Genomic DNA, 72,089 nt, shown 5'->3' on the forward strand with positions numbered 1-72,089 from the left:
ACACTCTGTGAGGTGAGTGGGGCTGAGAGACTTCAGAGAAGTGTGACTAGCTGAAGGTCACCCAGCAGCTGCATGTGGAGGAGTGGGGAATCAAACCCGGTTCACCAGATTACGAGTCCACTGCTCTTAACCACTACACCACACTGGCTCTCGCAGAGAGGCTCCACGCAGTGCGCCCTACCTTGGCTCGCCCCGCCCCCAGCTGCAGGGAGCATGCACTGTCCCAGGCACCCAATCGGCTAGCTATGCCACTGCCTAGATCAATCAACTTCCCCACTTTTAACTCTTTTGGTTCAGTTCCTACATTCTAGAGCAGAAGATGGCTGCATTTCTTTCTGGACAATATGGGGTGGGGGGTGTCATATGCCAGTGTATTTAAGGCCAGAGACAAAAGTGAGCAAAACAATGAAAGTGAATTTTACCTTTATTTAATTATCTATTGCATTTATATCCCACCTTTCCTTCAAGAAGCTCAAGGTGGCACACATAATTCTCCTCCCTATTTCAGCAACCCTGTGAGGTAGCTTAGGCTGAGAGGGAGTGACTGGCCCAAGGTCACCCAGTGAGCTTTGTGGCTGAGTGGGGATTCGAACGCTGGTCTCCCAAGTCTTAGTCCTACATTCTAACCACTGCACCTGCCATCTGTACAGTAGGCTATACACACCAGTACCTGCCTCTCTAGCTTCTACCGAGTGTGGCACTGTGTGGGATCACCACCCATAGCACCCCCTGTCACTTAACATCTAACAACTTTCATGAACAGGCCAGGACAGCTGTTCCAGGTCTAATACTTCAGGCAGCCTCATATGATTGCTGACAGCCCATCATATTGTTGTAGGTCACTATTATTATTCACATGTTGTAGGCAGGGAGTCTCAGAGGGAGTGGCTTGGCTAAGAGAACCTAGTAAAGGGGTGGAGAACCTTTTTCCAGCTTGAAGGCCATATACTCTGCTGGGAAACCTTCCATGAGCCACGTGATAGTGGTGGGTGGAGCAATGGATGTGACTCTTGCCACCACTCAGAAGGCTAGACAAAGGTCAGAAGTTTCTACACATTTTTCTTTCTGTCCAAGCAGGCATTATTACAGTTCAGGGACACATTCCAGCCTGGTCAGAAAGAAAGAAAGAAAGAAAGAAAGAAAGAAAGAAAGAAAGAAAGACTGGAAGAGGGTGTGGAGCAGAGCCAATAAGAGGCTTGGTGTGGGAAGAGTCCTGAGGAGCAGTTGGAGAGCTGTGGAGGGCTGCATTTGACCTCCCAGTGCTGAGATTCTTCATCTCTGACCTAGAATCATAGGCTTGTCGTGTGGGAAGGGACCCTGAAGGTCATCTAATTCAACCCCCTGAAATGCAGACATCACAGCTAATGAGTCCCTGACAGATGGCCTATCCAACCTCTGTTTAAACCCACCCCCCACTTTCTTCATATTTACAGACGACTTTTAGCAGAAGTAGCTTGTCATTCAGAGCAAAGAGAAACCGCATCTGTTAAAATCCCGTCTTCTGCGTAGCTATAAAAGTTACGGAAGCCTTAGCAAATGTGGCATAGTAGAAAGCTGAGTCAGGCCATGGACCTCAAGACCAGACTTCCTCAACCTCAGCCCTCCAGATGTTTGAGACTACAATTCCCATCATCCCTGACCACTGGTCCTGCTAGCGAGGGATTGTGGGAGTTGTAGGCCAAAAACATCTGGAGGGCCAAGGTTGAGGAAGCCTACTCAAGACTGACCACTGACTGGTAGCTGTTCTTCAGGGTTTCAGACAAGAATGTGCCCCAACACTACCTGGAATAGGCTCTTGGGGACTTTATGCATTTAAAGCCTGTCCACTCCCACTGAGCTAAGGAGTCTCTCCTTCTCATTGGCCAAAATGCACCTGAAGTTGTTAACAACAATAGCAATAATAACAGCATCCACCAAAATCCAACTATAGTAATAATGGGTTGTCGCCAAGTAAGTCCTAACCAGGGGAGACCCTCTGAAATCAGGGGACCCAAGTTGACTGTGTGTATTAACTTTAACAGGTATCATTGGGTACCACCCAGTAATAAGCAAATGGTGATGATATAATGCAAGCCATAAGCAATAGGCCCTTTACAGCTTGACAACAAAAAGAGAGCAACTCCCTGCCCCGATAAGCTTACACACCTGCCCATTCGTCACCTCCACGCTCGTTCGCGGGGAATAAATTTCCAAGGACGGCGGGAAGGTTAATTAATTTATTTATTTGCAGCGTTCATTTATTTATACGGCGGCGGCGCCTCTACTCGCTTGGCGATGGTCAGGCTGGCGGTAGGACCGAGCTCTCTCCTCCAGCCGGCTGCAGCCATTGCATACATCTTTCAGCATCCCGCCGCGCGCACACGCGCGCGCGCTCACACGCACACACTCACGCAGAGCCCACGCTCGCATTCAACAGGAGAGGGAAAGGCTGCCGGAGTGAGAAGGGAAGGTCGCCCTCTCTGCCTTTTTGCTCTTCTGCATCTCTCCCTCCATCCATCCGTCCGCCCTTCCTCCTTCCCCCTTCCCCTCCTCGTCTTCGAGCAGCGCCATGGCCAAGGAAGGAGCCGAGAAAGCCGAGGAGACGGAGCAGATGATCGAGAAGGAGGCAGCCGAAGGCGGCGGCGGCGGGAGCAGCAGCCCGAGAGGCGCGGACGCGAAGGAGATGCGCGCCGTGGTGCTCTCTGCCTTCGGGGGACTGAACAAGCTGCGGGTCTCCAAAAAAGTGATGCCGGAGCCTCAGGAAGGAGAACTCAAGATCAGAGTCAAAGCCTGGTCCAGTATTATTCTTATTCTTAATCTTATATCAGCATCGTCATCATCCTTCCCACCCACCCACCCACCCACCCATCCCTCCAGAAGCATATTCCTAGGAAGACAGGAAACTGAGTCAGACCCCTAAGCTCAGCAGCAACATCTACACTGACTGGCAGGGACAGTCCAGGTTCCAGGCAGAGGTGCCAGGCACTGAACCAGGGACCTTCTGCATGAGAAGATGCTTTGCCTCTGACCCCCATCCAGCCCCTCCCCCCCACTCCTTGCCATCCATATTCTGAAGCCCTTCTCTGCATTTAGTGATAGCATCCGTGTTTCACTGGGCGAGCATTTTCTTAAGTGCCTTGGTAGCCTATCGTTTCAGCCTGAGGGTGGACAGGAGAGAGATCTTGCTTGCCCTTGGGAATGAATGGATGGGATTTGGGGATGTTCACCCCTCCAAGACACTTTTGCAAAGTTACAGGCCAGTCCTAGGCACATTTTCCCAGCAGTACAGTCGGGGCTTGGTGTCAAATATAAAGGGTGCCACCCTGTGCATGTTTACCCACAAGCAGGTCCTGCTTAAGTGCAGTGTGTCTTACTCCCAAGTAAGAATGCATCAGATTGCCAGCTTACATACAGGGCGAACCTTTGAGGCATTTACTCAGATCTAAAACTGCTCAGTGGGGCTTTCTTCCAGGAGAATGTGCATAGGATAACCACCTTAATTTACCATTATTATGGTGCTGGTGATCACCTTAATTTTCCATTATGGTGGTCCTCATTCTGTACAGCTGAATGGGAGCGCTTCTGCTCCTATTGCTTCAGCCTTTTGAAATGGATATGAGGACGAGGTAAGAGCTGGGAAACCGCATTTTGGCCTTCTGTGATTTTTTTCTGTCAGTCTTCCCTCTTCTCCCATGTTTGTGACTCTGCAGTTTAGTAGTAGACTGGCTGGTTTCCAAGACACTACTCGCCTCAGCATCCTATTAGGTTTCTTGTATGGTGTGAAGTTCTTTTTCTGTCTGTCAGCCATGCATTGATTGCATTTGGTTACTGTGACCCAGCATTGCCTTCGCTCTGAATGAATTCCCCCACTGAGTCTTTTCTCATCTCTACATTTCTCTGCTGCCTGCTACTCCTAACACATTTTCTCATGGGGAAGCAACTCAGTGTTTGCCATTATTGCTAGTTTCCTGCATTGTGTGTGTTTAGCAACTGTGCTGAGGTGGTCCAACGCTTGGGCAAGCTGATGGTAAAAGACTGGTATTTCAACTTCTAGGCCAGTGCTCTTCACCCCAGGGACCAGAAATATCATTGCTCTACAATTCCCATCATGCTGAGCCATCGACAATGGTCAGGGATGATGGGAGTTGCATTCTAGAAACATCTGGGGACCTATACGTTCTAGCGGTTACTGGCTGTAGGCTATTGGCATCTTTCTGAAGCTAAGCAGGTTTAGACCTAGTTATTGCCTGAATGGCAGACCTGGAAACCACATGTGATGCTATACTGAGTCCCTTGATGGAAGAAAGGTGTGGTACAAATGTAATAAAACAAATGTACAATGAAATAAATATTAGAATGAATTTGATGTAAGATTCAAGCTAGCTGGGGTGGGGGGGCAGGAGGTCAGTGCCCCTCCCATTCTTGGACAAAGTTAGGTACTTGAAGGTATTGCAAATAAGTTGAGACTGCAATCTAAGGTGTGCTCACTTGATAAAGTCAACTCCATCAAAATCAATAGGACATCCATAAATTTATGGTGTGGATGTGACCTGAAAATGATGCAGCCTAGACACATATTGGCCACCTCACTAAGAGCCAGGCCTCCATTTTGATGTTTCCCCCCTCATTCCCCCCTCATGGAAGGGGACTAGACTTCCATGATGGCCTTTATACTATTGTGTTGTTTTCCTGCTCCCACTTGTCCCTAAGCTGCCCCCCAACCAAGCTGGCTTTCCCTGGAAGGGGATGGGAGGCTGGGGTTTCCTTACACATCATACAATTAGGCATGGGGATTTGCCTGATGAGCCTCACTGTGCCTATGAATTTAGGCATTCCAGGGCAAGCAATATACAGTGCAGGTAAAGTGCAGATGTGCTTAGATGTATATCTGATTTGGTCTGCAGTTCATTAAACTGCAAAAAGGCATTCACCATAACAGTTTTATATGACCTTGTGGTGGAGGAAGCAGGGACTGAACAGCATGCACTTTGCATGAAAATGCACATTTTCTGAAGCCAGTCCTTACATGTACACTGCCCTTTTCTCAAGGCTAAGTCATTAGCAGCTGTCAGAGGTGAGCCAGGAATTGGAGCCAGCAAGTCAGAATAGAGAAACACACAGAAACACACCATACACAGCAAGACTATGGCACTTAATACCCCTTTGTGTCCTGGAGGGACATAGGAAATGGCTTTATATCAAGTTGGTCCATCTAGCTCAGAATTGCCTGCAGTGACTGGCAGTGGCTCCTTAGGGTTCCAAACAAGAGGCCATTCCCAGCCCTACCTGGAGATGCCAGGGATTTAACCCCTGACCTTCTGCATACAAGGCAGTAGTTTCTTTCCCACCCATAGATTTTATGAAAGTTTGAAAAAGGTATACAAAAGTTAACATCAAATACCCAATATTTTTTAGAATATCAAAGATAGAAGTAGTTAATCCAAATAAAAACACAAACCTAAAAGAGGAAAAGAGATAGAAAAGAAAAAGAGCGAGAGTAAAAGAGAACTTCCAGTTCTTCATCTGGCGGCTATACGTAGAAAATTACTCAAAACATGCACTCAGAGGTAAACCAAACTATTCCATTTTCTAAAAATACTAAAAAGTATTATATTCAGTTCTCAAACCCAGATACCACAATTTTTATTTTAGACATCGGCTCTGGCAGAGGCTGCTCTGTCACGCAACAATAAAGGGGGGGGAGGGGGTCAGCTGGCTTTCACTGCACACACAGCGAAAACAAGCAAACCTGGTTATTTGCAAAGCCGACTCTATGCCCATCCTTTTTGTAGCTTGAAGGGATCCGTGCAGGGTAGGCTTTCCAAGGAAGACTTGCCTATCAGCTGGTATCACCAGTAACATTTGCAGCCAACCTGAATACAATATTGGGAGGGGGCAGGTAAGCCCCACCCCATGTAATCCATCACAAGACCTTTTGAATGGCAAAATCCATCAACTTTGGGGCCTCCAGCCCCCTCAAATATTTTATCCCTAAGAGTTGGTTCCTATGATTTGCAGGTGGGTGGGTGTGGTTGGGGGGGGAATAGACTTGCAGACCCTGATTGGCTGAGGTTCCTCACCCCTGCTCTAGGCCATAGTGAAATTCAAGTGGGTGAGAGAGCTCACACCTCCAGCTTGACCTTTGAAGGAAATATTCACTGTCAGTGTGTGAGTAGCATGGTCTTTCATCCTTTAGTCCATATAAATATTTTGGCGGCCAAGGGGATGAGGTTTCCCTGTCCCTGGCTTGTTTCCTAGTGCGTCTCTAAAAGGAACAGTCACTCTACTCATGGTGGAAGCATCAGCCTCTTTTTCAATATAACTCCACATTTTAAAAAGAAAATCAATACAGGATGCTATTCCTCAAGTTTTTTGCAAGCAAAATCCATAGAAGTTAGGACTTCTGGGCATACATGCCAGGGAAGGAGTTTTGTCATGTAAACAGCTGTGCTCTGCTCTCACTACGCAAATGCCCTGGCATTTTCTGGGAAGAAAATGTCAAGGTGAACGCTAAGATGCTTATTTTAGAATCAGGTGATGTAATCTGGAGGGTGAGTTGGTTTGTTTTGCCAAGGGTCAGGTGTAGAGCGGGATCCAGTGAGTGTTGCTCTCTCTCTCAAAAACCCACTCAGTTCTGTTTGGTTTGCAACATTCAAACCAAGCTAGATTGATCATGCTAGATTGTCTTAGGGCAGGAGTTTAACTGTGTATCACAAATTGTCGCTGGCTGCCTTGGTGCTAAGGTGGCCTCGTGACCTACAGAGGATAGTCTTCTCTGAAGGACTGACAGAGGACAGCTCTCTTTTTGAGGGACTCATCTGTTTGAAGGGCTATCCAGTCCAGGTATGGTTAAAAGAAAAGAACCCTAACAAGGGAAAACCTTCATTTCCAAGGCAGCCCTCAACAGTTAGAGTGTGGACAGAAAACTTTGTAGACACTTAGATCACATGGAAAGGGCAGTAGCTCAGTAGTGTAGCATCTGTCTTGCAGGCAGAAGTCTCTGGTTTAATCCCTGACATCTCCAGTTAGGGCTGGGACATAGCCCTGTCTCAAATCCTGGACACCCACTGCCAGTGAGTGTAGACAACATTGAGCCAGGTGAAGCAAAGGCCTGGCTCAGTATGAAGCAGCTTCCTGTGCTCCTGGCCATTACAGTGAAATTTATTGTATTTCTGTTATGTTGTTGTTTAGTCGCTTAGTTGTGTCCGACTCTTCGTGACCCCATGGACCAGAGCACACCAGGCACTCCTGTCTTCCACTGCCTCATGCAGTTTGGTCAAACTCATGTTAGTAGCTTCGAGAACACTGTCCAACCATCTCGTACTCTGCCACCCCCTTCTCCTTGTGCCCTCTATCTTCCCCAACATCAGGGTCTTTTCCAGGGAGTCTTCTCTTCTCATGAGGTGGCCAAAGTATTGGAGCCTCAGCTTCACGATCTGTCCTTCCAGTGAGCACTCAGGGCTGATTTCCTTAAGAATGAATAGGTTTGATTTTCTTGCAGTCTATGGCACTCTCAAGAGTCTCCTCCAGCACCATAATTCAAAAGCATCAATTCTTTAGCGATCAGCCTTCTTTATGCTCCAGCTCTCACTTCCATACATCACTACTGAGAAAACCATGGCTTTAATTTCTATTATAGTAATTAATTATTCCATAATCCACATCTATGAATATAAATTCTTACTTTATTTTCGAGTGATACATAAATGACAAGCCTAAATTTTCCAAGTTTCATGTTGAGGAAGAATGATGATTTTTTAAAAGTAGTGTAAGTCTGCTGTAGTTACTGATGTATTCTCAGTGGTTCAGCAATGCTAACTCCCAGATCCAATTTACTTGTGACTAAGGCTTGATCTACACATGGAGAGAATGAGGACATGGAGAGAATGTCGTGAAGTAGTAGAATGGACTGTACCCCTGGAGAGGAGGTTGTTGTTTTAAATCATCACTTGTAAAAGGCTCCTTTCCAAAATGCACCTGGCATTGCAGGCTGAAAGGTCAGAGTTGCCCATCTACCACCTCTGCTACTTTCCTACGTGCAGGTTGTTTTACATAGCAGAATGCTGCTGGTTGTTGTTTTTTTTTAAAAAAAATGATATTCCTCCCTCACCCCATGATATCTGAAAATGCACGGTTCTTTCTTGAATATATAGCTATACAGTGGTACCTTGGTTCTCAAACGTAATCCGTTCCAGGAGTCCGTTTGACTTCCAAAATGTTCAAAAACCAAGGTGCGGCTTCCGATTGGTGGAGGCGCCCCAGAAACAATAGCCAACAGCTGCATCAGACGTTCGGCTTCTGAAAAACGTTTGAAAACCAGAACAATTACTTCTGGGTTTTGAGAACCCAAGTTCCACTGTATCGTATACAAATTATCAGTTGTATAGTAATTTTCTGTGATGTGCCTGTTCTTAGCTTGTGGCGTGATTTGGTGTGATGTTTGAAGAGATGAGTTCGTAGTCATTTCTTGCAGCAGGAAACTGGATGAGGTTATTTTTAGCTCTTTTCCACCTCTGGGATTCAAGCATATTACATGCATCACTTTCCTCTCTCCCTTCCCTTTTCTAAACAAGTAACAAGGATGCTGACAAGTCCATTCAATTGGAACCTATGCATTTTTACTTGGAAGTAAGTTCTTCCTCAGTGGGGCTAACTCACAAATAAGTGTGCTTATAACTGCAACTCCTACCTTTTGGCTTATTGGATGTGCGCAAGATGTTATAAGAAAATGTTACAAAAGCAAAGTGGTTTCTGGACAGTTATACACAGCAGAGTCAGTATCATTAGTAGTAGTAGTAGCAGCAGTGGTTGTATATATTTATTTATACCTCTCCTTTTTCCCTAAGGGACTCAAAGCAGCTTACAGATAGAATAGGAATAGCTAAAAACATTTGGGGGGGGGTGTCTTTCAAAACAAACATTTACAGAATTAAAACTATATATAAATATAAGAGATTTTTTAAAAAAAAAAACCATACGGATAATTACAATAAAAACAGCATAGTCCCAAGCCTTTCATTAAAAGCAGCTGGAATATGAAGGTGTTCTTCACCTGCTGGTGGAAGGACAGCAAGAAGGGAGCCCGTCTAACTTCTCTAGGGAGGGATTTTCAGAGTCTGGGAGCAGCCTACATCAGTACACCAGAACCAAAACTTTCAGCCTTATCAGTTGCCATTACTCATAAATCACAAACCACTTAGTTGATTAATCTTCCACTTATACAAATATGGAGTTTCTAGTCTTAATAAGATTTGGTGCTATCAATGTGAGTTACAGTAGGCAGAGGGATATCATCTGGTTTTAGGGCTTCATTGTGACTTTTATTATAGCTTGTATGTTGCCCTGAACATATAAAAAGGCAGGGTATATCTGATAGATGCAGAATTGGAGACTGGGTCAGAGAGCCAATCAGTGCTCAACTTGCAATCAGGAGCAATAATTAAATTAGGCACTCATTTCCATTGATGTTTCCAATGACCTAGATCTCCTCATGAATGTTGTCTTGTATTCATGCAGCTTTTCATTCAGTTTTTTTCTGGGTCAGGCCCTTTCTGTCTTTAATGTCTGTGTTAGCTTCCACTCAGACATCCCCGGCTCAATGTTCCCAGAACACTGCTTTGCATATGAACAATCGGTGCAAGAACTCTTTATCCCCACATGAAGGATGTGATATTATAGAAGTTAGCATGGTGTAATGCAGCTCTCCCCAACCTCATGACCTCCATATGTTTTGTACTATCATTTCCATCAGGGTGTAATTCCCACTCTGCCAATGTGCATTGATTTATGGCAGTTGTAGTCCAGGATCACCTGGTGGGCTTCAGTTTCTCTACCCCTGGCTTAGTGGTGTACAGGAAACCAGAAGATTTGCACAGGTGCTCATAAGGGATATCAAAATTAGTGTTTACCTCCACACAGAAATTTGAAATGTGGTGCGCAAGCAATACAGGGAGAAGTATTGAAGTCTGAAAACAGGGCTTTTTGATCATTCACAAGCCCTGTTCACACAGCAATTCCATGTTCAATGAATGTGTGAACTGTGATTATGTCCACTTGTATGCATGTAGTCCCTGTTCGTGGGTACAGCTAAGGTTGAAGATGTGGGCAGTGGATGCAAGTCCACCCCCCACCCCCCACCGCCTCCACTTCACTCAGTGAATGTAGAATGGTTGTGAGTATAGAACTGCAGCCAAAACCTGGATCATGAAGGTTGTCTGATGACAGCTTGCCATGGCACGAAACAGACAGCACCAGTGTCAACTGCAACAAAATGTTGCAATGTCTCCTCAACATTCCTAACAGATATGCCCCCATTCCTGATTCCAGCTGCCTAGTCCAGTAACACATTCCCACCCTCTTCTATTTTTCCTTTTTCAAACGACTCAGCATTCTGTGGCTCAGTCCTCATTGGACTGGTTTGGGGTAGAGATTGCCCCTTAGGGATTTTGTAGGTCTGCAGAATTTAGGGTTATCCTAAGCAGCTGATACACATGCGCACACCCCTGTTTCTCAGTGGCCTAGTTTTGGCACTCACCACCTGAGTTTGCTACTAGAGGGAGTGCCGTAAGGCAGTGAGAGTTCTGTGTCTCCCTTATACACTTGAATCTGCCTTGGATTGGGAGGGGCCCCCAATTTCTAGTAGTAACCAAAACAATCTAGTTCCACTAACGTGTTGTTATCACATTCTTTGTTTGGAGCTGTTCTCTGAGATTACATCCAAGTCTGTTAGGAGACTTCATTTTTTTTTTTTTTTTTAAATATTTTTTTATTGCTTTTTAGAAATACAGAAAAAAGAATAAAGAATGGTTATAAGAAGATAGGGTATAGATAACAAGTTTCCATAATCTTTTTCCTTCTATTCTATAGGACTTCCCCACATCCTCCGAACCCTGCGTTCTCTGTCTTATAAAGCATCAGCAATTTGTTAACTTATTTCAAAACTTATTGTAACTTCCATTTTATCATGTTCCCTATTTTCAATTTTACTGTCGCTCGATTCTTATATGTCTTATATTGAACACAATAAAGTTACTTCATTATTTTACCTCTGAATTCTTGTGTCTTAATTTTCATTCCAATAACTTACATTTGCTGAAGTTAGAATTTCCTGAAAGGTGCATTTTTTTTTTTTTTTTAACATTCATACAACTTATAGTGTTTTTTCAAATAGTCCTTAAACTTTTCCCAATCCTCCTCAGTTGTTTCTTCTCCCGCGTCTCGGATTCTGCCAGTCATTTCAGCCAGTTCCATATAGTCCATCAACTGCGATTGCCATTCCTCCAGCGTGGGTAAATCTTGTATCTTCCAATATTTTGCAATCAGGATCCTTGCTGCTGTGGTAGCATACATAAAAAAGGTTCTGTCCTTCTTAAGCACTCTCTGGTCCACCATGCCCAGAAGGAAGGCCTCTGGTTTTTTAGGTAAGGTAAATCTCAATACCTTTTTTAGTTCATTATGGATCATTTCCCAGAAGGCCTTCACTTTCGGGCAGGTCCACCAGAGATGGAAGAATGTCCCTTCCGCCTCTCCACATTTCCAACATTTGTTATCAGACAGATGATATATCTTGGCTAACTTGACTGGGGTCATGTACCACCGGTAAACCATTTTCATAATATTTTCCTTCAAGGCAGTACATGCCGTGAATTTCAAACCGGTGTTCCATAACCTTTCCCAGTCTGCAAACATAATGTTATGCCCCACATCCTGAGCCCATTTTATCATAGCGGATTTGACTGTCTCATCCTGTGTATTCCACTTAAGCAGCAGGTTATACATTCTCGAAAGTAGTTTACTTTTTGGCTCTAACAATTCAGTCTCTAGTTTCGATTTTTCCACCTGGAATCCAACTTTTTTATCTATTTTAAATACCTCTTGAATTTGCGCATAGTGCAACCAATCTCGTACCTTAGTTTTCAATTTCTCCAAACTTAGCAACCTCCAATTGTCTCCAGTTTTTTCAATTATTTCCCAATATTTAGGCCAATGGGCCTCCATGTTGGGTCTCTTACGTGCCTTAGCCTCCACCGGTGAGAGCCACCTCGGAGTTTTACTCTCCAATAAGTCTTTGTATTTTATCCAGACCCTCCAAATTGCTCTTCTGACAATATGGTTTTTAAACAGTTTGTGCACTTTGACCTTGTCATACCACAAATATGCATGCCACCCAAACGCATTGTCAAACCCTTCCAGATCCAGGACATCAGTGTTCTCCAATAAAATCCAATCTTTCAACCAGCAGAAGGCTGCAGATTCATAATATAGCCTCAAGTCTGGCAGGACAAATCCCCCTCTTTCTTTCGCATCAGTTAATATTTTAAACTTTATTCGGGGCTTTTTGCCCTGCCAAACAAACTTAGAAATATCCCTCTGCCACTTTCCAAAACATTCCACCTTGTCCACGATCTGTAGGGCCTGAAACAAAAATAACATTTTCGGCAATACATTCATCTTTACAGCAGCTATTCGGCCTAACAAGGAAAGTTTCAGTCTTGACCATATATCCAAGTCTCTTTTGATTTCTAACCAGCATTTCTCATAGTTATCTTTAAACAAATTCAAGTTTTTGGAGGTCAAGTACACCCCTAGGTATTTTACTTTTTTAACCACATTCAACTCCGTTTCTTTAGAGAACTCATCTGTTTCTGTAACTGTCAAATTTTTTGCTAAAACCTTGGTTTTTTGCTTATTTAACTTAAACCCCGCCACCCGACCAAAATCAGAAATTAATTCTAACACTCTTTTAGTGCTGGAGACTGGTTCCTGAAGTGTTAATACCACGTCATCTGCGAATGCTTTCAATTTATATTGTTTCACTCCGACCTCAATCCCCTGGACCAACCGGTCCTTTCTAATCATATTTAGCAACACCTCCAGGACTGAAATAAACAATAGGGGGGATAGGGGGCACCCCTGGCGTGTCCCTTTTTCAATTTTAAACTCCTCTGTCACCACATTGTTTACTATCAATTTAGCTTTTTGTTCTGTGTAGATTGCTTCTATACCATTTTCGAACCCCAGCCCCACTCCCATCCCTTCCAAATTTTTCTTCATAAACATCCAAGAAATATTATCAAAGGCCTTCTCTGCATCCACAAAAATCAAAACCGCTCTGGTATTCAGATTTGTTTGTAGAAGTTCCAAAATGTCAATAATGTTTCTTGTGTTGTCAAACAAATGCCTACCAGGGAGAAAGCCAGCCTGGTCCTTGTGAATCACTTCATTTAATACTTTTTTAAGTCTATTTGCCAAAATATCTGCAAAAATTTTATAATCCACATTTAGGAGTGAGATGGGGCGGTAGTTCTTAAGTTGGGTCTTTTCAGTCTCTGATTTAGGTACCAATGTGATGAAAGCCTCTTTCCACGTTTCCGGTGCCCTCCCTCCCTCCAGACTTCAAAGGCAATGTAATGGTTAGTTTCTCTGGCATCTCTACAGAGAGGCAACGTGTAAACATGTTTCTATCTTTAAACAGCATTAATTATTTTCTGATATTCAGAGGGGACACAAAGAGAAGGAAATGGCCTGTCTCAAGGGTTTTTCTTAGTGTTGGGAATACAGTGAAACATTTTTCATGTCAGTATGAACACACTGCTGTGTAAATTTTCTTGTAGCAGAGTCTGCCTACAGCAGAACCAGTCAAGGAAAAAGGTTTATATAGTTAATCCCATTTTGCTTTGTCTAGGCTGCATCCTAGCCACACTTACTTAGCAGTAAGTCTCATTGAAGTCAGTGTGGCTTGCTTCTGAATGTATAGGATTGCACTGTTAGTCATGTTTACCAGAGATGCAGTGAGGACATTTTCAAGTTGAGGAAAAACTCTTCCAACACATGGACAGTTTTGGTTCAATCTTCAGCACCAGCTGAAAATGTCTAGAATGGACAGGAGAGAAGGAGCACTGGGCTTGTACACCTCTAATTGTTGTGTGCTAGAGGGAGTTTCAAAAGGTGTAGCTTAAAACTATTTATCAAAGCTGCAAAACTTCTCTTTTTCACCCGGTCACCCTAGGAAAGGGAAACTCAATGGGTATGAACCTATCATAGGTATCTTTGTTGGTCCATGGTGGGATCCACAGAAAACCTTTATTAGGGCCATTTCAAATATTGCAAAGTATTTAGCAAACTTTTGAGTTCTTCAGAACTTATGTAGGATGTTATGCAACATCCCTGGGGGATGTTGCATAAAGGCCCACCAGGGGTCCCATTTAGGTCTGTGAGACCATTTCTCCCAAGTCATATCCACCCCTAGCTGATTTTCAAGAGAAATCCAGCGTGCATCAAGATTTGAGCTTTTCATTTAATCCTGATGGGCATGTCTTTTGCTGTGGATGCTCAGTTCAGTTTTCACTTCCATCCTGTGTCTACCTCAATGTTTGGATAAGAGATGGCTTTCTTTAGGTCACTGTGGTTGCTGGAATTACATAATATGACCTTTCCCCTTCTAAAATGTGCTTTTCAAATGTGGGTTGTGCATGGTCTCTTAATATAGCTTTGAAAGACTTCACAAATGCAAACAGTGAAGTACAAATAATTCATAAGAAGACATGTCAAATTGCTGCACAGACTTTACGCAGAAAGTGAATACCCATCTGGATTAGGTCAGTTATGCTTTTCAAATATGCTATGTATATCCTACATAATCTATTTACAGAAGACAATATTAAATATATAAAGAGAATTCTGGCATTGTGTCACCTGTACCTGTGTCATCAGTTTGTCTGTGACCAGTTGGTGGGTAATGCAATTCCCGAGATTCAGAAGGAGATGGCTATGCTATTGATGTTGAAACGTGGAAAAGACTTCTCTAAACTCCATTTCATATGTTATGCATATGAACCTATACAGACCCTTAGCGCTTTCTAAGAGGCCTTCTCCAGGTGGCCCTCTGAGGGACGCTTGGAGGGTGATGACAGAAGAGGGGGCATATTTAGTTGTGGCTCCCCATCTGTGGAATCCTCTCTCTAGTGAGGGCTGCCTGGCACCTTCACTGACATCTTTTTGGCACCAGGTAATGACTTACTTTTTCTCCCAGGATTTTTACTTGACTGAGACAATGCTGTTTTGTTACTAGTGTGCTGCCAAAGCCTCCTGTGGCTGTTATGGTCATTGTTTTGTTTTGATGGCATAATGTATGGGACTAGTCCATGACATCTAGAGGACACCAGATTGCGTAAGTCTCACCTACATTTTGTCTCCTTTGTTTACTGTACTGTGATACACATCCTCATTACTTGTTTCTTTTATTCACAGTGGGTTAAATTTTATTGACCTGATGGTTCGGCAGGGGAACATTGACAATCCACCCAAAACTCCACTTGTGCCTGGATTTGAATGCTCTGGGATCGTAGAAGCTCTGGGTGACAATGTGAAAGGCTATGAGGTAATCTCATATGTTTATCTGATTGAGACGGTGGCAATGTATTTATTAGATATGATCACATATTAGTTGTGGTGGGTAGCTCAAGGAAAACTTCAATTTAGTATGCCACAGAAGTGAAAAATTCACATTCAACGATAGGAATTGTTGATAAAGACGTTGAAAATCAAAATGACCCATATGATGATATCATCATTATTTTTGACGTTCAGGTGTGACTGCCCAACTAATGTAGCCAAAATGGCACCACCTACAGACAAGAGGGAGGTATGATTACACTTGGAGGTGTGCAAAATCATTGAGGTAGATAAAAAATATCCAGATGAGGACTAAGTGTGCTCGGTGGCTACAGAATGCTGATTTGTGGCAGTGGTAGACAAACTGGGGGTGGGGGGGATGGAATAAAGTTTCCTGAAGGGAGGGGACTGAACAAGAACAGTCCACACTGCAACCTTTTGTTATAGGCCTCACTTATTCTATTTCTGATGTTCAGGGTGTGAGGGTCCCTACATTGCTTCTGTAGCTGATACAGCAAAAATGGCAGCACCGTTGCCTCCCATTCTGCACATGCTCTCAAGTGCACTAATTTGTATCCCCTCAGCTCAGTGCCCTGTGTGGGGAACTGCCTGCACCACCTAAATCTGGCACCGCATGCCCTGAAGTTCCCAATCACATGCCCAATCACAGGCAAAGTTTTTAGTTGGGTTCCCTATCACTTGTAGGGTTCCTGATCATGCAGAGGTTTCTGAGTGTGTGTGTCAATGGAGTTAACAAGCCATCAGATTTTTGTGCTTAACACATGAAGTTCAGGAGTGAAGAGGGAAGGGAATCAGACAGGCAGGGACATTGTGAGCAAGGCCTGTAGGTTTGCTTCTGACACTTTTTGTCCTCACATTCAAGCTGAACTCTTGAGGCGGGGTTTCAGTAGCTTCTAGGGTCCTCTAAAACAGCATGTTCCTCTTGAAAAATATTTGAGCACCAATGTGAAGATTATCTATAGCAAAACGTGCAGAGAACATTACTGAATAAATTACCTTTATTCTTATGGACTTCAACATAACATGCTGAACATGATATATAGAATAACAATTTCCCTTTTTAAAAAAAGGATTTCTACTGTATCATATTTGAAATAAGTCCCTCTCCACCACCAACCTTTTCTTCTGGTGTAATATCTCTTTGTTTGTAATTGAATTTGAGCCAGAAGAGTAATATGAATTGCTTTCCTATTTTAGAATCTGTCAAAAGGAAATGATAAAGTTGGTTGTAGGTATGAGAAGGCAATGATATAAAGTTTGCAGTAAAAATACAATCTATACTAAAAACACACACACACATACACTTGTGATAATTTCAAGATAATTCCAGCAAAGTCCAAAAATGTCACTAAGAACTTGAAAATATGCACTGATATAACACTAGCAGTGATCAGAGAAGATTATAAAAACCTGTTCATTGAGGTCAGTAGGATAATTTGCTGCTCTCCTCTATTGCAACTTTTCTAAGCTTTAGGGATTGGCGGGATTTTGAGATAATTCATTATCTACAAAGGAGCTGTGCAGTTCCAATTTGCCTGTCCTTTTTTTTAAAAGGCAAGTTATAAGAAACCTCCCTGACCTGACTGAATAAGAGCTATAGAGAAACATAATGATATGATACAGGCATGCAGTTAAATCTTCCAACATGTATATTTTTACTTTAAATTAGTTGCAGCGGGTTCTATATTGATTGAAAATAGCAGTGTTGGAGGCTGTTGTTTAACACTGTCCAAGGAGTCACCAACATTTTAGGCTCTGGGCACATCTGCAAACCAAATAAATTTTTATGGGCATAGCAAGCACACACTTCAACATAGTCTGTTAACTATGGTAGATGTTTATTTCAAGATGTTTATGGTAGATGTTTATTTCTATTTTTAGGGGGAAATGGGTAGGCACTATGGGAAATCCACAGGGAAAGTCTTTATGGGCACAAATTGATATTTGAGGCAAGAATTAAAAGCCCTTGAATCATATTTCTTATCCCAGACCACTGTTTTGGCAATATGTGTGTCATTTGATCCTTATATGCTAGACATACACTCAATGGCTGGTAGGTAAATGTGTGAACTGTTCCCCACTGGGAACAATTGTGCCTGCCTGCAATGACATAAAAAGTTCCCTGTTGAGCTTTCCATTCCTCTGTAGCCATGTTGCCAGGGACATCCTGAAAGCTGTAACCCGAATGTGTGTTTCCCCCCAAAATGTCTACAGATTGGAGACAGAGTCATGGCCTTTGTCAACTACAATGCCTGGGCAGAAGTTGTGTGCACACCTCTTGAATTTGTGTACAAAATCCCTGACGATATGAGCTTTTCTGAAGCTGCTGCTTTTCCTATGAACTTTGTAACTGCATACATGATGCTCTTTGAAGTCGCCAACTTGCGAGAAGGCATGTCGGTGCTGGTTCACTCTGCAGGCGGCGGTGTGGTAAGTTGGCTTAACTTTTGTCCTAAAAGGAATTATAACTTTCAACCTGTGTGTCAAATTTCAGTCCAACCTCAGCCCCCTCTGAGTCGTTTGTTTTTGTTTGTTTTTTGCCTTGCTGGAGTGTTTCCTTAAACTCTGACGATTCACTCCCCAGAAGGAGATAGATCTTGAGTCAGGATCCCCTCAACTCAATCTCAACTCAACAGCCAGGGGTTGGAGGCTTGCCTCTTCTGTATCTGACAACCACTGCCCTCACCCCATCACTAAAAGAAATAACCAACCTGAAAGATTTGGAAGGTATTTGGAAAAGAAGATTGCAAGCTCTAGGGGCCCATCATCACTGTCTGCCAAAATCCTGACTATGCAGGCTACAACTGGCCCTAACAAGGATAAAAATCATTTTAGCACAAAATCTCTTTAGCCCCAAATAATTGTGTTTAAGATGAATGACCCATTGCAGTAAAGGACTGGAATTTATAATCTTATTACAGCTCAGTACAGTACAGAGGAGCTCTGTTTTATTCTTGTTGAATGTTTTTTTTTTTTTAAAAAAATCCCAAGTGTGGGATTTGAAAATAACACAGAGCTTTAAAAAAATAATGTTGGGCTTAGGGACTCCACAGGGCAATTGTGGTCCGTGTTAGTGTGTTCTTTAACTTAAATAGACAGTGCCTTACAGGTCAAAAGAAGGGCAGATCCTTGCCCCAATGAAAATGCAAATCATGAGGCACATGTCCAAAAGAGGGGAAGAGAAAGAGTGGAATACACTGCACATTTCTAGTTACACTTTTTTAAAAGAAAAGAAGCAAATAAAGGAAAAGAAAGGTATCATGAGACTGGAAAAGGTGCAAAACAGGGCGACAAAGGGTTGCCCAGAATGGGATGTGGCTCTTGGGCTGAAAAACATCCCTCCTACCCTTGTGAAAGCCTCTCTCTTCCCACAGTGCATAGAGGATCAAAGTCTTTCTCCCTACCCCACCACATCCCGCACCACTTGCTATTTAGGTTTTTTTATTAAAAAAAAAAGCTACTCAATGCCAAACTGCATAACAAGCATCACATCTAGTCTGACCCTGACTGACAGTAATTCAAATGCAAGTATCCCTTCAGTGTGTAATTAACTTAAGGAGTTCACTGTCACAAGCTGTAGTGGTGGCCACGACCTGATATTTAGGGAAGCCACTTAATATATCACGAAAGGGTAGGAAATGAATAACAAAAAAGGAGGCCAGAAGAGGATTTGGATTTGCATAACATTTTCATATGCTAATTTATGTGAATAGATGCAAATGTAGAAATAATTACAATATTTTTATTATTATTTGCGTTTTTAAAATGTGTCAAAGTAGCTTACAGAATATTAATATTTGTATCCACTTATCAAACATTTAAAATCAACAACAGATAATATAACACAGGAATAATAAAAGTGTTCACCCGTCAACAAGAATAAAAAGGGACAAATCCTACCCCACTAAAAGTTGAACATCAGACCAGGCCTGGCTTATTCCACATTATTGCTAAATTGAGATCCAAAAGCCTGGGTAAACAGGAACTGTGGTGGGCCACTTCAAGGCCCCTACTCTTCAGTCTTGAGAGTTATTTATCTTTAAATGGAACTTGGACCAGAAAACCATTCAGACAGGATTGCCTTCTGTACAGTAGGACACATTGCCAACATACACTAGGTGGTTAATCATTCTCATCCAGGAGAGCTGCTCTTAGATTCATATGTTCTTAATTGTGCACCGGGATGGGTTAAAACCTAGTTTTACAAAACCTTCCTACTCTTAAATTCACTCCACCATCCTCCCAAATCTGAACAGTAAAGGAATTATTTAGGGGTGTTGGCATCCAGCTAAGCTTTAGAGAGAATGAACTGCCAAAGTCACAAGAACATTAAGCCAGAGGCTCCCACACTAAATCTCCACATATTAATCCACTGCAACAACTTTAGCTGCACATAAAGTTCATTATGAATAATGCAAGACAACAGGCCTTGGAAATGGCTTCTGATTAGACGTTGCTGGACTTCTCCTGATAATAAATTCAAGGGCCTTGAATGTACCCACTTTGTTCCCAAATGTCATGGGCAGACTGAAATGTTCAGAAAAATCAATGGGGGCCCTGTGGCATCAGAGCATTGGTGCTTGTTTTGTTCACGTCAGTGCAAAATTCAGTTTCCTTGCTTAATGCATTTTAAGCATCTAAGGACATGTTTGCTTTCTGAAAAATCCAATCTGTTGGAAGCTACAGCCAAGGCCTCTTCTGAGTTTTGTGAAGACCTGAGCAGAAGTGAATCAGTAGAGCCCATAATTGTTGCATCGTCCCTGCTTTGTAGTGCAATAAAAAGACAGAAAGTATATTTCTTAACCCAGAAGTTCTCTGATGTCCAGAAAACCAGTGTAGTGTGGTCATTAAAAATTGGACTTGGGGTATCTCCTTCCTGTTCCTAATGTCCCCTTCTGGGAACAGGAATTGAGCACACCCACAGCTTTGATTCCAAGTGTTGAAAGGGAATGCTTGAAAGGCCCAATTGATTTTTGGGGTTGAGCATACACCAGGCTACTCATTCATCTGTACCAAGGAGGGCATTGAAAGGTCTGTGTGCTCTTTCATTCTAATTTATTGCTATGTCTGGCTCTCAGAGGAAGAGATCAATGTAAATCACAATATGCCATGCTGATTATACCACTTGGCCTTCAAGAGGCTTTCTTCTCTTCCATTTGGGACCTTGATTGGCACACCACTTACGGGAGCTCTTAAGCATTGCGGGAGCTGCTCCGAAACACTTGGTTAACCTCCTATGCCATCACCTGAGTTTACCCATATCATTGACTGTGCGGGATGAACATTGGCGCAATGCTCCTTTGCCTCTGTGGCTGAAGCCTAAAGGGAAGAGAGGAAGACGGGCTTAAGGCCTCTCACCTACTCAATTAACACACAAGGGTTCTGGCTAACTATTCTAAATCCCAACCTCCACCCAGTCAACTAAAGTTCTGAACAGAGCCTGTGTAAACACAACTGTGGCTTCATCTGTACCATGCATTTAACGCAGTATGATACCACAGCCACAGCCCCCCCCCCCCAAGAATCCCAGAAACTGTAGTTTGTAAAGGGTGCTGAGATTTGTTAGGAGGCCCCTATTCCTGCACAGGGCTGCAATTCCCAGAGTTCCCTGGGAAGAGAGATGGATTGTAAATTTCACTATGGATGCAAATAGCAAACCAATGGAGGAGGGGACCATGTACAAAGGGAAGGGGTTAAATACCACTTCCCCACAACCCATTGCATTCCTGTTGTTGCTCAGACCCCCCCAACAGCTGAGATGCACACTAATTGTGTTCATGCCATTAATGTAATGTCTAGTTGTGCCCTAAATCAGTTTCAGTTCAAGAACTGGGTTTACAGAGTGACTATTGACATTTCCCCCCATTCAAATATTATTTCCCTCAGGAACTAAAATCAAAAAGAGATTCATGCAGAAGCATTGATTGCTACCCTATAGCACCAACTTGATCTCCAGTTTCAAGTTTGACTCAAAACAGTTTGAGCTGACTACAAAGGGAATGTCATATGTTTGAACTACAAAACGTAGCTGGGTCAGAGTGCAGCTTTGCTTCCCTTTTTGTAAAAACCATCAGCTAATGCTGTTACCTTCCTGCACATATTGAATATCCATTGTCAGTGCAAACTTGCTGAACCTAGAAATCCAATGCATCATACTTAAAGCCCATATGCATCATACTTAAAGCCCTACATTTAGTCTGCATTTTCAAAGCACCTGATGGAGGTTTTCCTTTTTAAAAAATATAATCAGGGTGCTATGCTAATATCACTTTAAAATCATTATAATTTTTACTGTTCCATGGCTGTTGTCTGGAAGAAAACTCACTTTACACCTTTAAAAACAGAATCTGAGCTAGGTTCCTCCTGGCCTGCAAACCTGTAATAGGCAGGATATTCATTCAAACATACAACCCTCCCACCTCACTTGAAGTGGTACAGTCCAGCAATTGATACATGATCAATGTTTTGTCTCTGAGATATTGGAGAAGGCCAAAGGGGTGGACACAAGTAAAAGCATTTGGGGATCCTGGACAGGGAGAAGTGCAGTATAGAAAGAACAGCTGGGTCTGTGCACAGCTGCCCCAGGTGGTGAGTACCTGAACTACAGATGGTAGCTTCTCACTCATCATTATACGTTTGATTTATTACAGTAATTCCCAAACTGAATTTCTCATGGACCATGTGAAATTCACTGAGAGTTTTGATGGATCACTAAAAAAAAAAAAATCTGCCTATTTTAGCAACTGTACAGTAATGTAGTGTGCTGGATGCTGTGTGACTTTAAATGTATTTCATTGCTTCTTTTATTTGTTATATTGCATTTTATTATATTACATCTTGAATTTATAGATTTTAAGTGTTCCTCACAGACATGCCACATATCTCCTGAATGAAACTCAGAAACCGCTGGTGGTCTGTGGCACATACCTGTTATTTATTGAAGGTATTACTTTCCTATCTCTAAGTTAAAGATTTTTCAATGTTGCTAACAACATTTTAGAGAAACAACACAACTATATATATATATATATATATATATATATATATATATTCAAAAAAGCAAGATTTAAAACAGAAGAGATTCGATCTCTTCTACACCAGTAATATCAGCTTCCATTAAATGCTAGAGAATTCCAAAATGAAAGTTGATGAAACTGGATCCTGAATTTTAAACACCCATGTATTCTTTTCTGGATGCTCTTCACACGTCAGGATTCAGAATAGCTGAGTCCATCTATAGCTGCCCATTGTGGTGAAACACTGAACTGCTGGCAGCTTTTGAATGAAGTACCTTCAGAAGCTGGACTAACTCCATGAACTCAGGCTGGCTGTTGGAACCTCCTGGCTGTCCACTTGAGCCTTTCTTGAGCAACAAGGTCTTCCTGTCTAGAAAAGAAACCCAATTCCCCCATTGCTTGTCTCATTGCAACTTGCAGGAGGGGACATATGACTTCATCAGCAACTGAGAGGGTCTAAACCAAGGGGTCCAAATAAATAAAAGATAGATAAAAGACTCCATTTGTCAGAATAGCTAATGCAGTGGTGCATTTGCAGGGACAAGCCGTTGCTCAGCTCTGCTCAACAGTCCCCGATGTTACCGTGTTCGGAACAGCTTCTTCCTTCAAGCATGAGGCAATCAAAGATTCTGTAACCCACCTGTTTGACCGAAATGCAGATTACGTCCAAGAAGTTAAAAAGTAAGAGATTTGCTTTATTTTACTTGTTGAGAATAACTATAAAAGCTATAAAAGCTAGCAAAGTGTTATTCATACTCAAAGTAGACCTGCTGAAATTCATGGGCATAACTAACTTGGTCTGTTAATTTCTATGGGTGTACTCTGAGTATTTATTTATTATCTAGTTTATATTCTGCTCTTCCTTCCAGGTAGAGTAGAGCTTAGTTGGATACAGCCTAAAATGTGAGCTATGTTCAATATATGATTTCTGTTGTCCTATTTTGTAGGCTTTCATCATAATTATAGGTGGGTGGGTTTATAATCCTTCATTGAGAATTATGGGATGGCTCCCTAATTGTGAAACACTGTCCCCAGAGAACCACACCTGGCACCATTGCCACCTGTTTTTAGGGACCAGACACACACATTCTAATTTACGCAGACTTATGACTTTTTAACAGGGAGGGTAGTTGATGTCTCTTTGTTCAGCTCATCCTTTAACTGATGTGGGGAGGACTTGTTCCTTTTAACTATACTGTCAGATGAGTATTTTAGTTTTTGTTTATTGTTTTTATGTGCTTTTTATGCACGCCCCAAACTTCTGGGTGCAGGCAAGCTCTCCGCTAGTCATGGGAGAGCTGTGTCTCCCTCGGCTAGCAGATAGCTTCCTGAAGCCTGGAGAGTGAGAGGGGTCAGTGCGCACCGACCCCCCTCGCTCTCCAGGCTTCAGCGAAAGCCTGCATTCGCCTGCTCTTAAGGACGACAAAGATATTGCACACACATTTCCCCTTCATTTTTGGAGGGGAAAAAGTGCGTCCTATAGGGCGAAAAATACGGTAGATCACAGCAACAAATCCCATCAGTTTTTTCAACTGCTGTGGTTATCACAGAATGACCGCTTAACTACCTTTGTGCTCCAGCAGCTTTGCATGCTACGAGCATGATCCACTTACACCATGGATGCAGTGTCTGTTTAGGAAAGATGCCAAGATGTCTCAATAGAGCCCTGCTTTCCCCCTTTCACCACTTATGCATGTGCCTTGGCACTCAAGCAGGCTGCACAAGAGACTAGAGAAGATCTGTGTGCTTGTCCATTCCCCATGTAACCTTCCTTGCCCATGCCCTCCAAGTGACTCATGTTCTAGGAACTTCCATGAGGTAGCAAGGAAGGTCTGAGATTTTGCCCTTATATTCTTAGATAAGCATCAAGACTGCTCTTAAGGACGACAAAGATATTGCATGAACTGGCTCTAAAGAGGATGATGTCTACATTAAAAGATTTTTTAGTTTCTGAAAGGAAAGGCTAATCATTGTGGTTTTACAAGAGGAAGCTCATCAAAAGATGATATTATTAGCTTACACTCCTTTTTGATTGCTCAGGGCAAAGGATTATATCTTTCAATAAAATTGTTTCAACTTACTAAGATGAAAAGAGGTGGAAAATCCAATTGACACCTGTTAAAATGCAAACCAGTACCTCAGTTGAGCTAAGTGGGCAGGGGCTCAGGTTTCTCCCTAGGGCATTCTCGAACTAAACCAGAATGATGAGTTGTTATTTCTGGAAGCAGCATTTGAGATCTCCAGAGTCAAGTGAAAGGAGGTTTTCTTCTTTGTCATAATTTGCAAAAATGGCATTGCAATTTGGGGTATTCTTTCTTGATACTCTGCTCCCATTCATTCTGCTGTCAAGTGGCAATCACATGTAGCATCATGACAAACAACCTGGGCACTTTACTGTACATGGCAAAAGACACAGAGGTGGATGAGGTTCAACCTATTTTCTCACTGGGAGGGGAACACACAACCACAAGTACATCATTCAGGGCCCTTATGGCCAGAGGACACAGCCTTGCCACTATCCTCTGACCCTGGAGATGAGTCCCCAGAGTACCTCTATCTCCTCAGCCTCAAAGAAGTCAAAATAATGTGAGGGCCCTGTAGCCAGCCTGCCAACTCCTCTGTAGAGGCACAGCCAACCATACTTGGGGGCTGGTCAACTTATTTTACCTGTCCTTATTTTATTTGTAAGCTGCCTTGAGTCTCCATAAGGGAGAAAGGTGGGGTATAGAAAATATAACAAGAACAACAACTTATTTAAGGCTTCAGTTGGCTGTTGCACCATGTGGAGACAACAGTTCCTATGGGTGCCTTAGCAGGTCTTTTTTTTGGAACTGTCCAAGGTCCTGTTCCTTTCTGCTTTCTGACTTCAATTAACTGTAATCAGACACTGCCTGCTTATCCAACAAGCCTTATGCTCCCATGGAACTGAGCAATCAGCCTGCTTTATGTGGTGCTGAAATGTCACATGATATAACATGTATAATAGCAAAGGGTTTCATGATGTCATTGCACAACCACAGGAACATATTGCAGGTTGCAGTCATCTGACTTCTAGTTGAGGCCTCTCTAGTATTCCATATTTTCCTAAATCACCCATCTAGTGGCAGGTGCTCTTTTTGTTTCCGAAAAAGAAAGAAAAACCATCTTTCAGGCCACAAAGTTTAGGCTGTGCTATGACTATAGGTGCTATTATCTAATTTCAGACAGTATCATTGCTATAAAATAAATGCCTTTTGTGTGGATTAAAAAATGTTTGGTGCACCTTATGCCTTTCAGTCTCTCTAGGGTGCAATTATCCATTTTAGCTGCACCAATCATTTCCATAACTGTTTAATTAAAATTAGCTCACTCTCTCTCTCTTTTTTACAACTGCTATGATCAGTGACGCAAATATAGTTTATAATTGCAGAGTGCATTCAAATCTGGCCTATTGCCAGTATTTCACAGGTTTGGTTAGGCTGAAGAATTATTAAACCAAAAAACCAAAAAAAAAAAACCAAAAAAACAGAAATTGCCATTTAAGCGAGAAAGGGAATACAGTTTGAATCCTGGCTTTTTATCCTTTAAGGCAGATCTGGGAAAACTTATTCAGCCTAATGGTAACTTTCCTTTCTGAATAATTTTCTGGGGACCTTATGCCTTTGGTAGGCCAAACCAAAATGGAAAGTGGGTGGAGCAATAAATTTTAATGCTGTCTCCAACACACACACTAATAGACAAATTCTGGGGCCACAGAATTCTTTTGGCATCGTGTCACCTTAGGCAAAGTATTCTTATTTTTAAGTGAAATGTGTGGGTTTAAAAAAAATGACAGGGGCACAAAAAACCTATTGTATGCTGTATGTGACTCATGGGCTGCATGCTGGCCAACCCTGCTCTAACCACTACACCACACTGGCTTGCCTCACTCAAAAAAGGGGGGGACATGATTATGCAAAGCAAATGTCTGTGTTCAGTAGAGTCCTTACAATCAGTTGTAACTACAGTTACTTCTTAACTTAAAATGCTCACAATCCCTGCTTTTGTTGTCTTTATGCACTCCTATAAACTGAGCTGTAATTTATCTTTATTTCTGTGGTGACGGCCTCTGCTCCCATCCTGTCTTGTAAAATTGCAATAGCAATAAATAATGACATTTTATATCTCCTTTCTTCCTCTGTAGTCTGCTGCAGAGGTTAACAACCTGTAGTTTTAACTTCCCTGGTTTGTTTCACTTAATTGTCTGGTTATAGTCCCATCATCTATATTGGCCCAATATATACAGAGTCCATACCAAGTAGGTATAGGATTGCAACCTAAGTTACAGGGTGTCTAAGGAGACTCAACAAATCTTAATTGTATGGTTAATACTAGGAATGAGAAGACTAATCCAGTCTAGTTCCATTCCATTCCCTTTCCTGATCCATTCTGTACCATTTGCACATAACTGTGCAGAACTTTAAAAATAACAACCCATAGAAACTCCTGATTTCACCCCCCCTGTTATCATGCAAGTGCCATCTGAGCCACAGATTGCAGACTTTCTCAGAAGGCGTGAGTATAAGTCTACCATATGCAGCTGATGCATTGAAATAAGACAGGAACATTCACACTGGCAAGTGCTTTATCTATGGTCCTTGGCACATTTATGCATCTGTCTTTTAGGAGTAGGCTGTTGTGGTGAGTACTTGAACCATTTATTCCTTCTTGTGGTTCATGAGTCCATTTAAGTCATACTCAGGGTGGACCCACTGAAATCAATTGGCATGACGAACTTACATTCTCAGTGGGTCTGCTCTGAATATGACTTAGCTGTATGCAGCCCCATTTTTTAAAAAAATGTGTATGGGTTTCAGTTCCTCAGAAAATCTTCTGAAGTCTATGGAGTCGAAGGCAGCAAGCCGCATTGTCTTAATTTGTGTCTGTTGCTTTTTAGAATCTCTGCAGATGGCGTAGACATTGTCCTGGACTGCCTTTGTGGAGAAAATACAGGCAAAGGCCTCAGTCTTCTCAAACCACTCGGGACTTACATTTTATATGGTGAGTGAAAGTCAGCTGGCAAATAGAACCCCACCTGCTCTGCCAATCGCCACTCTATGGTAGCCAACTCAGGTTGTCATTGGTATCAATCTATGGTGTCTCATATGGTGGAAATGGATTACATCAACTCAGAACTGCTCCATGATGTAGTATGCATGAACAATCATTGCGGCCTCAATGGACAAATACAATTATTATTATTATTATTATTATTATTATTATTATTATTATTATTATTTTACAATATAACCCACCTTTCCTCCAAAGAATTCGTGGTGGCATACATGGTTTTCTGTCCCATTTTATCCTCACAACAAAAAGCAGCACAGCTACTCTTCTGGGCAGCAAGTGAAAGTAATCCCTTTTTGGCATTACTATACAGAGGGAGACATACGCAGACACATACACACATGGAAGAAGCAGGCAGCTTCAGGACATATGTGACTGGGGCTGCATGTCTACCTGTGCTTAATGCAGGGATAGGCCTCTGAACATTATGGACCATAGGTGCCATCAGCCCCAGTCAGCATGACTAACATAAAAGTGCTAATTCATTTGAATTGCCTCTGAGTCTGCTTTCATACTAATGCTTGGAGTTTGAACCTTGAAGGAACATAAAAGAAATTTACACCAGCTCTAGGCAATGCAATGGGCATCTAGTTTACAGGCATCCTTTACCTTTTCATACATTGAGGATATCTAGGGGGCAAAGGGGAGTGGAACACAGGCACACCATTAACCATTATCCCCAGATCAGTAGCTTTCATTTGGGGGTGGGTGGGGTGGAGAGAATAGGCTTCTAGCATTTGAAGAACCTGAAATATAGGGCAAAATGTATGTTCACTATTCTTCTTACTTTTTTAAATGAGAAACTCACCTGCTCCCTGATTCAGTCCTTTGCTTGCATTTCCCCAAGCTGTAAGATTGTCGAGTCTTAACATAAATATGTGAGCAGTATCTACTTCCTGCTACAATTCAGGATCCAGCTCAAGTCCCTCATCTGGCAGCATCCCCTACTTTAGCTCCCCATGGACCGTTCCAGATTCTGGATTGGGAGACACTGATCTCAAGTCTTGATTTGAATTGCACGATTGACCCTGACAGCTGAGTCATGGAGGGAGATGCGGAGGAGAGAGCTGAGGCAGGGTATAAAGCAAGCCCAGCTTGGCAGAGAGGAAGAAAAGGCCTGTCGATGATATCAAAAGGTTTAGCAGAAACCCCTCTCCCCACATTATCTCTCAAGGATTTCACTTCCCCTGCCTCACAAAGTATTCTTTTGGCAGCACAGAGAAAGCACCCTTCCCTGCCAAAAGAGGACCAAGGAATCTGGGCTGTGAGCCCAATTTCTCCTTGTGCACAAAGGATGCTCTTGGTAGAAAAACAGAAGGACCCCTCCCCCCAATCTCTGAAAGAATTCTTCAGAAGAGAATTTGGCTCTGTGGATGTATGCCAGAGAGTGCACCATACTTAAGAGTTCAGTTCTCATCTACATTTGACAATGACAACTCCCCCCTGCCCACTTTGCTGTTATTGGGCATTCAGTCATCTGGCAGTTCCTGGGACTGGTGGGGGTGAAAGGCCCATTATGAGGTTGGCATAGTGTCTGTGGGCAGGCTCTGTGAGTGCCAGGATGGTCTCCCCAGAATCATCAGGCCTATCAGGAATGCTGGCTCACTTACCATCTTCCAACACAATTGGATTACTCTCTCTCTCTCTCTCTCTCTCCCTCTCTCTCCCTCCCCCTCCCCCTCCCCATGAAAGCAAATGACAAGAAAACACTCAAAACATAGCAGGCGGCATCCTTAGTTATTACAAATCAGTCTTTGATCATCAGTTCATACTGCTAGATTCTCCTAGTTTTCCATAATTATAGATGCATACAAAATAACTCGTTCATCTGGGATCTTGACAATATGTTTACACCAATAAAGCAGATGTTCTACACCAGCTTTTCCCCAACTGGATGTCCGCAAAATGGTCTGGATCAATAGTAGCAACAGGTGGTGTGTTCATACCAGAAAATCCTCATCCATGGGGAACTAAGACAATCCCCAAACATCTGGAGGACACCAGCTTGGAAAAGCCTACTCTCCACACACACATTTCAGTTAACATATTTCTCAACTGCCCTTCCTCAAAAATATTACAAGTCAGTGTGCAAACGTGTACACTGCCAAGCCCAGGCTGGTTCATCTCTGTTTCCCTTCACTGTCAAGGACATAGACTCTTTCAGAGACTTTAATTTTATTTACAATTTATATGCCAACTATTACTGTTCTCAGGGTGTCTTACATAATGGTAGAAATGGTTGTATCGGTTTTAGTTTTTTGAGTTTGTAACATTTTGCTTTTCATCTTATTTTTATCTCTTTTGGCTATGAACACTATTATCATTTTTTAAACAGCAACAACAAACAAACCATGTAAACACCTGTAAAAAAACAGCAAGTGAAGGTAAATCTTTTCAAATACAAAATTCCATTTTTAATTCAAAGGAAAGTGAAATGTGTTTCAGCTATCAGAAATTGGGAAGTACTATGCTGAAAAACAAGAATGTAAGGCACTGTACTGTACTGGGGGGGGTAGGTATGTAAGACATAAACACAAAATCATACAAGGCAGCTTTCCTCAACCTGATGCTCTTCAGATGCTGCTGGACTACAACTCCCATAATCCCTTATTATTTGCCCTGCTGGCTGGGGTTGGTGCAAGTTGTAGCCCCAAAGATCTGGTGGGTACCAGCTTGGTGAAAGCTGGACTCTACCAGATGCCTTGCTGCATATTTGAATGGACACCAATTTTCAGAGGTTTGCATGTGTTCTGAAACTGTGGACAGGATGTGCTATTCTTTCTCAGTACTACTTTCATAAAATCTTTACAGAGAACTGGAATGTTATTTTAAGATTTTGATTCGGATCTCCAAATTCTTAGGCCTGGTCCTCAAGGTACACAATGAGCAGTATTTTAATTTAAAATGTAATTATCTTTCTCCCACCCCTACTCTGGCCCTTATTTTTCTAGGCTCATCAAACATGGTTACCGGGGAAACCAAAAGTTTCTTCAGCTTTGCAAAATCAGTAAGTATAATAACTTTGTGGCTTGGCTAGATGGTGCTCATTTATATGTCACTAAATCACTGGCTCGGAAAAGGACTCTGAGCTCCTCTAGGGCTGGATCTAGACACATCAAAGAAGTGTTTCAGTTTAAAGCATTTTTAAACAGGGAAAACAGAGGAAAACAGGACTCCACATCACCAATGGCACAATGTTATATCGCACATACAACACAGATAAATCACTTTTTCTTTACCAGTCTAGCTGAGTCCTAGTTCAGCCTCACCACCACTAGTGCACCAAGCACTCTTTGTTTTAACAGAATGGCTAACCTTTGCAGACTCAAAACCAGTGCACATGGGGAAATAATCCTGATTTCTTAAAATTAAATATTGCCATTTCTGGTGGTTGCCAGTTTTAGTTCCTCTCAGAGTTGACCCTTTGAGGATAGCCATGTCCATTCATCTCACTGGGTCTATTCTGCCTAGAATTAACATTGGATAAAAGTTTATCGCTTTATACTTGCTTAAATAACTCACATGGGTCTGATCTTGTTGCTATTTGCTTGTCTCTCTAGTGGTGGCAAGTGGAGAAAGTGAACCCGATCAAGCTATATGAAGAAAACAAAGTCATGGCTGGATTTTCTCTCTTAAACCTGCTTTTCAAACAAGGCCGAAGTGGCCTGATTCAAAATGTAATGGACAAACTCTTAAAACTGTACAACGAGAAGAAGATCAAACCTCTCGTTGATTCACTATGGGCCCTGGAAGAGGTAGGATAATCACCTCTCTTTCATCTTACTCTGATACATTTTTTAAAAAAAATGCATCCCTGAATTAAGATACTTAGGCTGCAATCTTACCTGGTAATAAGATCAACTGAACACTGTGTGACTTACTTCTGAGGACACATGCATAAGATTGCATTGTTAATTATTTTTAGGAAATATGACATCTGTGCATATAATTTTGATTCCTCCAAATGAGATAGTTCGAGAACTGGCATTTTAAACGTTTGCATTTATAATGAATATATGAATCTCTGGCTGGAGATGACTAGGCAGAATAATTCCGTTTTGTAGTTCCCTTTTCTGATTCTGAGCACTGATTTCTGTGAAAATGCCACTGCTGATATGAGCTTTGACAGATTCTTACTGATTTTCATTTTGTTCAGTATAATCACAGAGACTTCATCTTGTTCAGTATTGTTGCACATGTTGGATGTTTTCACTCTGCATGTGCATTGATTTCAGTTTCACTGTGGAGGAATTGGCCTCTACAGTCACTGACGGACTCATTGCCCTGCATTCCTAGGAATGAAAGAGCTGAGGCTAACAAAGGAGGGATTTAAGCAAATGCAGTCACACATACAGCGTTTTGCTTGGGGGTGAGAACCAAGACACCAGTCACAGGAAATGTGAGTTTTGAAAGAGAAGTGAAGAAAGGCAGCTAAGGCCATAGCCAGAAGTGTCATGATGCAGGAGGCCTAAGGGGTTGGGGAATTTTGTTTTTTTAAAAAATAATAATTTCTGCAGCAATCGCTGCAGGACAGGCAACACACAAAATCCAGCTAGTCTGATATTCTTTACAATTACCTAATTGCATCAAATGCCAATGAAATAGCATTTAATTGTTTTCTTATTCATAGGCCAGAAAGGCAGGAATAAGTTTACCATTTAGTAAGCTATCAGGCAGCATTCTGCCTGCACATTTTCCTTATCTCTCTATTAGTAAATGAGCTAGTGCTGGGATCTATTGACCATGTAGTGCTCTAGCTAATTTCAGCCTCTTAAAGACTTCTAGATGCAGCCTAGCTCCATCAACCCAGGCTAAGCATTGGCACCTCCTGGGCATAAAGGGGTATAGGTAGGATTGCCATATTCCCCAAAGTGAAAATCCAGTCAAAGTTGTTGAGCGGCAAACATCTCCCCCCAAAAACCATGTCTTTGGGGAGCATTTTTCTAATAAAATTGCCCTAGTTGCCATATGTACGGATTTTCCTGGACATTTTTCCGATTCAGGAAACATCTGCCCAGATGCCATTTTGACACTCCGATTCCCGAACATATGGCAGCCCTAGTATAGGACTTTTTCCCAGCTCACTCTTGCTTGAGCAGCAAAGTCTATGTTAGTTCTAATGTGTCTTGCATTTCTGGGCTTGCTTCTTAGTCCTCCGGTTGTCCTCCAGTCCTGCTTCCTGTGTTGCCTTTTGATTCTGTTCACTCTTCAGTCCTGACTACTGGCTTGAACCTGCCACTTGGTTGCCATTGACTCTTGATTGCCTTTGCATGATGGCTTCCAGTTCCTGACAGTATCAAGCCTGTGGTTTTTGAGAGGCTCCCTGTGGCATTCAAGGCACTGTGTATCCTAGATAAGAGTCTCCTGTTATTGGGGTAGTGAAGGAAGCATGGATAATGAATATATAACACAGATTCCTGTTAGTGTGACTTGCAAGCAGATGCAAAGCAGATTTCAGACTCTGCTAGAATTCACAGATTGGATTTGAAAGTAACATATAGGCCTGTAACCAGATGTTGCAGTGAGTCATCACATTGTTGTTCTTCAAGGTTCCAGCTAGCCTCAAACAGAAGCGTTGTAGTTCTGTTCATTTTTAAGGGGGAGTGTAAGCAAAGAGCTCTCTCTCTCTCATTCTGCTCCCATAAGGCCTTCCCTTGATGCAAGATCATTTGGATTTTATTGTATAGGTAAATAGCAAGGTTGTGGAGAGTAGTGAAGGTAGAAGCCATCTTTCCCTGCTTTCCTTCCAGTTGGGACATCACCGTATGGTGCAGGAAAGAGAGTTTGTGGTTTTCTTCTTAACTCTAATAGCCCATCCAGGATACTTTGCGTAAGCTGCTAGTTCTCGTTGCACTGTTTTTGATTCCCCTGCCTTGGTTTTTCCCCATTTAATTTTTTTTTGGGGGTCTGTGTGTCTGTGTGTGTGTGTGCGCGCGCTTCTGCAAACTTGGAGGGTTCCCCAAGTCTGCTGCTACCTCCCTCTCGTGCATGGATGGTACAGTTTTGGCTATATAAGGTTGGCACTGGGAAACTGAATTCTCTTTTGGTGTATAGGACACCTTCAATTGCAGGTGGTACTCTGTGCTAAAATGAGAAATAGCATGTGCTCAGCCCTCTGGTTTACAGTATAAAAGTAAACTCGCTGTTAGGGAGAAAGAGAAAGGGAAATGGGAGGTGAATCAGTTGGGAAAAGCCACAGTGAATACTAGTTACACTCATTTTTGAGGTGGTAAACCTTAGAATGGGAGAATGATCTATTTGCACAGCAAAAATGTCAACTCCTGGTATGACATTTACTTTAACCATCATGATAAGAATGAGATACTGAATTAAAGTACAGAAGACATAGATTCAGATTTTTTATCAATTTACATTTACACAACCATTACATTCGACAAGAAGGTAAAATAAACACAAAGATAAATCCTTTTGACAGTTTAAAATCTCTGTAGTTACCTTCTGCAGAAGCTTTCCCTAGCCTTGAAGATTAAGAAATCAGTACATATTGATATTATTTTGTTATAGTTTTTATGGTTGATTTCTGTACAGCCTACTCAGGACAAGCTACTGAAGACAGATATAGATATACATATAACGGGTGTATTGATCAACTTCTTCCTTGGAATATTGAGTTTTCAAAAAAATGGAAGCATGTAAATAAAAAATTGAATTGAATGCAGGAGCCATAAAACAAATCCATCCCAAACCCTGGAATCATTATATTCTTGCTGATGATTCCAAGCTGTAACATGCTTTACAAATTCCCCACTAGATCATGAGCACTGAGTAGGCTTGATAAATGAGCTAGGCTGCAATCTCAAACAGATTGTATTTGCATACTTCTCAGGCTAGTGTCAAAATGACAGGATAGAAATCTACCAAATGTTAAATGAATGTTGCCAAACAATTGAGGAGGGACAGGGACGCTGCCATATAAGACTACCAACACAGCTTGTCTTAGCACTATTTGCATATTTAAAAGGAGATTGTTGCCTACCCTGAATCCCCACTTGACATCATTGTTGCCACCATTGAGCAAATAGGTAATGCCCAATGCTAGTCATACTCTGAATAGACCCATTGACATGAAGGAGATTAATAAATAAATTTACTCCCATTAGTCTACTCTGAGTAAAATTTAAGTGCAACCCTGCATATTGTCACAGGGATAATTTTTTCAACACTAAGAACCACATCCACACCATATATTTAAAGCACTATTATACCACTTTAGGCAGTCGTGGATTTCCCTCAAATAATCCTGGGTATTGTAGCTTGTTAAGAGTGCTGAAAGTTGTTAGGAGATCCCTACAGAGCTGAAATCCTCAGTCTCAGTCTCATTAGGTAACTAAGCAGGAGGAAATAGCTGCTGTTGAGTTTGTGCAGGGGTCTGTCTTGAGCAGTGGTGCCTTTCAACCTACTAGGGGCATTCTTGTTCCAGCCAACCAGCCATGCCTCCCCTTCAAGCACCGATCATTCCAGTAATGGTGAATGTAGTGGGATGACCCACCTGATACTGACACCAGTGCTGCTTACCTGGATGAGTCTGGGCAGAGCTGCAAGGTCAGAGTTGCATGGGCGCATCCGTGGCAAAGCTTAATTGACAGCAGAAATCCCACTTGCTTGCCCAATCCAAAGGACAGCCCCACTTGCCACGCTGAAGTTGTGCCCATCCCATTCCCATATAATGAGGCCCAAGGGGTTCTCTCCCTTGTTGAATCATCTTAGCTTGCTTAGCTATACACAGCACTTGTTGTACCTTTGAACCTTCTTTTGCCTATGCACCATGCTGATTTGAGCTTTAAAGATTTTGATGGAAACCATACTCCAAATTCAAGTTCTTCATCCCCCAGCAAAAGCCAGGGAAAACTGTTGACTTGAGCAAGGACCAGGCAAGGTCCTATGCACAAATGCAGATTCCAGAGCACTAGTACAGAGAAGGACACAGGGTTGTATCCAACTAAGTTCTACTCAGAGTAGTCCCACTGAAATTAATGGACCTAGGTTAGCAATGTCCATTAATTTCAATGGAAATACTCTGGGTAGAACTAACATTGGTTACAACCCAGGAAGCTCTTAGGCATGAAAGATATAGAACATGAGCAAGCATGGGTCAAATACAGAGCTTTCAGGACCTTAGATAAGTCACTGACCTCCCGTCCAATCTCTTCTCAGCTCCAAGGATACCCATCATGTGGCTTTGGACTACATCATATGCTTTGGACTACAACTCCCATTATCACTAGCCGTGCTGCTGGGGTTGATGGGAGTTGTGGTTTAAAACATCTGGAGGGAATCACATTGGTGACCCTACAAACTGAACTCTTATATCTCCTGGCCCTGACAATCCCTGCTGAGCTTTGTCCATCTCCAAGAGTGGAAAGTCCAGGCCTAGGTCCTGGACCTAAGCACCCCGTTAGGTAACAATTTCCAACTCGAACCCTGCTTCTGTTGGTGATCAAAATCTGGGGAGCATGAATTTTCTAATGAGGAGGGGACTGGTAGCTCTGTCAAGTCAAGCTCAGGCAATGCTGTTCTGGGCAGGCTGTCTGTCTTCATTCAGGGGCTTTGGTTTTCAAGGGCCTCTGGTTGTCAACTTCTGGCTTACTTACAGAGTTTGATGCCAAATGCTGGTGCTGGCTGTTCCATGTCTGTGGCTGAGACTTGGCTGCTGGCCAACGTCCAAGTCAAACCAATTCCATTGCTGCAAGCTGGTCGCCAGGCATCTTTTTGCCTGCTGGAACATGGACAAATATCACATCTATCAAATGGCAAGGAACAATCTTCTTCTTCCATCAGTGGTAGTGGGGGTGGACTAATAACTATATTCATTTGCACTGATTACAGTAGTGGATATTAATTCAATATATCGGCTGCATCATCACAATAAAGTTTATACCATCATGCCAAATGTTAGAAATAGAAAAGCAATTGCATTAATTGGAGCATTTCTTTTCCAAGGTGCACCTCATCTAGAGCTGAATAATAATGCACTCTTCTGTCACTCCTGATATTTCCATGACAGCATTTCCTTTCTCATGCAAATGCATTTATGGATGGGAAAATGCCAGAGAGAGTGGTGCGCTGGCATCCTGTTTTGTCATTTGCCGTGCAGTGTACTTTACATTCTGCTTGTCATGATACCTCTATTGAGTAAACCACTGATGCTCAAGGTCTACTAATATGTTTAAATGGTAGATCAATGTTGTCTCTCTCTGTACAAGATAGTCATAATAAATTAAGCCTCTATCAGAAAGCTGGCAACTGAACTGCCCTATAAGTTTAGCATGTTGTGCTGGCAGAACTTTGATGAAGAAAGGAAGAGAAGGACTAAACTAAGAGGAGGCAGAGAGCAAACCAACAAAAAATCAGTTACAGAAATGAATCTTAGCATCTCCACAAAGAGCAAATTGTCTGCTAGATTCCAAGAAAGCGATACATGCACTTGGCTTGAAGCATCAGTAGCAATTAACAGTAATGAGCTTCACTTCTAAATAAATGAGAACAGACCTGGGGGGAGATGCTTCTATCTAAACAGTCTGGCAAAGGCTGTGTTCCCTAAATAACCTTAGGTGAACTGACACATTCCAAATGATCAGAAGCCAGTTTTTAGTGATATCCCCTTTGAGAAGAGGATAAAGCCAGGATGGATGTACTCCTGAATAGAATGGTGCTGTGTGTAGATGAATGTTTAGTAGCTGGTTACCCCTGTACAAAGCCTGGCACTTTGGAGTGTCATCTAAGCTTCCCTGCACGGGAAAATGAGGGCGGTGGCTAAGCAACAACCATGGAAATAGGACTTGGCAACAGGTCATCTTGGAGTGAGAGTAAAGTTGCTTCAGGGCCTTGCCAAACCTGTAGCCAAAACTGAGTTAAGGACTCACACACTGAGTCTGCAAGATGGCACCCTGGCATGAAACAAGTCTGATCTTCTTTAACATATTTAGTCACCGATAGAGGTATAGTCTTATAGCAAGTGTAGAAGTGAAAATGTTAGCATCCTGATGCAGGAGTTCTATATAGGATGGCATAACCCCAGAGACACTGTGTCCCTCCCTAGCTTCAATGTACAGGTAACTCGCTGATTACGTGCATTTAACTTGTGCGCATTCGGCTTTACACGCTTTGTAGTAATAATTATAATGATAATAGTCCTAGACGTATTGTAATTCCTTTGCCTTCACTCTATTCAGACCCAAGATATTTCCCTTCTCTCCCCAACCCCATATCCCTAAATTGCAGCATGCAAAGAAAAACACACTACCCTTTTTAACTGAAAATGTAGTTCCTTATGCCAGGGTGAAAAAAGCCTCACCTTCCAAAATATCATCTTTCTACATACCAGGTTACTCATTTCTCTCTCTGCCCCCCCCCTTTCAAAGGGAATTCCAATGAGAGACAGGTGGTCCCATGAGTGAAAGCCACCTTAGGTCTGGGCTTGACTCACTTGTGGGTCCTGATTCATCAGTTGAAGATCATGGTTGTGACTGAAAGACTGTAAACAAAACAGTGTCAGGAACTTTTTTTTTTTTTTTTTACATATTTATAGGCTAATGGGGAAACTTGAGAGTTTGCACTCCAATTGTGGGACTGTGCAGCTTCGTTTAAATAGCTAAAATTGGTCCCTGAGAGTCCAGGTTTGCCTTCACTAGCAGTTTTTGGTCCTTTTTAAAGAAAATTCTTCATTTCTGGCCTGTGTTTATATTGGCTACCATGGCAACAGACCATTCAGGGGGAAAGGCGTCCTTCTGTACTGAAAGAAAAAGCAAAGGAAAGTGTAGCTACTAGAGGCATTTGCTGTGCAGGGCCAACCCAAGCCTTTTTGCTGCCTGAGGCAATGATAGCACATTCCTCATTCCATGTACTAACCCAACCAAATAGGCAGCTAAATCTTAGTAGGGTGTGACAGTGTCCTCCACTGCTCCTGAGAGCAGCAGCCTAGTTTAGAAGAAGGCAAGCCATTCTATATGGCACACACAGCTCTGCCCCCTATGACTTACCTCAGTATCTGCTGCCTGAAGCAGCCGCCTTAGTCTACCTAATGGTAGGGCCAGCCCTGTTGGTGTGGACAGGGCACCTGAAAACAAACATACTTCATTGTAAAGGCAAAAAAAAAATGACACAGCTGTCTTTTTAGCACCTCCTGGTGCTGAACAGCTTTAGAATACAAATGCCTCAAAAGACCCTATTTACCAGGGATGTGTCTGGTAAATATCTGGTCCTATTTTGCAACTGTTTTGTAAGCTTCTTCAAGGATGTCTTGTTATGTTTAAAATGTTGCATGCCTAGAGGTTATCCAATTTAGGGTTCCTTCAATCTCTGGGTGGCACACTAGTAAAGAAGAAATAATAGCCATTTCTCACCAGCTTCTCTCCAGGCTAGTTTATACACACTCTTGCACACCTCTCCATCCTTCATCCAGTCAAGCACGAAGCATTGTCAGAGTTCAAGGACACATTGCAGTCTGGCAAGAACACTCAAGGAGGATGAGAAGCAATGCCAGTGCAGGGTGAAGCCGGGGATAGAGGTTGTGGTTGGGGTGTGGCATTACAAGAGTCCTAGGGCTAAATAGAGAGACCCAGAGATTTGCATTTGAACCCAAGATGAGGTTCCCTACCCATGTTTAATGTGGCATTCACATGAAGGACTAATCTGGTCCTTAGTAAAGGGTAGGGGCACCTTTACTTTACTATGCATGCGTATAAATGCATTCTAGTTCAGCACTCTGTCATCCAGTGGCCAATCAGATGCTTATGAGAAGTCCACAAGCAGGACTTGCATGCAGCAATGCTCTCCCTGTTTGCAATTCTCAGAAGGTATGCAGAGACATACTTCCTCTTACTGTGGAGGCAGAACGTAGCCACTAATAGCCTTATCATCAATGAATTTATCTAATCCTCTCTCAAAGCCTTCCAAGTCAGTGGTCATCACTACAGAGTCACTTCTCACACTTTCCTTTAGGTTGCAAGCCTGCAACAGGGCCCTTGGCCTTTTAAACATTCTATGCAGTTCCTTGTGACATCAAGTGTTTGTGATTTATTTATTTTAAACTCTAAACCATCATGCCCCTCATCTGGACCGAGGAATGCCCTAAGCACCTATATTTTACTAAGTTAACATTGTAGCTCTGATAAACCAGAAAAATCAACAGTGATAATGAAAACCATTAGGGGTGATGGCTCCACTGAAAGGTTACAATATTGAAAGTGTTGCTTAAGAGCTATCCGTACTAAAATATGTCATACCTGGAGATGCCTGGCATTGAACCTGCGACCTTCCACATGCAAGTAGGTGCACTACCACTGAGCTACATACCTTCCCACCCTTGCCTGGAGCACCTTTACATGCAGAGCCCCCCTTTATATGCACCCAATGTGCAGTCACCAGAGACAGGGGGGAATGGTGGTTAGTGATCCCACTCTCCTATGTGTGTTCAGTGAATGCATAGGAGCCGCAAATACACCCTATGGTGACTGACAGTGCACCTCTGAATGCAAAATAGACACATTTTTGTCTGGATTTATCCTGTCATAAATCTGGGCAAGATCTGCATCAGTTACCTCTGCCATTTGTGTTGCCAAAGTAACTCTGACGCTAAAAGCTTGTATTTGTAGACCACATGACCTGTAACCATGGAGATCTCATCCCTGTGATTCGTCACAACGTGATTTAGCTGCTTGTTCCTTAGCGGCACCGGGGCAAGGCAGATGGGGAAAGGAATTAATTAGAGATGGGGAATTTATCTTTTTGCAGTGTAACTGACCAGTGGCTTAAATCTGTCCTCCAATGATGCTCAACTTGTATTAGTAGAACAAGCTACACACAATCCATCAAGGTTCTATAACAGAAACAGTGTGAGCTAGGGACTGGAGGATACTGCTACTATCCAGTTGGGGTGTATTAAACACGACAAGGGTTTGACCTAGGAATATGTGAAACTCCATTTAGAAATGTCCTCTGTGATGCTTTACATACAGTTGTGGAGCATGCCAGGGGCAAGAAGCGCTGGGAAAACCATTGCAGAGGTGAGGGGCAAGGAACACTGAGAAATTAGCAGTGTGTGTGTGTGTGTTTGTTTGTTTAGTGCCATCACCACAGTACTTCAGAGCTCAAGAAAGCAGCTCCTTGCCACTGTCTAAGAATTGGTATGGGAAAAACAATATGAAAAAGAAGGCAGGGGTAAATAAGGAAGCAATATGTATTTGTTTCAACCCATCTATTGAGCATTCATTCTGATTTTGTTGCAGGAAGGTTAGATGTCATTGCATCAAAATGAGCAGTATCCTACACTTTTCAATGCATTCTCCCATCACTTTCCTTATCACACAAAGTCCCATCATTTGGGGAAGCAAGTTTATTGCACATGAACTCCCAATCCACTATCATTGATAGCAACCTGGATTTGCCGCACCCAAAACAATGCCCTCAGTCTGGAAGCACCCTCAGTTGCCCATGCTTAGGCTTCTCCACTGGCTGGATCACAATAAGGCATGAGAGATGGGCGATTGTGCAAAGGCTTTGTGGGTTTTGAAGAGGGATGTGAAGGAAGGAGGCAGTTCCAAGCATGCAATAGCAAAGGAGTAAAATCAGAGCCTTTTGAAGAAATAGGAATCCTTCAGATGGTAGAGGGTGGTGGAGCTGGAGCAGCAAAGATCATGAAACAGATGTCAGAGAAGGGAGGAGAGAATGAAGACCTCTCTTTCCCTTTCTCCATTCCCCTGTTGCTAATGATAGACCAGCAGCAAAGGTATGTGGGTGAGAAAAGGCAGGAGAAGAAGCAGGAAGCTGGATGCTCCCAGGCAGGACCAGAAGAGTGCTTGCTTTTCCCCCTCTTTCCTCCAGCCTTTTTTCTTGTGGGTCATGTAGTTTAGACAGGCAGGAACTCTCTTGTTTTAACTTATGGTATGTAAGACTCTTTGGGAGTCTTTTTGGCTAAAAAGCAGGGTACAAAAGCAATAAGTAAATAAATAGTACTGGGTTATCTCCAACAACTGCAGAGATGGAGGCTGAGGGATAGGGGCTTACCTAGTGTGATTGTGGCAAATAGCTCATACTCTTTGCTGCTACACTGCCACCAGACAGGTAGGTGGTGCAGTGGTTAGTGTCAGTCTAGGCTGGGTTCAGATTTCCACAAAGCTTACTGGGTGACTTTGGGTTCAGTCACCCTATCTCTGCCAAAAGTACTACATAGGGTGACTGCAAAGATAAAAGTTAGCAGTGGTTGTAATAAAAGTTAGGGAAACTGTGGAATAAAAATGCAGTAAATAGTACCCACTCTCTTATACCAGGTTCTGCATTTTCTGCTCACACAGAAGCCAAATAGTCATTGATTATTATGCAGCAATTCATCAGGAGTAGGAGAATTCCCTACAGTGCACATTTCTTAGATCCAGCAGAGCAAGAAAAGGAGGTCCGTATCTCCATGTCTGCAGAATACAATAGTCTCCTTAACTTAGGTGGAGAAAATTTTAAACAGCACAGTAGATAATGTTGCATTAAACACAGGTGTCAGCGTTGGTTTTAAAATGCAAGCAGCTCTGGAGATATGAAAGCAACCAGTATTGCTGGAACAGGGCCTAATGACCAGATGTTACATTATATGTGAGACTACCATGTTATCCACCAGTGTGGGTGAAATGCTTCTTTCTTCCCTTTGGCATGTTGTGATGCAGTAATGATTCATTCGGTGTTGTGGCTGTGTTTTCTGCTACATTTGACTATGAGTCTCTTTCCATACGCTTCTGAAGATCTGTCAGACCATGCACGAATGCTTGTGTTTACTAAAAAGCAGCTACAGAGGCAGGGAGCTATCTGACCAAGCGTTGGTAGAGGGCATTCATCCAGTTACAGTCAGTGAGCTGCAAAGCAGAAGGCATGCAGACATAATATCTTTCCCCCTGTATCTTGCAGCCTGTATCTTTCCCCCTTGATGACTAATAACAAGACTTCCCAGATGAGCAGATGGATGGGGGACCATGGAAAAGATTGGCAACTCTTACCACCTCTATATTATGGCCTTGATCTAACTCATGGTCAGAATACAGCCTGACAAAGACCCCTATGTAGATCTATTATGAAGAAGAGGCAAGGGCCCCACAGAGAATCCCAGTACAACTGGGACCTAGAAAGGCCCCTTATAATCCTTAGGCAGCCCAAAATACCTAGCAACAATGGAAGCTGCTCTATATTGAGTCAGATTACTGGCCCATCTAGCTCAGTAGTGTCTACACCAGAGGTGGGGGAACTTTGGCCCTCTAGATGTTGTTGTGTTGTTGGACTGCAACTCCCATCATCCTTGGCCATTAGCATGCTGCCTGGGTCTGATGGGAGTTGGGACCTACCAACATTTGAAGGGCCACATGTTCCCCATCTGTGGTCTACACTCACTGGCAATGGCAATCCGTGATTTCAGAGAGGTGATGTTCCCAGCTCTACCTGCAGATGCTGAGGATTGAATGCTTCCTCTGTGGATCCACATCCTTAGTGCAATGGTATTATGGACAGAAACTTCACAAACTGCTCTTCCCTTTTCCCACTTCTATATGCAGCATATAAACCAGCTGTAAGAAATGCAGGTAATGCCTCCAATTGTAATGTGGCACGTGAACCAGTCCTGAGAGGGCAGTACTTTGCAAACTGAGAAATGAAACACAAGGCAATTAAGTGTTATTGTATCCCACTTGAGTCAGAACTCCTTAAACATTTACTCGGTGCATATGGGGGCTGGTAAATTGTTTCATTTAGACACTAATGACTTCGTGCTTTTAGAGAAATTCCAAATGAGCCTGAAGATTGGAAATGGTGGATGGGAGTCTCAGCAGTCTTTATTCAGCTGAGCAATAGAGGTGGCAAAGTACACTGGGGGAAAGGAAAGGGTTGGACTGGAAGGATTCCCCAAGCTGCTTTCTGTTCTTGAGTCCAGACCAGCTTCATTTTACTGGCACCTTCATTGCTTAACTCAATGCTGATTTGTTCCTTCTGGTCCACTTATCCCCACTTGGCCCCACAGTGTCTGGAGGCGGTTGGAGGATGGATGGCGGCTAACAGATTGAGGTTGAATCCTGACAAGACAGAAGTACTGTTTCTGGGGGACAGGAGGCGGGCAGGTGTGGAGGATTCCCTGGTCCTGAATGGGGTAACTGTGCCCCTGAAGGACCAGGTGCGCAGCCTGGGAGTCATTTTGGACTCACAGCTGTCCATGGAGGCACAGGTCAAATCTGTGTCCAGGGCAGCTGTTTACCAGCTCCATCTGGTACGTAGGCTGAGACCCTATCTGCCTGCGGACTGTCTCGCCAGAGTGGTGCATGCTCTGGTTATCTCCCGCTTGGACTACTGCAATGCACTCTACGTGGGGCTACCTTTGAAGGTGACTCGGAAACTACAACTAATCCAGAATGCGGCAGCTAGACTAGTGACTGGGAGCGGCCGCCGAGACCATATAACACCGGTCTTGAAAGACCTACATTGGCTCCCAGTATGTTTCCCAGCACAATTCAAAGTGTTGGTGCTGACCTTTAAAGCCCTAAACGGCCTCGGTCCAGTATACCTGAAGGAGCATCTCCACCCCCATCATTCTGCCCGGACGCTGAGGTCCAGCGCCGAGGGCCTTCTGGCGGTTCCCTCATTGCGAGAAGCAAAGCTACAGGGAACCAGGCAGAGGGCCTTCTCGGTAGTGGCGCCCGCCCTGTGGAACGCCCTTCCAGCAGATGTCAAAGCAATAAACAACTACCTGACATTCAGAAGACATCTTAAGGCAGCCCTGTTCAGGGAAGTTTTTAACGTGTGATTTTACTGTATTTTTGGTTTTTATGGAAGCCGCCCAGAGTGGCTGGGGAGGCCCAGCCAGATGGGCGGGGTAAAAATAATAAATTATTATTATTATTATTATTATTATTATTATTATTATTATTATTATATTGGCCTTGAAGCTCACTTGGTGACCTTGGGCCAGTCACTGCCTCTCAGCCAAAGTGACATCACAGGGTTGTTATGAGGATTAAATGAGGAGGGGAGAAACCATGTTCTTGGAAGAAAAAAGCGGGATATAAATGCAATAAAGATATACATGGTTTGATTGTAAAAAACAAACAAACCTAAAAGTGGTTAAAAATAGCTAACAGACCTTTTTGGAAACTGGTATTGTGTTCACAGGGTCTAAAAGCAGGAAGGGGGGCAGGCATATGCCTGCAACCCCCAGCCCTACACGGATGTGCCAGGGTTTGAAATTGGGGCCTTTGGCATACAAACCAGCTTCTCTTCTACTGAGCTGTAGCCCTTAAGTAAGGTGGTCTGTTGTAAAAGAGGACAGGTTCCTTGCAATTTTAAGTTATGTAAAGAAATAGTAATAATAATAAATTAAATAAATAAATGTTACTGAAGGAAGAGCAAAGAGCCTGCACAGCAGAGGGGACAGCAATGCTTTGCACCAAATATTTTCATGCCTTTTCAGTATTTTTATTTGGCATATATGTTGCTCACAGTCAAGAGAAAAGCAGGGGGAGTCAACATGGTGCCCTTCAATGATTAGATTTTCTGTCCAAAAACAGCTGGACTTCCCCTGGAGTAAAGTAACCACAATGAACACTTGTAGATTACACTGCTTTTTCAAAATAGAGACACAGAGAAAGAATACTGGACATATCCAAAAGTAGGTCTTTAAACTTGGCTAATTCTTTTGCTGCTCTCTACAACAAAACTATTTTTCTGTCCCCTAGAAATCTGATACAGCTCCATCTATGCATAGAATTGGAATCATATTGTTTTCTTTCCTAGCATCTGTTGCTCAAATTATGGAGAATTTGCCTATAAGCACACCTTGAGCTTTCCCCCAGAGGGTTAAACCTGATACTGTGTATGAGAGAAAAATGCAAGGGAAGCTTATTTCCTTCCACTGAGCATGAGATATGGGCATGCAGCAACTACTTTAATCACCATTTTTTGGCTGCCAGCCCAAAACCACATATTTGTGAGTAGTCCATTACTTTTCTTTTTTCTTTTGGCAAAGAAATAGATCCAGGATTTGGGTGATAAGTCTCACCTAGCAGTCTAACATGCTTGCTCAGTCATTCAGATCTGGAACTATTTCCAGCTTTGGTACAGCAAACCCTTGTAGTTTGCTAAGAAATTCTAAATGGCTTTATTTGCTGTCAAAAAGCTTGCAAAATAAGTGCTTGGCAAGGATCCCTTGCGAAAGTATTAGTGGTCCAGTGAGGATGTGGTGTAGCAGCTACACCACAGTTTAGTGTGAGGAGAATGATAGAGACTTGTACACACCATTCCTGGTGTAGCTGCAAGAATAATTTTTTTTACTTCCAGTTTCCATTTACCACATCTTACATTATTTGTACCCAACAAACTGTGGTTAATCTTAACACTGGTTTGTTTGAAACAAGCAAACTTCAAACCATGGGTTAGGAAGGTGGCTTGTTTTAGCAATTGGGATCCTCTTAAGGAAGGGTCCTGCTTTTGTGCAGGACTTGAAGGACCCCTCTATGCCCGGCTCTTTCTTCTATTGGTCCTGCAATCGCGCCACGCTTGGCGCGAACGTGAGGGATATAAATCGGCAGCGGGACACGCCATGCTCAGTTGCTTCCCACCGCCGAAGACCCACCCTCCCGCCCTCTTCTGCGTCGGTGGCCTGGCCTTGCTTGGGACTTTGGTTGGTCGCCTGTTTTGCGGCAGGGGCTTGGTAGGAATTTCTCCACTTGGCAAATTGGCACTGGCCATTTGGTTTTCGCCTACCTCCCAGCAATTGTCACAACTTTGTAAGGTTTGGCGGTTAGGCATTGACTTTATGGGGGATGTGGGAGGGGAGGTGCGGCCATTACCTGCCCCTCCATGAAAAAGGGTATTCCATTAAAGGAATCCAGGGGTCCAGGATCTCGTCCGAAGTCCACTTGAGGGGCTAGGGCCATGCCAGGACCATGGGAACATTGGGGCGAGCTTTCGTTGATCTACATCGATGTAGCTCCCTTGTTGGGTTACCTTCTAGACTCCCTGCCAGGCGGGCAGGAGTCAGTTATAGTTCGTCAATGCCTAAGCCAATACTGCTCACTTTGTGTAATTCAATAAAGTTGTGGCCTAAATTTTGCCCAGCAACCTTAATCTTAAATATGTATCTGTGTGAATTCTTTTACGGGGGCGTGTCCTGAGGCCCTCGAGACACAAACCATGTTTAAGTTTATGATATTTTGTATTGTATCTTTTTCTGTGCTGTAAGTCGCTTGGAGACCTTCAGGTGACAAGCAACTAATAAGTTTAAGAAATAACTAAAATAAATTTAGTGAGGTACTTTTCAAAAGCTTTTTGTTATTCTTAAGTACACAGTACACATGCTGCTTTCGCTTCAGCGAGACTTGTTCTATATGCTTGGTAATTCTATCTTAAATCTATCTTAAATCATACTTTCCACCAATTTCCCCAGAACATACATTAAGCTAACCAGTCTGTAATTTCCCAGATCCCTACTGGATCTCTTTTTTAAAAAAGAGTTTTATGGCCCTCAGAAACAGAGACTTATATTAGGAAGGAGTTGTGTATTTTCATCATAAGATTAGCAATTTCACATTTGAGGATTGCAGTCTTAATATTCAATATTCTCTTTTAACACTTGGTTGAATGGGTTCATTTTTATTATCACTAATGTACTGCACACCTTTCTCATCCAATTTTTGGTACTTCAACATGTTCTCATTGGGCTAAAGATTTGAGTTCATTTGTATTTGCATCATGAAATATGCTTGCATTCAAAGGTGAACTGTTTTTTGTTTGTTTGTTTGTTTGTTTATGTGCATCACAAAGGGGATGTAACTTGGGCATTTGTTACCTTATAGGTGAAAGAAGCAATGCAAAGAATCCATGACAGAGGCAACATAGGAAAATTAATTTTGGATGTGGAGAAAACACCAACTCCATTGGTAAGTGAAAATAGGTTTTAGGCAGTGGTGACTAATTTCTTTTTTGGACAGATGGTCACATTCGCTATTGTTGAACCCTCTGGGGGGCACATTGCAGCAGTAGGTGTTGCCCAAAATGGGCATGGTTCCCTATTTGTGGAATGCTCTCTTGACCAATTCTGTGCCTGGTTCCATGAGGTTTTGTCATCTCTTAACAATGCATTTAGAGGTTTGGACAGCATCCATTTCTCCACCCATTTCTGGGAGGGGAGTTCTTATTTAAAAAACAAAGTCCTTTCAATTGTTCCAAATGGAAGGCAAATTAGAGCTCGCGTAAGTTTCTTTGTGGCTTTGGGGTGTATTGGGAGAATGGGAAGTGTTGGATCAGTTCCTTTCCCTACACTGTTGCTCCTACATGCCCCCTTTTCAGTCTTACTGGCATCAGCACTCTGACAATCAGCAGGACAAGGGACATAGAAGTTTCTGCTGCTACAGAGAAGTGTCATCCAACATCTGATCTCCTTCTCCAAAGCCAGAATTCTTTTTTTAAAAAAATGATATTTATTAAGTTTCCAATAAACACATATAAACACAAATACAAGCAACAATAAAAACATACCAACAAACAAAAACAAAACAAGTATACTTTCAACTCCAAAGCCAGAATTCTTTCTCTGTCCTTGGCGTGGAAGATCTCATGATCTATATAACCCTGGGACATCCTCCCAGGGAACGTAGAATTGCAAAGTTACACTGGATTAACAAGAAAGGAACAGTCATTTGCAAACAGCCTTCACTTTAATTAATCACGTTCATGAAATCTACACATTTTTACATCAACACAGACCCGGTGAGACTACTGTGTATATGAAGGGCATTTATTGGCAAACTTTACATGTATTTTCCTAAGGGACTGTATTTTACTTTTCATCAATGCCCTGCTCATTTTTTCTTGGTTGCTATATAGGGCATATTTCATTGTGGTGAAAGAGTGATGGAGGATTCTACACATAATTCATTCACTGGTTCCATTTCTTTTTATGGCCTAAGAACTAAATTTCTGAACAGTTTGCTTTCCATAACAATCTGAACTCTTGCTTTTTAATAGATAATGTGGACACAATGTGTAATTCATTTATAGAACTTATTGCTGCAAGATGTAGTGATGGCCACTGACTTTGGTGGCTTTTAAAAAAGGATTAGGCAAATTAATGTAGGAAAATAGATCCAAAAATAAGTTGTAGGGTGCCTCTAAACTGTCAGTATTTTGTGGGAGTTATGCAAATGTATGCCAGAACATCCAGTCTGTGCATCTGAAATGGATTAAAGTGCTCTGTTTCCCTAGCACAACAAATCTACTTGTTAAAAGAATCCGACTTTTTGCAGTTTGGAAAGTGATGTAGAGAATACATTTAAAACCTTGCAATGGATGAATGACTAACATCCTGCAAAAATATAATAATGAATGCTCAGTAAAGACTGGATATAATTAATCTTCACATCAGTTTTGCGCCAGAAAATCAGGATGAATTCTCATTAAAAGTAGGTCATCTGAAGTTGCCCCAAGCCATAATGGAAGTTATCTCCACGCTTAGAGATAGTATGCCATTGAGTACCAGTTGCTGAAGGCAAAACAGCATTGGAAGGCTGTTGCTTTCAAACTCCACTGGTGATTAAGTGATAACACATGTCCTCAAACCCTTGGTGAGTTAGGGACTTCCCCTGCATGCGAAGTCAGGCTCTGGTGGATTGAGCAGATGAGAACAATAGTGGGTCCAATTGTCAATAAGGCAGTTTCTGCACATCAGTTAGCCTAATAAAGTTATTGACATAATATGGATTTGGAGCTGTATTCAAATTTAAATTTTACTCAGAGCAAAACAATTGAAATTCATGGACATGACTAGGGATGGGACTTGTTGCTTTTCTTAACTCAGTTTGCATTTGCAGTTTTTATCACAGTTGCTCAGTCCATGATGCCACTGATCTCCGTACTCCTTACTGCAGTACACTGGTACCTCGGTTTAAGAACAGCCCTATTTACGAACTATTCGGTTTATGAACTCCACAAAACTGGAAGTAGTGTCCTGGTTTGTGAACTTTACCTCAGTCTAAGAACGGAAGCCGAACGGTGAAAGGGCACCGGTGGTGGGAGGCCTCATTAGGGAAAGCACACCTTGGGTTAAGAACGGTCAGTTTAAGAATGGACTTCCGGAACAGATTAAGTTTGTAAACCAAGGTACCACTGCTTGTTGTGCAGCCTTAAATGTCAGCAGTGAACTTGGTTCTGATGTCAATCTTTATCATTCTAGCCAAAAGAAATGTGAGCTGCAAATGCAAATCACCTGCCCCCAGGGCACACAAGAATAACTTCTGTCCTTTGGGCCACCTCCCAGTGTGACCCTTTCTTCGCCTCACAGTGGGATCGTGTATTTGAATACAATAGAATTGAACTCAGTGAAACTTACTTCTGAGTAAACATGCATAAGATATGCTTTTGACTCTGGTCCCTTGAGGCAAAAGCTTGGCAAAAGCTTGTTTCCTGCTTGGCAGGGGGTTGGACTCTATGGCCCTTGTGGTCTCTTCCAACTCTATGATTCTATGATTCTATGTTCACTCTGGAGAATCAGTATCACAGGACATTTGCAAGATCTCTGTTTGTGAACATGCATTCTTTTTTCTTTAATGGCTTTGAGATCACTTTTTGTGAACTTAGGCATAACTAACTTTGGTCCATCAATTTTAATAACTCTACTGTGAGTAGAGCTAACATTGTATGTGTGCAACCTTTAATTTTTAAAAAATGTTGCCTTGTGGGCCAACTCTGCTCTCCTTGGCATTTTTTCTTGACGCATTGCATAGAATCATAGGATCGTAAAACGGGAAGGGACCAGCCCCTGCCAAGCAGGAATCTCAACCAAAACATCCATGGCAGGTGGCCATCCAACCTCTTGGTTTCCTTTGTTTTGTTCATAGATGGCCAATGACAGTACAGAAACCAGTGAAGCTGGCGAAGAGGAAGAAGACCACGAGGGGGACAATGAGAATAAAGAACGTATGCCATTCATCCAGCAATAGCTATGAGTGGAGGGAATGAAAGCGGGAAGAATTGATAGAGCAAAAGAAGGGAAGATGACTGGGAGGTCCATTTTGTGCACCAGTGAACAAATGCTCTAGTACAGTGTGTGTTGTTCTTTTTTTGTCTGCAGTCAGCTGAGCTATAAGCTGTTGATCATTGATGTTTTGAAACTCAAGTGCCATTCCCACCCAGTCCAGTATTTTAACATTCCATCACATGGCACCCAGTTTGCCTGTTGAGGTCCTGTCTGAAGCCTTATTCGCATCCACAGTAAACTGAAATGTGAACGTCTTCTTTTGTGGTTTCAAAAGGGCAAGTTTTCAAGCCAGTTTTAGAAGGGTGATTTCTGGTTGGCTTCTTCTTAAACCTCACCTATTCCAATGGCCAGTGAAATGATTATAAAAACATTTATAATCATTTATTTCAGTGGGTGAGCTCACTCACCCACCTGCCTAAGGATAATTCTGTGGTGGACAAAACAGGTATGTGTACTCCTTTCAGCACTGCATATTAGGCATTATGAGAGAAGGCTGAGTAGGCTTGATTTTAAAAAGAGAGAGAGCGCTTTGTGAATTGGGCCTCCATGTAAATAGGCCCACATATTAGACTCATACAAGAGCTTATGTTGTTCAAGGTGGGAGAAAGCACCCACATTCTGCACTCCAAATTTCAACCTTTAACCAAATGATCCCGAGCATCTCCATCTATACGAGGCAAGACTGCCTTCAACTCATATGTCAATTAGAATTTTCACCAAGGATTTATTGATGCTCCTACCTGTGCGAGGAGCTTTTAGAGGAGAGTGAGAACTTTTATTTTGAAGCACAAATGCAGGCTGCTGACAGGACAGTTCACTATCCATTCCACCCCCTGATGATACTTCTGAACCAACAAGTCCTTCTTAAACTCTCAAGACAATAAAATACCTCATTTGTTCTTTATTGTTTGGTGTACAGGGAAATAGACTAGATGACAGAAAAGCACTGTACATTAGTGGACAGAACCCATTAATTAATTGGGGGGGAAAGTATTCAGTCCTGGTGCCAACAAATATATTTAATGTTGGCCCATCTAAGTTTATTGCCTTATAAAGAAAAACATACATGACAGTTCCCCTCTCCCCAAATTCTAAAAGGTTCCTTTGCCACAAAGAACTACAGAATTCCCTGATCATTCAAAAGTGCATTTTTAAAGGTTGGTCAATGATAGCCATCTCTGTACATCACATTGGGATAAATGTTTATTAATCCTTCATCCAAGCACCAAAACAGAGCTGACCTAATTTAAGTAATTCTTCTCTCAGTTTGAAGCACTTCACCACACACTGATCTAACTGAGAACCGTGTCAGGCCCCAAGAGAGAGGTTTCTTAGACTCCAGTGCCTGCCCTTCCGCATTGACACAGCTCACTCACACCCATGTAATTCTAGTATTGTACATCACACTAATTAAAGAAAACATCTCACCTAAATGTGTAGTTGAACTGTTAAACTTAACATATTTTTTCCAAGACAGCAAAGAAAAATCAGTTTCTAACCTTTTTCCTCACAGTGACAAAGATGGATTTGGATTAACACAGTATGTCATTTTAATGATTCTCATTCTGGTATTTTTCTAATTTTCTCACATTGTGTTCTGTGTATAACTGTCTCCTTCGTTCACATAAAAATTGGATTTGGGTGGTAAATCATTATATATTGAGCCTACTAGCATTTAGCCTGACTCTAAATCAACAAAGCTACCGATATGAAGAAAATTGTATAAAGATGAGAAATGCTTAAAAAGGGCCCAGCGGGGGGGGGGGGAGGAGGGAGGTTGGAAGTATAATTGTCTAAGTGTTAGAAGAAATAATCAGATTTGTATGAACAATTTAGCATAATTCCAGCATATCTCTTTATCCTATTCCTCATATGAAGTAAAAGTGCCATATTGGGCTGCACTTTGCAGTTGGTGTGCAAGCAAAATGAAGCCATTTGGAATGTCATAGCCACTGGGACAGCAGCTGAGGTATTTAAAAGAAGCAGCCATTCATTTTTAATTAAAAAGTAAGGTAGAGCTAGAAGGGGCGGGTGTGAGATAGAACAACATTTAACTTACAGAGCAATCCTATGCACATTTACTCAGATGTACGTCCCACTGTATTCCATGGAGCAGTATTTCAATCAAATAATTCCTCATATGTGACAATTCACACAATAAACCATAGTTATGAATGACCAGGTGTTTCATACACATTTGGGTCATTCTTTAGGTTAGCCAGGAAAACGAAAAGAGTGGGCAGATACATCTCTCTAAATACTTTATTTGGGAAAGGGCAGGTCTGCTTAAGGCTTAAGGGTACTTGTCTCTGTTGAAATGAGCTGAGCCAGGATGTGGTTCATTTCTTTTACAGATGAACCAAAGTGAAAACAACAAAAACCAGGAGCATGAAAAAAAATCATACTTTTTAAAAAAATAATAATACCAAAGTAAATGCAAGTTGACATTTAAAGTTGATTTCGCATGGTGAACTGACCTTCTGAATGCTGCAGAACGGGTCTAGGTTATGGCTCAACCCATCCTGACACAATCACGGCCTGAAAAGATTTTTCAGCAGGCAGAGTTATAATGTATACCAGCATTGGAGCATTCATAAGATGAGCTCCAGTACCTTGGTTTTCGAACAGCTTAGTTCCCGAATGTTTTGGTTCCCAAACGATGCAAACCCCGTAAGTGACTGTTCTGGTTTCTGAACTATTTTTGGAAGCCAAACGTCCGACGGGGCTTCCACAGCTTCCGATTGACTGCAGGAGCTTTGGTTTTTGAATGTTTTTGAAGTCGAACGGACTTTCGGAACGGATTCTGTTCGACTTTCAAGGTACAACTGTATTGTTGATTTAATCAGAATTGACTGTGTTACTCAATCCATGGATGTTTTCTCACAAGAGAGTCCCATGTCCAGTGGGATTACTCCCAGGTAGGTTTGCATAGCATAGTAACTTTAATACTGCAGATGCAAATCTAAGAAGACTTACTGCCACCTACTTTTTGCTGCACAAATTTTCACTTCATTTTGAACTAGGTGTGGCAAATATTACTCACAAGAACTCACACCTAAGTTATAATCAAGCATTTATCCTGAGCATGCACAAAGTATAAAGGGGGCTGCTCACTGGTCCTACTCTGTCTACTCCTGACCTTTATGTGTTTAATATAAGGGTCTAAAGTGTGTTGTTTTTTAAAGTGCATTTAGAAACCCTGAGCCCTGCTCTCCACATACTTTTTGGCATCACATGTTTAAGGCTGAACAACATTTGTTCTTGGTGTGATTCTCCTCAGAGTATTTCCATCGAACAATACTGAAGATTAAACATTTTTCCTGAGTGTAAACTGAAGACACTACAAAACCAAGAGCCTAATCAGCACCAGATCAGGATTGTTGCTTTGCTTTAGAGATGCATTGATAGGGTCCAACTTGTAGGGGTCAATATGTAGTACAGTATTCCTAAGCATCTACTTTTGTTGATGAGGGTTGTGGATTCATGCCAAATTCAAAATGGACCAATTGCATCATAGGCATTTACAAATGCTGGCTGCTTCCAGGAGCAAATTGTGCAGCGAGATACACATACACATGTGTAATGTGTTCCATTAATGAGTCACACATATAGTTCAATCTCATTCTCAGTTCCGTAGTGTTATGCCTTTTTGTATCATCAGGAAGCAAGATGTGGGTGGAACTCTTTTGTTTGCTTTGAGATCTGATTGTGGGAATCACTCCAGGAGGCCTCCCATCCCTGGGAAATATTATTTTGGAACATTGCACTGAAAGAACATTTTGCTGTCAAGTTTAATCAGAGCTGTCCAGTTCATGCAAATTTACTATAACTAGGTTGAAACTGAAATCCCACCTTTATTGACCTCCACTTAATTTGCACAATTTTCACTAGAGTCAGGATTTGATCCTGATACTTAAGATTTAAGTACACTAACAGGTGCAAACCACATGAGACATTCATTCATGTTCTCTCTCTCTCTCTCCCTCCCTCCCTCCCCCCCTCCCTCCCTCCCTCCCTCTCATTCCTGGATTGAAATTCTCAGAAAACTGCATTCTCCTACCATGCCAACATTGCATTGTTGCTCACTTCGAAAATGAGCCCCATACATACTCCCATCTGTTAGAGAGATGACTGGGAGCGCAAGGCCATTTCAGACTGTATGTTCCTTGTCTGGATATGATGGCACTACAACAGTGCACATAATCACCCAATGCCCAATCTCAATTGTCCAATCAAATGCTTAGAAAGAGATTTAGAGAGATGGCCCGTTTCAAATACATTGGGGGAGCATGTAGCTGTGTGTTTGCTCCTCACAGATTTTTTTTTTAAAAAAACCATTGTATTTTGAAAGTAAGGTAGAGTCTAGCCTTCAAATGATATGCTAGTGTTCCTTGTGAGAGAGTATCCACATATATAACTACTCCACATGCATTTTGAAGTGACACAAGTCTGCAAAGACTATGTCACCTTTTGTTCTTCACACCTATGTCTAATCACAAATTTAGCGTTGGCTTTCATGGGACTACTCTGAAGGACATGGCCCTATTTCTTTAAGTACAAATGGTTGAATCACTTCTCTTCTGTCTTCTGGGTAGTAGAAGAGACTGCAGAAAGGGAGTTAGCATTTCCTCAGTGTTTTACTGGTACTGGGGAAACGGAATCATTACTGAACTCCAAACTGTAACACTGTCAGTGGGGCGCTTTCAATTTCTCTCTAATTAATTGGTTATTTTCTCCCAGTGAAAGCAAATTATTTCTCAATTTCGATAATGGAACTGTGAAGGCCTCTCTTTACCATCAGCCTGAAGGAAGAGAACCGGAACACTTGTTTTAATTGTTATTTGTTGCTTTAGAGCTTTTGTTATATTGTGCCTACCAAGCAAATGATGTTTACATGAAAATATGAATAAAATATTAAGCATAGCATTAACTTTGGCTGGTTTCGTTTAATAGAGAGCGCTGCTCCTGACCAAAGGTGAGCTCAGGACGGGCCCATAGCTCAGTGACAGAGTAGACACTTTGAATGCAGATGTTCCCGAGTTCTGTCCCAAGAATCTCTGCTTAGAAGGACCTAAGATAGCAAAGGTAAGAAAGACCTCAAGTCTCCAAGGAGAACCCTGGGAGGAAGGGATAAAGAATATCCAGCATTTGCTTCTATTCCAGCTGGGCTGGTTTGGTTTTGAATGCTTGGTTATTCTTGCAATACAAGATTTCTACTTGCAGGGAACTTTTAACATGAAAGAACATTCAAAAACACAACTCCATACCTACAGTCTGTAGTGGAACAGGGAAACTGTGGCCCTCCAGAGATTGTTGGACTACACCTGCTCTGCTCAAGGACAGTTCTTTCTGACTTGGAGGCAACAGGCCTGCTTTCAGGTGAAGTTTTACACGTTTTATTAGCTACACAGCACACACTTAGACATAAGGGGCACATATGTAATTACTAAGGCAAACTACTAGCATTGAAGGACTGTCATAGCATAACCCTTCCTGTGCCCATGACTAACTGAAGTCCCATTGAGTGTAACAGTTTGTGCAATCCTAAACATGACTACTCTTATATATGCCCCATTTTCAATGGGACTTAGGGTGCTTCCAGATGACCTGCTTATTTAGCATTCATCCTTGGCTTGCAGGGAGATTAGTAGGGATTAGCTGAGATGAGCCCCAGATCATCCCAGGTCAGAATGTAGGAAATGTGCTAAGGAAGCAGACCCCCTCAGAACATGCCAATCAACTCCAACTGTGGAATCTGAATTTGTCATAGCAGTCTGGAAGTGCCCTTACTCTCAGGCAAGTGTGTCTAGGGCTGTAGACTTAGTCTGGATGGAACACAAGAACTCTGTGGTCTCACTGAATTTACATGAGATGGTTAAGCATGTGCTTAAATTTTACACTGTAATAATCACTAGGCAGGACTGCCATAATACACCATGTGCTGGGCTACCATTAAAGACATCAACAGGTAAAAAATGTAGAGCTTGCTTCCCAACAGAAGTGAGTTGAGATGTTCCTAGCACATCTAAGCCATATTTTCTCAGCTGCACAAAATGATATAGAATCCAATTTAGCTGTTTTTCTGTCTCGTACATTGAAGATTACATGTGAAAATAAAACTTTACATTTTATCATCAGAACCTTTTCTTTTCCTTTCCAAATAGGTACAAGTTTTATAGTTAGGATTTAATTAATTTTTCAAAATCACGGTTAGCAAGCAGAGCTATAATTATAATATGAATGGGAAGAGGCTCAGGCATGTAGGCAAAATATGAAACAAGAGTCAAAGAAAAAGCAACAACAATCATTTGGGCCATACTGGGAACTTTAGGAATTCTTTCTCCATCTCTGTAACTTGGACAAGATTTATTTTCTCTGCTTTTTTGTTTGTAATTCCTTTATTTTACAAGATACTATACCCTTAGGCATATGTTGCATGGGTGCAGGGCAATGCTGTCTTCACTAAAAAGTGGGGTCATGCTATTAGCCCGAGGCTGGGGAACGCACATCTAGGCTTATCTGTCTAGCCCTTGAAAGGCATACTTTCTCCCTAAGCTGCACCCACTCTTCTGAAGCCATATCACCTTTTTGTCCCTGTTTACTGCCTGCTTGAAGTGCTTTTTCCTGACTTGATCTGTTTTCTACCAAGAAAAGAGCTCTTTTTTGGATTCATACAAGGCAAAGAGCAGCACACCAAGTCTGTTCCTTGCTAAATGGATTTAATCTGTAGGCCAGTTGAAAACAAAACAAAACAGGAAACAAAGAGAAAAGCAAAAGCAAAAGACAGACAGCTTATGTTCCTTCAGTCACCAGGAATCCCCTGGAAGAGCAATGGTAGGACTCCTCCAATGGCCGATAAGTAGCACCTTATACAGTCATGGTCTGTGCTGACGTTCATCAAGGTGAGTTTCCAATCCCTTTTATATCTTGGCAACAAACATTCTCAGAGACCTTATGACTTAACGCCAGTGCTCCTTTAACAGGTGAATAACCCTGAAGCATTGCCAAGAGCTGTCCATGACTAAGAGCTGCCCACAATCTTTATTAGAAGGTGTTCAAACCCAAGATAATAAATATTGCTACCTAATTAATAGGCTCCAGACCCAGATAGAAGTACTGGGCAGAAGAGGAGCAATTGTTAGGATAGTGGGGCTGGGAGACATCCATTTGCATGTGTAAGGAGTTAGCTAAGAAGAGATATGCTGCCATAGGGAAAATGGAAGACGTTTTCAGGAGGATGGGGGTAGGCCTATTCCCATCCCATATAGCTGGGTGCCATGTCACCCTAATGCGGGGCTAATCTGTGGGTGAGTTTAGGCTGATGCAGGAATCTGGAAGAGGGATAAGGAGGCTTGAATTGCTCTGTGTGCGAAATCCAAAGCTATGGCTTTGGAGACCCCCTCAAAGTCTCATGAGAAAGCAATAACTGTTAGAGTGTTAATGCTGTGAGCCCTTCCATAGACTGTATACATGTGCAAATAAAACCACATATACTAAACATGCCAGAGCCTCCATTAACCATTCCAAGGACACCAAACCCTAGGTAAGCACTGGCATCCCTAGAATCTCTTGCTGCTCTGAAATTGGGGTTCATGCAACAGTACACATTTTTGCAAAGCAATTTCCCCATATACAATACAGTGGTACCTTGGGTTACAGACACTTCAGGTTACAGACTCTGCTAAGAAATAGTGCCTCAGGTTAAGAACTTTGCTTCAGGATGAGAACAGAAATCGTGCTCCGGCAGCGCGGCAGCAGCAGGAGGCCCCATTAGCTAAAGTAGTGCTTCAGGTTAAGAACAGTTTCAGGTTAAGAACAGACCTCCAGAACGAATTAAATTCTTAACCAGTGTGGTGTAGTGGTTAAGAGCGGTAAGTCTCGTAATCTGGAGAACCGGGTTCGAGTCTCCACTCCTCCACATGCAGCTGCTGGGTGACCTTGGGCCAGTCACACTTCCTTGAAGTCTCTCAGCCCCACTCACCTCACAGAGTGTTTGTTGTGGGGGAGGAAGGGAAAGGAGAATGTTAGCCGCTTTGAGACTCCTTAAAGGGAGTGAAAGGTGGGATATCAAATCCAAACTCTTCTTCTTCTTAACCGGAGGTACCACTATACATTAGAATGTTATTTTCACTACTATATGCATTTTTATACACAATTTACCTTACTATATGCATTTTTGTACACATTTTGTACACATTTACTGGAGAACGACAATGCAAAATTCAGAAAAGTGTAGATTTTGAAGGATAGCTGTGGTTTGGTTCTTATATTGTTTTAGGAAGTATGAATTAGGTGAGTTCACCTTTAAGTATGAACTGAGATGTATTGTTGCCTGGCCAATTATTCCCCACCCCTAGATAGCCGTGGGTCTCAGTTCATTCCTGCACCAGAGACACTCAGATTGATAGTAATGACACTGCATTAGAGGGCTCATTAAACAGGCTGAAGTCAGATCTAGGAAGTGAAGGAGAAGCATCTAATCAGGAAATTTGCCAGCAGACGCATACAATGATCAATGCAAAAAGCAGACCTTTTTTCTCCTCTCCCTTCAAAGATAATGTTATTCAATCCATAAGGCAGACTCGGGATAACACACTCCATTTCATCTTTTGCCCACGTAAAACACATCAAAATCAAAGGCTTCTCCCAGTGCTCTGAAGAATATGGACTTTATTCATCAGTAGGATGATAATGCTTGCAACATCTCTAGCCATTGATTCAATATATAGACATGTGCACTTTCTCTGTCTCTGTGATAAATTGGCCTTTCTGTTCCTTTTTTTCAAAAAATAGGAAGTCATGGATATGACAAGGTTGATTAAAGTATCTTTTGTCCCCCTTTTGTTTACCTTAGGGACAGTTCTCCTGGGTTTGTCAGCCAGGGATGATGATAAAGGGTAGCAAGGGGTTAGTGGACATACGCCCCCAAATCTTCCTGCTATCACATTCACTCTCCCAGCTTACAGTCACAATATACTAGGGGTCTATAGAGCATGGATTTAAATTGTGTTCCCCTAATAATGGTCCACAGCCTTTTCAGTTCTTCAAACTAGTGGGTTTTATCCAGGTAAGCCCTACTGAAAAGAACCATAAGAATGAGCCAGTTCTTAGTAAAATTAATGCTTGATACAATCCATGGTTTCTGGAGCCACCCAATTATCACTACCCACCTGATAAGATGTTAACTACAGATATTCCCTTTTCAACTAGCCTTCTATGATTTTTACCCCAGTTGGATTCTATCCTAGGGCTGGATTAATTTTATGTCTGTGCTGTTGTTAAACTGTTTTTATAATTGTTGTTTTTATTTATGAAATTGTTTCAGCTGTTTGTACATATATAACTCTTTTACATAGATTGTAAATTGCTTTGAGATGCTTCTTGGGAAGGAAAACATGACACAATCGTTCAGTGACCCATTCACTAAAACAGGCCTCCTTGCTCTTCGTCATTTTCAAATGCCCATCACAGCATCCTTGACTAAATATTTTCTGACAAGATTGCTGCTTAGTACAGAAACGAGAGGGGGGAGAGGCTGCCCCTCCAACCCAGACTGGAGGCAGACAATTTTTTTTCCACGAGGAATCTAAGATGGCATAAAATGGTACCCTCAATCTTAGTGTACATACTCATTTCTGCTCCCAGGCTCAGGGATCAAATAGCTTCTCCATGTTTCGGCAATGCCATAAACCTTGTATAACCCGCTGACCAGAAATGGACACATGATGAAGGTGCAAAGCCATTGTGACTAGTAGCCATCGATGGCCCTCTCTTCCATGAATCTGATGAATCCTCTTTTAAAGCCATCCGGGTTGGTGGCCATGACTGCCTCTTGTGGGAGGGAGTGCCATAGCTTAACTACAGGCTTCAGGAAGAAGTACTTTCTTTTATCTGTCTTGAATCTTCCAACATTCAACTGCACTGCAAGCCCATGAGTTCCAGAGCTATGAGCATCTGTCTGGGCACCGTGGGAAGCAGGTTACTGGGCTAGATGGAGCTTTGGTCTGATCCAGCAGGGCTCTGCTTACACTCTTTTGTTCTTAATTGCAGTGGACAGGAAACTACTTTAACTGCCTCAGCACAAGCCTCAGGTTCCAGTTCATCAGCAAAAGGAAGCAGAGGCGATGCAAAAGACAAAGAGCGATGAGAGGCGTGGGCAGTGCGTCATTGTCTTCTTAAGTAGGCAGTCTCTGGGTTTTCAGACATGGTCTGTTTCCAGACTGTTGTTATTTTTAAGCGGGATTCAGCCACAAATTCAGGTTGCACAATTAAAGTAGAATCAGTCCCCTAGTGAAACAGTGAAACCTGCTTCTGGAAACCTCCAGTAAGGAAAAGTGATATGCATCAGTGGAATGTATGGTAACAACTGTTTGATGTGCCATTGTATAACCTCCCCACAAACAAATGGTTAATTATCAGCCAATGCCATATAACTAGGGGTGGGGGTGGGGCAGGAGAAATTCACATATGTTCACATTTAAAGGAGAACCTACCTACCTAATTTGCACTTCTCAGAACAATATATGAACCAAAACACAGTTTTCCTTCAAAAGTCACACTTCTCTGAATTTTGCACTGCAGTTCTCCCTTAAAGTAATGCATATACTAGGGTAAACGTGTATGTTAGGCAAGATTCCATACTAAAATGTGTATATTAGGAGAAGCTCACATTATAATGCTAATAAATTTCCACAAGGACTGTCTTTTTTAAAGGGCAAACTGATGTAGAGATGTGCAGAACTCAACTTGAGGCTGGTAAAATTCAACTGTAGGCAAGCAAATGAGGACCTGGACATGTCATACATGGAAGGGGGAGGTTGGGAAGGAGGCAGGGAAGGATGCAATCAAGGAACACTTTTTATATATAAAGTGTGCATTTAAGGGAAAGAGGGGGGTGAGTAAGCCTCCTTTCTTGTCCCACTCATCCTTTTTTCTGAGCACTTCCCTGTGCTAACAGCCTTCACTCTTTTCCATTTCCAGGAGATCACGCTTGGCTGCGCTCAATCAACCCCACACCTCCTACAGCCCTCTGAGAAATAGTTCTGCCTGTGCTAGGAAATGCATTACTTTCCATACCAGTCTCAAGGCCACATCCTTGCCAAATACAAACAGCATGTGGATTTCCAGATTTTTGCTCCCCAAATCTCTTACCCATGGTGGATGATTAATTATATTCCTTTTATTCCACTTCTCACTCTCTCCACCTGCCATTAGAACAGGAAAAGTCAGGTTGAGGCTAGAGCTACATATTGCTTTTCAACACACCAGCCATATAGTTTTGGGCAGTTGTTTTCTAGGAAATTGAGATTGTCACTGAGAGATTGGTCCAGGATAGAGGCTGCAGTGGGTAGGTGGGTTAAGGGACTTTGGGATGAAAATATCTTACTGTATGGGACTGCTGGCCAAAACCAACAGCTAACAGAACTGTGCACTGTTTCACCAGCTCAGGATGTCCTCTGTGTAATGAAATAGTGGCTCTACCCACCTATGATGTTCATTGGTTTCCCTTGACCTGGAAGAACTACAGAGGATTCTGAAAACCAGAGCATTGCCTGGGCAGTCTCAGTGTCTGACTCCTGGTGCTTAACTTCACAGCTGTCTATGACCCTGGCACTGAAGGTCAGTGTTATTTACAGGGCAATCAGTTACATTATCACCAAAAAGAAAGAATGCATCACCAATAAAGAGGAAGGGAGAGGATAGAGGTTTCATGAAGTTTTCATATTTATATTCCTAAAAGCATATTTAGAAATAATTGCTATAATTCAAATATAGATTTATTTATTTAACTATTTATAAACCTCACTTTCATAAAAAATACAGTAAGCAGCGCTGTCGATTTTCAGAAAGCCTCGTATGGCTCTGAGTATTGTATACCATGCAAAAATCACAACAATAATAAACAGGGGAAAATCTAAGGAAATACACACACACACACACACACACACACACACACCTCTTGCTGGTTAAAAGAAATTTCAAATTTCAAAGTCTTGTGTAAATCACAAGACTTTTTAGGTAAAGGTAAAGGGACCCCTGACCGTTAGGTCCAGTCGCAGACGACTCTGGGGTTGCGGCGCTCATCTCACTTTATTGGCAAGCCCTAGGCTCTGTGGTTTAGGGACGCGGGTGGCGCTGTGGGTAAAAGCCTCAGCGCCTAGGGCTTGCCGATCGAAAGGTCGGCGGTTCGAATCCCCGCGGCGGGGTGCGCTCCCGTTGCTCGGTCCCAGCGCCTGCCACCCTAGCAGTTCGAAAGCACCCCCGGGTGCAAGTAGATAAATAGGGACCGCTTACTAGCGGGAAGGTAAACGGCGTTTCCGTGTGCAGCTCTGGCTCGCCAGAGCAGCGATGTCACGCTGGCCACGTGACCTGGAAGTGTCTCCGGACAGCGCTGGCCCCTGGCCTCTTAAGTGAGATGGGCGCACAACCCCAGAGTCTGTCAAGACTGGCCCGTACGGGCAGGGGTACCTTTACCTTTACCTTTTAGGCTCTGTGGTTTAACCCACAGCACCACCTGCATCCATTTTCTGGGCAGTGGCTAAAAGAAGGCAATTATGATTCCTTCCAAACTGCTACTGGCAGGGAGTTCCACAGGGCAGGGTCCACCTCACTCAGGGCTTGGTCAGTAATAAAGGCGAACCAAACCTCAGGGATCTGGGAAACCACAAGAAATGCTCCATCAGAGGATATCGGTGATTGAGGTGACACATTTCACCGTAGCAGCAGGAAACTGACCAAGTGACCTGTGTGTCTCCCACCAACCTTGTACATTGTTCCTGCTGGCTGGGGTTGATGGGAATTGTAGTCAAAAACATCTGGAAGCCTTGTCTAGGCAAATTTCCAATGCAATTCTGTGTATGTCTACTCAAAAGTAGACATGCCAGGAAAATGAGTATAAAGTACTTTTAAGGCTGCAATCCTATATCCTCACTTACTAAGGAGGAAGCCCCACTGAGCGTAATCTTTCTTACATCTGAGTAAACACATGTTAGGGCTGCACTGCACATCTCGTTGATTTTAGTGGTTGATTTTAAGCATGGGGACTTTATTATATTAGCACAGGTTCCCTTATACCACCCTTCAATTAAAAACAACAGCCCCAAATCCTGCCCAGACTTTAAACTATCTATTGATCTGTATGAAAATGTAAAATCTGTCTGATACTATTTTTTGCTCCAGCTGGGATGACTAGTGTGAACCTCATTTTTATTGAATCACTGAAGCAACTTGCAAAACAAATTAGGTATGAAATGGAAAATTCCTACACTGGGGTATGGGGAATCCACACATGTTGCCTTGGCCGTTCTGGTATGTCCTTCACATCAGGATCTGCGGTTAAAATAGCAGAGAAATTCATTCAAAGTAGGCTTGGCAATAATGATATGAAAGGTTGCTGACCTTACAAAACTAGGCAATATATCCTTCCCTGATAGATCCCATATTCAGAATTTGAACAGAAACAAAAGCCCAGTGTTCACGTAGGAAATACGAAGCTAGACGCTTAATAGATAGATGCCTATCAAATGCAAAAAAGTGACATGACTGATTTTTTTTTTCAAATGCTGCCACCTTGAGGATGATCCAGGCAACAGCTGGCTTATATGAACTGAAGACCAGTACAGTGGTACCACGGGTTAAGTACTTAATTCGTTCCGGAGGTCCGTTCTTAACGTGAAACTGTTCTTAACCTAAAGCACCACTTTAGTTAATGGGGCCTCCTGCTACTGCCGTGCCACCGGAGCACAATTTCTGTTCTCATCCTGAAGCAAAGTTCTTAACCTGAGGTACCATTTCTGGGTTAGCGGAGTCTGTAACCTGAAGCGTATGTAACCTGAAGCATACGTAACCCAAGGTACCACTGTATTTGCTCTCTCTCAAGTTAGTATTGTTATGGGATTGGGAGGGTTAGACTGAGGAGGATTCAAGGAGCCAGGTTCTGCTACTGAGTGCATTAACAGTCATAGCAAAGTTGCCAAGTGCCTTTCTCTTGTTAGCAGTGGGTGCTGGTAGGGTAAAAGGCAAGGATGCCAACAGTAAGGAGGAGCCAGAGCCAGGTATAGAGTCAACTAATTATGGAGTTGTCCCCATCCTCCTCCCTGAATTCTACAAAGGGAATGCTGAGAGTGAGAATGCCAACAGCCAGCACCACACATTTTACTAGCTGGAAGGAGGCAAGCAGGGTGGGGGGCTGGCAGACAGCAGAACCTGGTGGAGAAGTTCCCCATTTGCACTAATGTAGTAGCTTCTACAGGTTGTTAGGGAAGTTACAGGCAAATGCCCCACAATGATTAGGAAAAGGCCAGAAAATGGTTTGGATGGTGAATGCCAGATTGAAAAAAAAATAATGGGCATGTCTTACACATACATTTTCCATTGGGAAACAGCTGCAGCTTAGAGAATCTGCTTTGCAAACAGAAGTTCCTAATTTATTCCTCAGCATCTTCAAATAGGGATGGGAATACTACTTATTGTCTGAAAAACCTGGAGAGTCACTGCCGGGCAGTGTAGACAAGGCTGAACTAGGTGGAACAATGGTCCAACTCAATATATGGTGGCTTCCTGTGTCCTAAGTTCACATACTGCTGGTGACATCCTGCTGTCTGAGGCCAAAGGCATGCATTGGACTGGTAGCTGCAGTCTCCTTAAAGCATTGGTGATGGAACAGCATCCTTCACTGCATTTGAAACTGACAAACTAGCTTATGAAGTGGAGGGCTGGGCCAGGCTGGGCATACATAGCTCTGTTCTCCAACACCTCACTGCTGACACCATCACCCCTTGCTTGTCACCTGAGGAAGCTGCCTCACACTGCCTAATGTTAGAACTGATCCTGCCTGGTGAGGATGGCTTGATCTAGGTGACAGGATAGAGAAAATGGGCTGCAGTTTGAGAAATGGACTGAGAAAGATACAGAGAGCTGAGAATGGGCTGGGCAAAAGCAGCTTAGGGTGCTGGTTGTCCCCCTAGAGTTTTAGCAAAAGCTGTAATATATGCAAACTTACTATGAATGGCAAACCTGTGGACATTCTAGTCCTACACCATCTGGCAGGCCACAGGTTCTCTTCCTGCAGCATGCTCAGTAGGTAGATGGGCTGACTATTCACAGACAATTCCAGTTGTCCAGCCTTGTCAAGGATGAGGAAAGCTGTTCCAGAGATTGTCAGGATGGTCTACAAACATCTGTTAACTTACAGGCCTGCTTTCGTCTATTAACTGGTTTCAAGCAAGAAGGAAAGAAGACTGCCTTCCTCACAAGACGCTGTTATGTTCAAAATGATTGTGAATGGTTTCAACTGAAACTCAAACCTGAATGGATCAAGGCAGCTTCCACCGCTGGGTAACTGATGCCATTATAACATGTAGAAGCAACATATTTCTGTTCTCGGACTAAGTCTGAGGCTTTTTTTAAAGGAAGCTTGGCATGTTCTTTCAAGCAGCTGCCAGTCTTTCTGGTGACTTCCCAAGGCAGCATAAGGAGCACTTTGTTGCTAAACCATCAGGAGCCTGTAGAAGATGCAGCATTCCGTGCTGTTTACTTCATTCCAAAGATGTAATCAAAACAAAGATGTGTTTCTGCACTGAAAACTTCACTGTGCTTCCCAACCCATGTCTATATTTATGGCTGACTTCACTATAACAACAGCAGGCTCTCTTTTTCCGTTGAGGATGCATTTATCCAGTGACAGACAGCAAGGTGTGGACCTGCCCAACAAATATCTTCAAGCAACTGGTAAATGAGCCCAGTCTCTGGGAAGCCCTTACATTCCAAATCATGTATCATCTATCTATCTATCTATCTATCTATCTATCTATCTATCTATCTATCTATCATCTATCTATCTATCTATCTATCTATCTATCTATCTATCTATCTATCCTGCCCTTCATGGGCCTAGGCACTACAGTTTCAAATCATAATATTATAAAATGCGAAGATCCAAAAAGACACATGAAAGGCAACAGACCACAGATGAAGCATGCCTTTTGCAGCTAATACATAGCAGGCAAAACTTGTCTTTATTATTTAGCAAAGACAACCAGAAAACAATATAAGGCATAGAATTGTGCAGATGGGTATTGTAGTCCAAAACATCTGAAGGACACCAGGTTGGTAAAGGTTGGTGTGTTGTCGTTCTGCCCTTTGCCCCCAAAATGCTTAGAAACATAAACTGTCTTATGATGAATCTGACCATTGTTTATCTAGCACAGTAATGGCTACACTGGCTAGCAGTGGCCCACCGGGATTTCAGAGAGAGGTCCCTCCCAGCTCTCCGTGGAAATTCCTGGGATCAAACCTGGGACAAAGCATGCAAAGCAGGTGTTCTGATACTGACCAACAGCTCTACTTCTCTTCTTATTCTGTGTTTAGGCTGTGCGCAAGCAATGGCAGAGACTTCTCCCTTAATGCTCCCATTGCACTATCCATGATACAACAATACAGTGGTACCTCAGGTTAAGTACTTAATTCGTTCTGGAGGTCCGTTCTTAACCTGAAACTGTTCTTAACCTGAAGCACCACTTTAGCTAATGGGGCCTCCTGCTGCTGCCGCGCCGCTGGAGCCCGATTTCTGTTCTCATCCTGAAGCAAAGTTCTTAACCCGAGGTACTATTTCTGGGTTAGCGGAGTCTGTAACCTGAAGCGTATGCAACCTGAAGCGTATGTAACCCGAGGTACCACTGTAGATAATTTCCCTTTAAGTGGGCAACATTTCCCACCAACTCCAATAACCATTTACCCATGTGCTATAGAATGATGAAATTGACCAGAGTGGGAGCTGCTTGCGGTCAGTTTTATCAGTCCTAAATGGGATTGGGAGGGAAATGTCCCTTTTTATAGTAGACAGCAAGGGCCACTGTGGAATAATGGGGAGACCCAGGTTCAAATCACCACTCAGCAACAAAGCAAACTGTGATTGGACCAAGGTCACTCAATTTCTTTGTCTAACCTACCTCACAGGGCTGTTGTGAGGACAAAGTACTGCAGAGTATGGCAGCTTCAGTTCCTTGGAGCAAACGCAAGATATAAACCTAATAATAAAATTAACAGGATGGAAAGCTTGAACCTGCTGTTCCTGGTCTGTATCTGTATAGGATCATAATAAACTCTGCAAACTAGAATTGTTTTTAAATGTTTTAATAGTTCATGTTTGCTGCCCAGGGCTCCTTTGGGAAGAAGGGCATGCATTAAACAATTATGAGATCAACTGATACAGGGCAGAGTACAGCTCACATTAGGAGGCTGAGCTGTTCTAACAGCCCTTAGGATTAAGAGGCCACTTTTCCAGTAAAGGGAATGGTAAACCTGTTTTGTTGGACTACAGCTTTCATCAGCCATGCTGGCTGCTACTGGCTGGTGTAGAAGTCCAGCAACATTTGGAGGGCCACAGATTCCCCATCCTTGTTACAAAGAGCATACTCTCCAGTATTGAACTATGCAGGCATTACTCTTGAGTAAAAATGTTAAGCCCTGGATTGCAAGCCTGATAAATTCAATTGGTCAGAGTTGACAGGAAGTATAAATCTGGTGTGGGAGAGGCTAAAGACTGAGAACAAGAGGGCACCTTATGCTGAAGCCTGCTTGAGTATTTTGCTCATTTAATAAACAAGGAGCGCAGCCAATTCTCTCACTACCCTTTAATAAAGCCAAACACCATCAGTTCTACAGGGCTGCAGTTCTCACAACTGCTTTCAAGCTGCTGTTGATGACTCTTGCTCACCGTCTGAAAACAGAGATGGCACAAATGGGATTTCTGATTTTCCTCCTTGTTACCATCCTTTTGCTGGATCAAACAACTGGCCAGTCTGTCCATTCCAAAGCCAGAAAACACAGCAAACGGAGAGTTAAAGGTAAGCAAACTTAGTAGGCCACAGAGAATGAAGATTATGATAAATATATTATTTGATTGCTACCTTAGTAAATTTATTAACAAGTATTATTTTATTTTTTGATATGTTGGTTCATCTGATTTGGATAGTTTTATTTATGAATTCTATGACAGAAAAAGCCTGGGCACATAACATATAACACATACTATACCCGGAGTTCCCAGGCACAGATCAAACCTAGACCTCTTCAGCTTCATGTGTCTTTAAAGTGTGGATGGGGAGCCTTTGGCCCTTCAGGTGTTGTTGTAGGAAAGGACCATAGCTCAGTTGAATGCTGAAGATTCCAGGTTCAGTCTCAAGGTACATCTGGGAAAAGTTCCTGCCCGAAACCCTGGAGAGCTGCTGTCAGTCAGTGTGGACAGTACTAAGCTTGACGTACCAGTGGTCTGATTCAGTATAAGTCACCTTCTGGTGTTTCTATGACTCCATTCCTCATCAGCCCAAACCAGCTTGACCAGTGGTCAAGGATGGTAAGAACTGGGTAGGAGGCAGAGAAATGTTGATCTCCCAGACTTAGTGGCTGGGAAGAGAAAAGAAAGATCCCAGGTGAGATTTGGAAGAGGGTGGTAAGGGTTAAGAAGTACCTTTAACAAAGGACTCTATACTCTCTTTTTACTTTTGGTAGCTGTTTTCGTTTACATTAGTTTTCTATATCTTATTGTATGGTTAAAAATTTAGTGGGGTGGGGGGAGAGAGAAAGAACTGCCATTCAGCAACACCTGGAACATCCCCCAGCTTTGCTTTGGACCATGCCATGAGATACCGGTAGTTACTGTAACAGACAGCAAATAATCATGGGAAAACCTCATACTTGGGCAGTTTTTCTTTTCGTTGTGCCATGATAAGACACTTTTGCATAGCCTGTTCTCACATTCTACCAGTAACATTCAAAGAGGCTAAAGCATGTGGGATGGGAAGGTAGCAAAGGTACTTCTCACACCTCTACCACACTTCTCTAGGTAGCCTCTTTGTGTCAAATATTACTGACGTGGCATGAGAATTTGAACACTCAAAACTGGCAAAATTAAAATTAAAATGCCCCTCACCTGTGTAGTGTGGAGCATGGAAATAAAGAAAGCTGCCTGCAACCAAAAGTACCTACCATACACTTAAAACACACCTGCCCCCCCCCAAATGCTTGGAACTGTAGTTTACCCCTCATAGCGCACTTAACAAACTATGGGTGTATATTGTGTACACAGCCATATAGAACCCTACTATATGCAGACTTCACCCTTCACAGACAGCTACCTCCCCATGATAAAGGAAGCCTGCAAATAATTCAGTAGGATTTATTCACAGGTTAGTGGGGTTAGGATTGCAGCCTTTGTATTGCACTCCACATCTTACTGTAAATATTTTGATGTGTCTAAATATGTTAATGTATGCATATACTTACTTATTTAAGAGAAAGACGGTGACCTAAAGAGTCAAATTAACAAGCTTTGGCAAGAGGTAAACTCCCTGAAGGAAATGCAAGCACTGCAGACAGGTAAGGGTTGCTTTTTATTATTCTACAGAAGGGGTGCATAATGTCTGGTCCTCCAGATGTTGGTGGATTACAACTCCCATCATCTCTGACCATTCAGTGCTGGCTCTGACTGACAGAAATAATAGTTCAGCAGTATCTGGAAGGACACAAATCCTCCATTCTTGCTCTGCAGGGTTGAATCGTTTCCTTTAGTTGGCTCTCCCCTGAATATTTTTCAGTTTTAAATAGCTTTAAATGCTCATTTTAAAACTGGGGATTGGGGTGGGGGAAGAGAGATAGATGGTAAATGGACTGAAAGATGTTATTCCATTTGTTGTTCCATTTTTTATCAAATGATTTAAGATATTATTAAATACATGAATACTCAGGGTGTTTGGTGCAGACTTTAAAATAGTGTTTTCAGATACCTTGTCCTGGTTTTATTTGCTAAGCACTGAGTTGACCTCATGCACAGCTAGCTTTACTTTGGCACTTTGTGTTTCTAAGTAATGAAAAGGACTTTAGATCCCTGCCCTTGGTGGACAGCCAAGTATACACCTATTTCCTGATAGTTCAGCCCATTCTGATGTCAAGACAAATATCTGTTTTTCCTTGCAGTATGCCATGAAACCAAAGTGGTGAGGTGCAGGGGACCGTTTTCCAAACATAAATAGTACAAATAACAGTCCTGGCTCATTTTTAGTTTCTCTCCACCCCTCTCTGGCTCTTCTCCTTGGACTTCCAAAACCAAAACAGCTTAAAGAGTCAGTGACATAATATAATATCTGGGTAATAAAGTCATGGAGGGCAGTTGTCCCAAGAGATCACAACATGCTAACAAGAAGGCCTGTTTCTTCAGTGCCCCCTTCTGCCACTTGTAATTGCACACAGGAAAGAGAGGCAGCTTTGAAAGGGATTATCCAGAGAGCCTGGGGACTCAGGGCACTTCCAGATGACCATTCTGATTTTTTTACAGAGAGATTAGATTATGCTGGCTATTAAATGAGCATTCATTCTTATTTTTTATGGTAAGGTTAAATGACATGTCAAAGCAAATGCTATCTCTCAGTTTCCCTCCACTTTTGTTATTGCAAAAAGCCCAGCATTTTGGGGGAGCAGGTTTGTTGTGCAGCACTTCCCAAACAACTAGAATTGCGCAACCTGAATTGTCTGGTATGCAATTGAATCCTACCACAAAATAGACATTATCAGACTAAGTCTGAGGTAAGCATACATACTGTAGAACTGCAGACTGAGACTGGAGGTTCAACAATGGTGATATTCTAGAAGCACCCAGAGTTGTGGGAATGTTGAAATTAGCCATCAGCATGCTCTTCTTATGTCCTTGTGTTATATTCAGTGTCATCAATCCAGGGATTTATATGCTAACTTTCAGTATTTCAGATACAGAGATTGGCCCAAAGCACTCAATCACATCAAGCCTTTCCTGTTAATTTGGGGATCCAGTAAGTGTTAGTGCTCACCCGCCCAGTGTCTACCCAATGCACTAGTATTAACTGCATCCCCTAACCAGGGTTCAGTTTTTTCTTTAAAGCAACCCATTGTATCTACTACTGGGATGATGCTACAAAGAGAGGCCAACAGGCTGAAGGAGCCATTAACTCCATCAATTACTGCAAAGCAATAAGCAGCCATCATCTTTATAGCTGGTTATCTTTATGCCTGTTTCAGTAGCTTGCAAATGAACAAATTGAAACTGTGATTAGAAGACCCAATTAACATTGCCCTTAGCACATGTTGGGCTGCTTCTTTGATTCGGCAGGAAATGAAAGTGTTGTGATGAGGTATTTTGCTACCTCTCAAAATCAATAATGGTGCAAGGAACTACAGTGCTGATGCTGTGTCTGAAGAAATGGTGTTTATGGGAAAACAATCACTGCAAACTGAAAGTTTGCACGGGCTTAGGCTCTTAGGGCCAAAATAGATACCCACCCATCCTAAATTCTGCCAAGCGAAATTCCAAATCCAGGGAAATTTCAGGTAGCAATAAGCAGTGAAGAACCACTTTGGTCCACTTAACCTAGATTCTTTAATCATTGTATCCAACTTCTTTCATTCACAGTCTGTCTTCGTGGAACAAAGGTCCATAAAAAATGCTACTTGGCATCCGATGGTGCAAAACATTTCCATGAAGCAAACGAAGACTGCATAGCCAAGGGAGGGACTCTTGCTATCCCCAGAGACGGTGATGAAACCAATGCTCT

The 72,089-nt window shown here is 42.4% G+C and overlaps 2 protein-coding genes across 3 annotated transcripts in view; both read left to right on the top strand.

Moving 5' to 3' along the window:
* The first annotated feature begins 2,299 nt into the window (after nt 1-2,299).
* VAT1L (vesicle amine transport 1 like) lies at nt 2,300-55,438 on the top strand. 2 transcript variants are annotated; one of them, XM_083752339.1, is made up of 9 exons: nt 2,300-2,772; nt 15,229-15,358; nt 17,608-17,823; nt 22,948-23,090; nt 27,325-27,428; nt 30,449-30,504; nt 31,058-31,252; nt 47,330-47,413; nt 50,369-55,438. In XM_083752339.1, exons 1-9 carry the CDS (start codon nt 2,549-2,551, stop codon nt 50,468-50,470), a joined length of 1,254 nt encoding a protein of 417 aa, XP_083608465.1. In that variant the 5' UTR covers nt 2,300-2,548; the 3' UTR covers nt 50,471-55,438. The 2 variants fall into 2 exon arrangements, with proteins under 2 accessions (XP_083608465.1, XP_083608466.1); XM_083752340.1 differs by lacking the exon at nt 2,300-2,772 and adding an exon at nt 14,709-15,148 and having other exon boundaries at nt 50,369-52,683.
* A 12,294-nt stretch (nt 55,439-67,732) lies between these two features.
* Nucleotides 67,733-72,089, top strand: part of CLEC3A (C-type lectin domain family 3 member A) — a 5,409-nt gene continuing 1,052 nt past the window's right edge. Inside the window, exons 1-3 of the mRNA XM_083753105.1 lie at nt 67,733-68,354; nt 69,802-69,885; nt 71,948-72,089. The exon at nt 71,948-72,089 is cut by the window's right edge and continues 1,052 nt beyond it. Of these exons, the coding sequence (XP_083609231.1) occupies nt 68,210-68,354; nt 69,802-69,885; nt 71,948-72,089 (371 nt within the window). The 5' untranslated portion in view covers nt 67,733-68,209. The remainder of the gene's footprint in view (nt 68,355-69,801; nt 69,886-71,947) is intronic.

The sequence above is a fragment of the Podarcis gaigeae genome (assembly GCF_964106915.1).
Source record: "Podarcis gaigeae genome assembly, chromosome: 8".
NCBI lineage: Eukaryota > Metazoa > Chordata > Lepidosauria > Squamata > Lacertidae > Podarcis > Podarcis gaigeae.

Coding starts and splice junctions, on each gene's coding strand:
- VAT1L (XM_083752339.1), top strand. CDS start 2,549: ATGGCCAAGGAAGGAGCCGAGAAAGCCGAGGAGACGGAGCAGATGATC. Junction 15,359..17,607: donor ACAATGTGAAAGGCTATGAG/GTAATCTCATAT, acceptor AAATGTCTACAG/ATTGGAGACAGAGTCATGGC. Junction 17,824..22,947: donor ACTCTGCAGGCGGCGGTGTG/GTAAGTTGGCTT, acceptor GTGCATTTGCAG/GGACAAGCCGTTGCTCAGCT.